General features: G+C 36.3%; 3 protein-coding genes across 10 annotated transcripts; all 3 read right to left on the bottom strand.

Moving 5' to 3' along the window:
* Positions 1-13,023: 13,023 nt before the first annotated feature.
* Positions 13,024-44,231, bottom strand: LOC147387300 (putative disease resistance protein At4g27220). 8 transcript variants are annotated; one of them, XM_086420910.1, is made up of 6 exons: positions 19,694-19,776; positions 19,496-19,555; positions 15,054-18,979; positions 13,891-13,951; positions 13,658-13,797; positions 13,024-13,520 (listed from the first exon to the last, which is right to left on the bottom strand). In XM_086420910.1, exon 3 carries the CDS (start codon positions 18,955-18,957, stop codon positions 15,433-15,435), a length of 3,525 nt encoding a protein of 1,174 aa, XP_086277036.1. In that variant the 5' UTR covers positions 18,958-18,979; positions 19,496-19,555; positions 19,694-19,776; the 3' UTR covers positions 13,024-13,520; positions 13,658-13,797; positions 13,891-13,951; positions 15,054-15,432. The 8 variants fall into 8 exon arrangements, with proteins under 8 accessions (XP_086277036.1, XP_086277030.1, XP_086277033.1 ...); XM_086420904.1 differs by lacking the exon at positions 19,694-19,776 and adding exons at positions 43,939-44,029; positions 44,145-44,231 and having other exon boundaries at positions 13,658-18,979; XM_086420907.1 differs by having other exon boundaries at positions 13,891-18,979.
* On the bottom strand, positions 36,765-37,430 carry LOC147387302 (uncharacterized). The gene has a single exon (XM_086421548.1). The coding sequence runs from the start codon at positions 37,428-37,430 to the stop codon at positions 36,765-36,767; it is 666 nt and encodes a 221-aa protein (XP_086277674.1).
* On the bottom strand, positions 37,451-38,559 carry LOC147387301 (uncharacterized). The gene is made up of 3 exons (XM_086421547.1): positions 38,164-38,559; positions 37,855-38,082; positions 37,451-37,699 (listed from the first exon to the last, which is right to left on the bottom strand). Exons 1-3 carry the CDS (start codon positions 38,557-38,559, stop codon positions 37,451-37,453), a joined length of 873 nt encoding a protein of 290 aa, XP_086277673.1.
* Positions 44,232-58,330: the final 14,099 nt, after the last annotated feature.

The raw sequence follows: 58,330 nt of genomic DNA, 5'->3' as shown, positions 1-58,330 counted from the left end.
TTTGTTTGTGGTTTACCAATCCCACGTTGTAAACATGGCACGGTTTCTTGATCTAACTTGCTAGTTCGATCAATCGCTTGATTTTAATATTAACCAATAGTTGCTTCTCTCATTTTCTAATATCAAAACGCTTTCAGATTTGTTGAAACTTTGATGAAGTATCTAGGTGAACTTTTGATTCAAAATTCATCTTTAGTACTCGCAAATAAGCCCCAAGGCAGGGTTGAACTTTGGCATAAAAAACATTACTTTCGTGTCTTAGGTATCAGGACTTCTAGTCCTCCTATTTGAATTTTAACTTATAAGGTTGACATCAACTTAAGCCGATTTCTACATGAAGACCGAAATGGATGGATCCGGATAAAATTACGGTGAGTGAGGACACTGAACTAAGTTTGAAACGACTTCTAATATTGATTTGGCATAACTTTTGGGTCTACCAATAGAACCTTTAGAAACACAATCGCCCTATCAATTGGATGTTCCAAATGAATTAATCATCAAGAATCAATCAAATAGTTCCCAATTAATGGGATCAATCGAATGGACTATGTTAACCGATCATCTTGGATGGATTTGAATGGTCCACATTAATCAATCTCTCAATGATTAATTGAATGGCCAAAAAACATAATTTATGATCCTATTCATAGTCACAAAATTCTTTGAATTTTTCCAAATTATTAATGATTCCTCAACTAATCCTGGAACATGGTAACACCTTTGCTTTCAATATTTTATTTTATTCAATATTCAAATATCAAGAAGAAGAGTAGGGTTTTTAGAGAGGTGAAGATGATAGGTTTTGATGAGAAATCCAAAAAACATATTTTTGTATAATTTTCAAATTTTTGCGAATATTTTGACAAATATTTTTTGAATATGTCCAAAATAAACGATTTAACTCCATTAAATAATTACGGAATCCGAACTTTATTATTGTATTGATCCTCTGATCAAGCAGTTCAATCTAAATGGCCCAAAGTCACGTTATATCGAATTTTGATACAATTGATTTGAAAATGAATGCTAGTTGGGGGGGTCAGAACAAATAGGTCAAGTCGCTCTCTTTTAGAGAAAGCATCACTAACTTTATTGTGGGTTAACTCAATTTTTTCTAGCCTCCACCTAGTTCCTTACTTAAGAACAGATAGGTCTAATCGCTATTTTTTTATTGCTAAGAGCAACTCCAAACGATAGCTTTAAAAATTGCTATCAAATTGTCGTCTTCTTCAAAATAAAGGCTCTATGCCACTTTTCTACTCCAACAGTTCCACCTTCACATCATTATTCATTACTTTAAAATATTATTCAAACACATTTTTAAAAAAATGTAAAATAAAAAAAGTGTTGTTCTTGGCACTCCAATTTGACTTATTGTACTGAAATTAAGAAAAAAAAAAAAAAAAAAAAAGAAAGAAAGAAAGAAAGAAAATTGTTATTAGCACCCCAACTTTAATTTATTGCATCCCAATTTCTTAAATTATTTATTATACCCTAATTAAAGATTAACACATTCTTCAAACACTACAAAAGGTTTATCTTAAATTATAATCTCAACATTACAAAACAATATAACACTTGTTTAGTGTTTGTATTTTTATCATGAAATTATTTAATGTTCATCTTGTTACAAATTAACAAATCTTCATAAATGGATGAAAGTAATGTTTTAATAATCACATCAACGTTTGGATAAAAAATCTATCAAATTGTTTGAATTATGTATATATATATATCTATATATTCATGTGACAACATCTATGAATATGATTTTTGTCTTATATGAGTTATAGGGAGGCGTTCGAAGGTTCTAAACAGAGCCAAACATTGTCCCAAGCATTTTTCAATGTATGAGTTAAAGGTTTTAGAATGTGCTGATTTTTTGTGAGGATGATCTATATAATGAGGAGATCATTCTCACCAAAAATCAGTCTTTTCTGAAACTTCTAACATCATCAAAAGTGATTTATAAAAATCGGATGGTCCACGATTCTTCAACTGACACATTAGGGTTAGAAGTTTTGGAATGGGCTGATTTTTTGTTAAGATGATCCCTTCACCATAGAGATCAATCTCACAAAAAATCAGTGCATCCTCAACTTCTAACCCCTATTTTCAAAAACAATTGGCACAATGTTTGGCTCTCTTTAGGGCCTCTGAACGCTTCATATATATATATACAACAATTGTGACAACATCTATGAATACGGTTTTTGTCTTATATGGGTTAGAAGTTGCGGAATGAACTAATTTTTTGGTGAAGAGATCATAAGACAAAAATCGTTGTTATAGATGTTGTCACAGTTGTTGTCCCATGAACCGCCCCCATACATATATGATCTTCTTATCACTAAAGAAATCATTCTTACAAAAATTCAGCTTCTTCTGAAACTTCTAACCCCATCAAAAGTGGTTTACAAAAAAAATTGACAGTCCATAATTTTTCAACTTATAAATTGGAGTTAGAGGTTTCGAAATAAGTTGATTTTTTTTATGAGGATAATCTCCTCATAAAAAATCAACAAATTTCAAAACTTCTAACCTTATCAAAAGTGGCTTACAAAAAATTGTTGTCTCTTGAACTATCCCATATATATATATGGGGAGTGTTTGGAGGCCCTAAAGAGAGGCGAACATTGAAAAACCGTGGACCATTTTATTTTTGTAAACCACATTTGATGGGGTTTGAAGTTTTAGAATGGGCTGATTTTTTATGAAGATGATCTCATCATAGAGATCATACTCACAAAATAATAACCCATTACGAAACTTCTAACTCATTTATTGAAAAATGTTTGTCTCTCTTTAGGGCCTCCTAATGCTCCCATATATATATATATATATATATATATATTAACTTAATTTATTTTCATAAACAAAAAAAATCTTGCAAAATTGGTGGTTCACAATCAAACATAATTTGTGAAAAATTTTCATCTAGCTCGATTGATTAATTGATTTGGTTTAAAATATTAAATGAAAAGACTATAAAAATTGCAAGGGGACAAAATAGCATTTAAATTATGTACGTTACTTCAAAAGAGGAGGCTAAAATTGACATTTATACAAATAAAATAAAATAAAATAAAAATGGAATGCAACAGGATTTATTGAAAAAGGTCAATAGTAGAAAAGGTGGAGCTTTAACTCTTCTTTCTCCTCCTCAAATTAATTAATCGTCAAGAATCAATCAAATAGTCCCCAATTAATGGGATCAATTAAATGGTCCATGTTAATTGATCATTTTGGATGGTTTTGAATGGTCCAAATTAATCAATTTCTCAACGATGAATTGAATGGCCAAAAATATAATTTGTGATCCTAGTCATACTCACAAAGTTCTCCAATTTTTTCAAAAAATTCTTCAAATTAGGGGTTAGCCGACTGTGGTGAAGTAGTGTACCTGTTAATTTGCACCAATTGAACAAACTTCATCAGTTTTGATCACTTAAAACATGAAAAATAAATCTTAACAGATCGATATAAATGAGATGATATAAAATTTAAGAGTTAGAAAATGATTCTTCAGGAATTGTCATACCTTTAGAATTTCAACTTTCAATAATTTTGAGATAAACTAGAGGAACAAGAAGTGCAATAGCTCTCACTGGAACAATGAGATCATTCCTAAAAGGATAATAAACTAAAATTATAAATTAAAGCAGGTGAGCTTTCACCAGACCCAAGGCTCTAAAACGTAGTTTGGAAAATTGGAAGAAAAAAAATAATGATTGAAGGGTAACTTTTCAGTTTTCACACATAGAACGTGGAATATTTTCTTTCCATCAAAGAAAATAGTTCGTACCCTTCCTTTATGGACTATTTCCATTACTTTTCACACATAAAGAACGTGGTGTTGTCGGCTGTGGAGCCCCAGGACCAGCTATAGGTAGGGCACCTACAACATTACTCTTAACTTTCCAGACTTGCTGTCATTTGTGGAATGTGCTACCAGTGATAATTGTATGTAGGATTGAAGATTTATTTTTATTGTTATTTTTTTTCTGCTTCTCTCTTCTTACCATTTTATCATACGTAATCTGTAAAATTACTCGTCACACCCACTTAAAAGAAAAAACAAATTCCGGTGTAATAGAAAACTAATGATAACTTTCAATGCTATCCGATAAAATCCTATCCAATCCACTTGAACGGGTTCAGTAGTAATCTATCGATTGAAAAATTGTAAAAGACTATCAAATCTTTTTAAGTAGATTCAGTAGGTTCCTAACGAATTTATGCCGATGAATTCAATATTGAGCAATTGAATTAAGTTTCAAGTGATTTTTATTTTTAATACAAGATTTTTGATTAGGTGTTGAGGTTTTCACGACCATTTCTAACCTACTTTGTAGGCAGATCCAAAGAGAATTTTAAAAAATTTATTTTCTATTAAAAAAAAATAAAAGAACAAATGGAGATTTAGAAGAACAATTATGAAAAAAGAGAGATGGTTTATTGACTTCTTGTAATCCAAACTCTTAGAGTAAATAAGTTGAAAAGACAAAAAGACAAATTGAGTACAAATCTTTATAATTAGTCTTATGCTATTTTGTCCAAAATTACCTTTATTTTGGAGAGAAAAAAAATTTTTCAAAATTTGACGAGTAAAAATTGACTTTGATTCGATGAATTTTAAAATTACATGATTAATAAAAATGTTAAAGAATTTTCTTTCCCAAGATTTTATATATAAAAGAGTAAATTTATCCTTACTAATTTAATAAGATTTCAAATCTTTTTAATGATTGTTGAGTTCACCTTGTGGCATCCTAAAACATGATTTCGTACCATTCGGATGTAGAGGACAAAATTTTATGAATTCAAAAGAAAAAAAATTATAAATTTTTTTTTTTGTTTTGTTAAATTTAAATTTAAATTTTAAAATTAAGAGTTCAATAGTCCTCCTTTTTTGAAAACCTTTGATCAATCCCCATTTTTTTGGAATCGAGATTTGAAATCTAGAGAGCTATAGTTTTGGATTGCCAACTTGGTATTTGAGTTGTGCGTTCAACAATTCTTAGTACGATTTGAAAATTTTTCAAGTTAGTAAGGAATGTATTTCTCTATTTAAAAATATGAGAGATTTACCTAACCCATCTGATTCGATTTTATTACAAAAAAAAAATTCCCTTACTTTATAAATTATGAATCATGTTAGCATGACCACCTAAAATGTAATTTGAAAATTTTGAAGAAAAAAAAAATAAAAATTGGAGGGTAACTTTTCAGTTTTCACACGTAGAATGTGGAATATTTTCTTTCCAATAGAACGTGGTGTCGTCGGCTGTGGTGCCCTAGGACCAGCTATAGGTAGCGTACGTACAACATTACTTTTGACTTTCGAGACTTGCTCTCATTTGTGGAATGTGGTACCAAGTAATAATTATGGGTAGGATTGAATTATTTGCATTTATTTTTATTTATAATTTTATTTATTTATTATTATTATTATTATTTTCTAGTTCTCACTTCTTATCCACTTTAACGTAATCTTCTAAATTACTCGGCACACCCACTAATAATAATTTTGTTTTCGGTGTAGTAGCTTTTTAATTAGTAGAAAATCAATGACAACTTTCGATGCAACTCGATAAAATCCTATCGAATCCACTTGAACGGGCTTAATAGAAATCTATAGATTGAAAAATTGTAGAAAACTATCAAATTTTTTTATGTAGATTTGATAGGTTCCTAATGAATTTATGCTGGTGAATTCAATATTGAGCTACTGATTTAACTATCATGTGATTTTTATTTTTGATACAAGATTTTCGAACAACCCCTAGATTAGGAGTTGAGGTTTTCACAATCATTTTTAATCAACTTTGCAAGGGCAGACCCAAAGAGCATTTTTAAAAAATTATTTTCTATATAAAAAAAAAAAAAAAAACAAAGGGAGATTTAGAAGAAGAATCTTTAAAAAGGAGAAAGACGGTTTATTGGCTTCTTGTAATCCAAACTCTTAGAGTAAATAAGTTGAGAAGACAAATTGAGTACAAACTCTAATAATTAGTCTTATGCCATTTTGTCCAAAATTACCTTTATTCTATATAATAGAAAAAAGTCAAAATTGACGAGTAAAGTTGACTTGATTCGATGAATTTTAAAATTACAATTTGTTGAAGCGTACAAATGATTAATAAAATTGTAGAAGAGTTTTCTTTCCCAAGATTTATATATAAAAGAGTAAATTTATCCTTACTAACTTAATAAGATTTCAAATCTTACTAATGATTGTTGAGTTCATCTTGTGACATCTTAAAACATGATTCATGTCGTTAGGATGTAGAGGATTCAAATCTTACTAATTTTTGGATGTCACAAATTGATGCGGTTACGATTCACTCCATGGATGTTAATAACATATTTATAGCATTGATTTGAATTTTATGACAAGGATCCCCACTCCAATGTTTGATGGATGACAAACTTCATAAAGTAAAGCTCCTTTGGAATTGTCACAATAACATGGGAGTTCTTGTAATAAAAATGTAGATAAATCTATCTAAAATAAAATAATAATATGAAACAGGTGAGTATTCATTGAGCAAGCAAATCTAAAATGTGAAAAAATGGAGAATTTTTTTCTTTCAAGGGTATAACTTTTCAATTTTCACATATATTTCTATTACACAAAAGAAAATAGAGAGATTTACCCGACATACCTAATTGTTATATTTTTATTACAAAAACTCACTTGAAGTTCTGACAACCTCTAAGAAAACCTTACTTTATGTAGTTTGTTCCCCATCAAATCTCATTTTATAATGTTTGTATTCACATCAAATTTTGGAACGAGATTCATGTTACAAATTTTAAATTTATGGGGTTAATTTATTACTTAACACATCTGGTAGTGGATTCTAACCACTTCAATTTGTGGCATAAAGAACATGTTTTGATGTCATAGGCATATAAAAGGTCAAATTCTAACAACTTTAAAAAAATTTAAATAAGAGAGAGTTAATTTTTATGGTTGAATTTGAATTTAAATTTTTGAGAGTTGATTAATTATTCATTTTCAATATCTTATCATTAAACTTAAAAAGATATTATTTTTTAATTTCGTGTGTGAATTTCCATGAATGAAAATCAGAAGGATGTGATGTTGGATTGCTAGTTTTGTCCAAACGACCCTTGATAAGATTTCATATCTTACTAACTTATTCCATTAGATTTGACTTTTCGAAAAACGCGTCTGACACCAGTAATAATTGTGGGTTGCACCTACTTTCTTCTTCGTTTCCTACAATTAAAGGTAATGTTGTAATTTTCGGTGGAATGAGATTTTCTTTCGTTGAAATGTACATGCATGAAGTTAGAGGCATTTTCTAACGTGGAAGTGTGTAAGAATCATAGATGATTTTCATTGAAATAAGAGTGATATTAGATGAAAAATATCTATGATTTTGTCACACATTCAAATTAAAATACCCTCAATGGTGTACATTAATGTTACTTCAACATTTCTTTTTTTTTTTTCAATTAAACGTACTCGTTAGGAATCTACTAATTGCGACACTAGAGGAACCTACCGAATCAATATATCAATGTTGACAAATTCGGTAATCACCTATTAGGTGAAGTTTCATTAGATTATTATTTTTACTGTCGACATATTTAAACTACACTTGGATTAGGAGTTGAGGTTTTCACAATCATTTCTAACCTACTTTGCAAACTTTAAAGGTATTATTACTTGTACCATTAAATCCCTCATTGAAATAAAATATAACTCATAATAGTACATCCTTAAATCAAAGATTTTCCATAAATGCTTAGAAAAGAAAGTTCAATCACTAGTTGGATCTACGAGCATGTGAACATCTATGTATAATATGGTCTCGTTTAAACGTCATAAGTGGGGAGCATGCACCATAGTACTTATGCGATTTGGTATGACGTGTTAAGAAAAATAAAATAGAAACAATGAAAAATGAGAATAAAAAAAAAATGCAATTATATAGAAACACAAAGATTTTTTATGGTTTCCTCAAGATTAAGGTATGTCTACGAAATACAACGATTACTAGTTGGATCTATGAGCATGTGAACATGTATTATATGATCTAGTTTAAACATCATAAGTGGGGAGCATGCACCATAGTACTCGTATGATTTGGTATGACGTGTTAAGAAAAAAAAATAGAAACAATGAAAAATGAGAAGAAGAAAAAAAAAATGCAATCATATAGATACACGAAGATTTTTTGTGGTTTCCTCAAGATCAAGGTACGTCTGCGGAATACAACGATTCCACTATAAAGAGAAAATTTGCAATTACTAATTATATTTTTTCACCAAAAAAAGAAATATTACCCTAGGAAAGCATAATTACGATTTTATATAATACTAATGCTCGACCAGTACGATTAGACTCCACAAACAATAACATAACGATGAATTCGAAGACGCATCCTTACATTTTTCCCTCCTTATGGTCCAATGCACCGTTTCTCCAATGTTATGCATTTCTTCCCTTAAACCTCAAACTAACATACCCAATAGTGGGTGAAGTAATAAAACAATTGCCTAATCTCATTGTAACTCTGTTTAGAGATGAGAAAAATGTAATAAAACAATTTGTTTGGATTAAAACAAACAGTTGCCTAATCTCATGAGAACCTTAAAAAAGATAGAAAAAATTTCATGACATGTTTATGAAACACAATTGAACACCAAATATTACTGAACTAAGACAGAGAATGAGATAGCGGGTGAAGTAAAAATAAAATTATTGCTTTCACCTACCTTTTAGGTGGGTGAAAGTAATAAAATTGGTGAGATGAGAAAAATAGTGGGTGCAAATAGCATGCCTCTTCTAGGTAATATCATAGCATCTCTTATAAATAGGACTTTGAGTTAGGGGTGTCAATGTGTGTCCAATTAACCTAAAATCAAACCAAAACTAGAATCAAGACGGTTGTGGGATCCGTTTTATTGGAATTGATTAGCATCAAATATTTTAAAATCAATCCATCTAGAATCATAATCCATAGGAACCAATAAATATCGCAAATTAATAATCAACCCACTGAGAGCCCTATTGGCCCACTCTGAATCAATATATTATGGAGGGTTTAAATTCCCAATTCAAATAAAATCCCGACCTAGCGAAGATGGGACAAAAATCACAAATAATGAAAGGAACAAGAACACAAACAAAATTTGTTGATGAGGTTCGTCGCTAATTCGCAGATTGCATCCTCGGGCTCATGATGTGGCATCCACTAAATATGGTACTAGTTATAAATCTCCCTCTCCACCATACTTTTCAATTTCGAGTACTTCTCTGCTTTACAATTTCTGCTCCCCTTTGAATATACAGAAAAACTTTCGCTAGAAAAAGAAGTTAAAATTTGGGACTCCCCAAATCTGGAGTTATTCCTATATTACAATACTAAGAATCCCTACAATTTGCGTTTGCCTTTCTAATAAGATAGATCCAAATCACGCCATGTAGTCAAATCAATAAGGTAGGGATTGAAATAACCTTACTCCTCAAGCGGCTAAATTCCCTTGGGTAAGGTTTTCAAGGTAATGTGGCTTAGCTTCTCTCTAATTTTTGGGGATTTCGATTTGTTTTAATGACTCAAGACTCCTATATTCTTTTTATGCAACGATACAAAACAATTACACTATATTTTTCTTTGAAAATAGTCTTGTGAAACACAATTGAAGTATTATAAGTGATCCCGGCTTGATGAATAAGGTATCCGTGTTTATCACCCAGAATTGTTAACTTGTCAATCTGTTGTTGTAAACATGGCACGATTTCCTGATCTAACTTGCTAGTTCGATCAACCTCTTGATCTCGATACTAACAAAAAGGTGCTTCTCTCATTTTCCCCATAAAAATTCATCTTTAGTAATCGATAATAAGTCCCCATGCAGGATTGGACTTCTATTTGGGCAAATTTGGAGATTTCAAGTAAAAATATTAGTTTTGGGTCTTGAGTATCTGAACTTCTCAGTCATCCTCTTTGAATTTTAACTTATAGGGTTGACATTACCCTAGGCCGATTTCTACATGAAGACCGAAATGGATGGATCTCGAATAAATTAGATTTGACGGGAGTGAGGACTTTGAATCGAGTTGGAAACGACTTCAAATACTAATTTGGCATGACTTTGGGTCTACTAATAGAACCTTTTGGAACATGATGGTCCTACCAATTGGATGTTCCAAATTAATTAATCATCAAGAATCAATCAAATAGTCCCCGATTAATGGGATCAATCTATGGTTCACGTTAACTGATCATCTTGGATGGATTTGCATGGACCAAATTAGTCAATCTCTCAACAATCAATTGAATGGCCAAAAACATAATTTGTGATCTTATTCATAATTTGGTAAGCTTGTTTTTAATGAGTTCAATAACTAGGTGCTGTCGAGATTTGAACCTAGGCCTCTAATACCATTACCCAAAGACTTACCAACTAAACTAGCTGGCACTTACAGATTTTCAATGTGATATCATGGAGAAAAAATAGGGTAAATTGTCATTTTGTGATTTAAATACAGCAAAATTTCAATTTTAATTCACTGTTAATTTTAATTCCCAAAACATGAATAACGAGATTACAGGGATTTTAAAGTGATGATCTCACTGGTAAAAAGTAACTACATCATTGACTTTTACTTAGATTTTCACTTTTATAAATCAATGAAATTGTCACTTCAGAGTAAAAAAGAGTTCTTGTTGCCAAAGTCAGAAAATACTCCGAATAAGGGACTAGCCGAGTAGTTTAGCAGCAAATTGGCTAATTAATCAATGATTTATTGATAGATCGCAAAATATGGTAAATATTTTACCCTATGAAACAAAGAAAACATAATTTAACTGTTCAACGAGATTGAGGATTGAAGAGGACACATCATTCATTCATTCTCTCAATTTTTTGCTTTAAATCCATCACAAACCATTCAAACATCAACAATGACATAAGTGTCTACAAATCATAATGAAATAACGTACAAACATCATAGTGGATTGGTTCTCTATTTCATTCAAATAATCACAATCTACTTATACAAGACATAAGCATCAAGTATTTTTTTTCCCAATATCTCCTCAATCTTCTGAATAACCCCATTCATGCCTCGGGGTGGATCTTTAATGATCAATTCATCAACAAATGCCCGGAAAATAATCCGTCTCTGGTTATCATCCTCAAGTTTCAATGCGAAATCATCATCGGGTAAATTCTCCAAAGAGATAAAAATGGGAAAAAATCATTTTAATTACATAAGACATGTCTCAAATGGGTCATTTGGATCTTGAATATTGTGAGGTATGAGAGTTGTTACCCATGTAACAACTTGCAAGGCCTCTTTGTCTCTATCAGTGAAAATGCATTTACGTCTAACCTTCTTGGCATCATAGTCCACAACTTGCAAAATAAGATAACAGAAAAATTACCTAAACATACTCAAATATTTCATTAATAAAAAGTATAAGGTGGCCTAAGTAAATTTAAGGAAAAAAATGTTTTTAGAGATCTTGGCCGGCTATCTATATCTACTTCAAAATACAAACCACAAATTAATGCATAACTTGAGAGGAACACGACCGACCGCGTGTGACAAAAATGTTTCCTTTACCTCCGCATTAGTACTGTATATATATATATATATATATACAACAATGGCATTTAAGAATATTATTCCAAGAATGATATATTCTGTTGTTTTGAGAGATTTGAGGTCCATATCTTTTCTTTTTATGGGTAAACTAGACATGAACCCATAACATCAAACTTGAAGTTGCAATATGTCAACTGACTAAGCTATGGATCTAAGCCCTTGGAGGTCCATAACAAAGGATTGAAATTACCTAGAGGAGAATAAATAGTAGTGTTAACAAATTTCTCATCACATAATTATTGAGTATCATACACATGAAAGGTCAGACCAATGGAAGATAAAAGAGGATTGGAAATAAAACTTAAAAAGAAAAAGTAAAAAAAAACTTCTCCACACACAATCCTCCTAGGGCTAAGCCCAATGCATGACTGAATTGGCCAAGCACTGCCCAGAAGATTGAATGGGTTCAAGCTTGAATTTCGTAAAATTGATAATAATCCATTTTGCCCAAATGAGCAACAGGAAAGACGGACACCAATCCTAGTCAAATCAAATTCTCAGGTTTCAATGTCACCAATTGCCACAAAATTTTTTAAAAAATATCTTCAAGATTTTTCCATGAAACAGGGATATCTTGAGACTCTCATATGCCATTTCTTTGTAGATACATAGTTCGAAAGTTATGAGGTGTCCAGGTGACTTTTGCGTGGAGCCAAAAGAAGTCTCACTTAGATCAAGGACAAGAAGTTTTTTCTAACTTTCAAAGAAATTATCTGGATTTACTTTTAGATTTAAATTCCCTCTTAGTAATAAGGTTAGGAGTAGTGGACACTCCAATTGACTAGGGAGCCCAATAATGCCACTATACATGACTGACACCCTCCTACAACGTTAGGTTGCAATTTTCTTGAGTTTTTATCAAAATGACCTTGATTATAATTTTTAAATATAAAAGTTAGGGCATGGCCACTCAAATTTTGGTGTAAACCCACTTCTACTCTGCCTTCTCCCACCATAACAGTAAAGGAACAAAACAGGAAGACAACATCAAATGTTCTTCCATTGTTATGTTGTAATCCAAACATTGGTTAGTTATCAAAACTACAAAAACATCTTTCTAGTATGCAATCTTCATAGACCCTTTAATTAATCTTTTAAATTATCACTAGGCCCTTACAATACATCGTGTGTTTACACATGCCACCAGCCACCTTCTAGTACAAGATCGGCTCTTCTTGTAGAAGACAAATGAATTTGCCCGAATTCTTACGATTTCAATAATACCAGTTCAACAGTTTCTTTTGGTTTTCCCCTCTGTACTGTTGACAAAAAGTTAAAGAAGTTTCATAGGGAACCCAGATGAAGAAATCAAAGAATGATCATATAGACATGTTGAAAAAAAAACATAGAAACAATGGACAATGAGAAGAAGAAAAAAAACAAGTTGCAATCACACAGATTCCACTATGAATAGAAAACTCTGCAGTTATAAATTACACCCTTTCACTAAAAGAGAAATATTACCCTAAGAATACATAGTAAGGGTTTTACAGAATATTAGTGCGACTTGTGAACACCATGTTAAAAGACGAACAGTATTCCTTGCTGACTAGTACAATAACATGACGATGGGTTTGAATATGCTTCCTTGCATTTTTCCCTCCTCTCTACAATGTTATACATTTTTTCCCTTAGGCCTCGGACTCACGTACCAAGCAATCACCATCGTTCATTTTGTAACCTGTTGTACTCTTCTACTGATGTATAGAAATTGATGCATGAAGATGTACAAATCAGAGGAGTGCGGTTGCTCCCTCAACTACTGTACTGCGGTTGGGCGCTACTGTCACGCTTATTACACACAATTGTTTCTATGATGTTGACGCAACTTATTTCTACAGGAAGGTAGGGTTTCAACATGTTCCTGTCAATAAACAAGTGTTGATCAGTACACAAATTAGTTTTTAACTAAAAATCTAGAAATGATCTGTTAGGTACTCAAGTTCAAATTCTGTAATGTAGCTTATCAAGTGAAACCTGAATACTAAAATTAAAAAGTACCTTTAATAGCATGAATTGAATATGAATCCATTGATCCAAGGCTGTGTCAAACATTTGTACCCATGAGAGACATTCAACTTCATTTCCACTGCCAACTGAAGCGCTTGTTATGTAAAGTAGCACCTTATATGGGTTGCAAGCTTCATGATAGAAGAGTATATGTTTCAAAGCCTTGCAAAGCAAATAAGTTTACATAGAGTAATAACCAATCCCTGAGCCATACTATGAATTACCATTTAATTAGATCACCATTTCCACTGCCGAAAACAAAGACATTACAGGAATACTTCCTACCTGGATAAATGCAAATCTTTTCCATGTTACTCGAAATGAGAAAAAACATTTTTGACCGAAAAATGCAAAAACAGAGAAACCTATCAGTTGTTTATAATTGACAGATAAAAGCAAAAAAATAAATGCAGGGGAAAATAGAATGGCGAACAACAAAATTACAATGAAATGAAACCAACGAAGAAGTGCGAGTAAAAAAAACCACAGTGATTTCATAGGTGATCAGTAATCCTTAAAACTCTTAACACAAACTACCCACTAATTTTACATAAATAAAATAAAAAGGACTTGATGTACAATATTAACACCAATAATCATCCAAGGCAAGCAACATGCATCACTAGGGACAGACTAGATTTAATGGGAACTAAGTGAAACTATAAAGCAGATTTTTAAGCCTTAGCTCAGCCTGGATTTAAGCGTATGTGCCCAACCCTTCTTAGCAATGTTCAAGGTGAAAGCCCTCCCTTCGGTTTTTCCAACTGGGATGGGACGACAGTCTATGGTTTCATGCGTTAGCTCCTTCACATTTGCATTTATCATTGAAAAAATTAGAAAAGCAAAACAACCCAGAAAAAAAAAAATACCATACTTCACAAAGAATAATTAAGATTCCAAAACTAGGGGCATGCTTGATTGCAAGGAAAATTTAAGAAAAATCATTTACCCGACAAATCTTATATTTGTTGTTATACTCATCATTACAAAGCCTTTATCCCCAAATATATGGATAGTTTTGAATTTTCTTGTTGGGATCAAGCGAAGTGTTGATAAAGTAAGTAAATCTAAAATTTTAGAATAATTAAATTGTTGGTTATGTAAATTATCAGAGAATCTCAATTGTGGTGAGGACAGAGGAATGGGTCTAAATATATGAGGGAAGTGTCCCCCGTCCTACAATTGAAGGGTGTAGAGATCATAAATTCATTGTAGTCGATGAATTAAACGGAACTCCAGCCCTCTCTACTAAGGACCCAACCTGTATAAACTCTCAATCAGATTGTCAAAATGTCTAAGAAATTTCATCAAATTTAAACAATGATTCTCCTAGTTCAAATATCAAAACCAAAAGGAAGTATCTAAAGAGGATGGTGGGTGATCGGACCTTTTCTTTACTCGAACTAAAGGCAAGAAGAAGCAGGGCTTGAGGCTTCAATCTTCTTTATCTCCCAATATTAGCTTTTCAAAGTCTCAAGGTTAAGTCCAGTCTCCAGTCTCCAATTCATCGTTTTCAATGGTTGACACCTCCAATGTTTGCTCTAGTTGGTCTAAATATGCTTCGGTGCAGTTCTCAGGGCCTCCAGATCCTCAATAGAAGCAACATCTCCTGGCTGGTTAAGGTCGTAAACATTTTCCGGTTATGATATAATATCATGGTCTAATACTAGACTCAAGCAGTTGCCCATAGGAATTTCCGAGAGGGCGGTGCCTGCAACCTTGGGATTAGTCTCACCCGAAGGGTGGGGATACCTCTTCAATACCAATTATGAAGACCATGTAAATTCTACTGAGATCTCGACAGGGTAGGACACACCTTGAAGTTCGAGAGGAAGCCTCTTTAAATTAGGACATCGTGTCACTGTAACTGATTTTAAAGAACAATATAAAAGTAAGCCACCTTGGCAAATGCCCGTTAGACACGGTAAGTATTTCAATTCAAGATCCTTTAGTGAAGGTAGCAATCCTTGATGACCTGCTGCTTCCTCCTTCTCATCCTCTTCTATTGCAATTATCTCTTTCAATTCACCACATTTAGATATAGAGAGTTTTTGTAGTTGCTGGAGACCTTGTGCTAAACGGAATGAGAAGAGGTTCTTCAATCCATGGCAATCGATGATGTCTAAATGTTCCAAGTTTTGAAAGGAACCGAGAGCTAAACTGTGTTGGCAGATGCTCGTTAGAGGAGGCAAGTACCTCAGTCGAAGACTCTTTAGTGAAGATAGCAATCCTTGATGACCTGCTGCTTCCTCCTTTTCATCCTCTTCTATTGTAATTATCTCTTTCAATACGCCACAGTTAGATATATAGAGTTTTTGAAGTTGCTGGAGACCTTGTGCTAAGCGGAATGTGAAGAGGTTCTTCAATCCGTGGCCGTTGGTGATGTATAAATCTTCCAAGCTTTGAAAGGTACCACGAGCTAAACTGTGTAGGCAGATGCTCGTTAGATGAGGCAAATGCCTCAGATAAAGGTACTTTAGCGAACTGAGCAATCCTTGATGATCTGCTGTTTCCTCCTTCTCATCCTCTTCTATTGAAATTATCTCTTTCAATTCCCCACATTTAGATATAGAGAGTTTTTGTAATTGCTGGAGACCTTGTGCTAAACGGAATGTGAAGAGGTTTTTCAATCCATGGCAGTCGGTGATGTCTAAATCTTCCAAGCTTTGAAAGGTACCGAGAGCTAAACTGTGTTGGCAGATGCTCGTTAGACACGGTAAGTATCTCAGTTCAAGATCCTTTAGTGAAGGTAGCAATCCTTGATGACCTGCTGCTTCCTCATCAATGCATAGTAGATATTCTACACCAGGACATCTCTGGACACGAAGCATTTTTAAGTGGCTAAAACACACTACCATATCCAAGTTTTCAAAACCTTTGAAGCCATTACAGGAGACTAAAATCAAATCGTTGGCTTTCTGGCATAATATCCTAACCCAATTTGAAATTTTGTTAGCTCCATGGATGTGGACACCACAACCTTTCAAACCAATATTAGGAGCTTTTTCTACTTTCAGAAAAATCTTAAATTTTTTCAGATTTTTCCATGAACAAGTAGGGATGTCTTGATACCCCCATATGCAATTTGTCACTTTGATTTTAAGACTTACTAGGTTTGGTAATGATACTACCTCTGCAAGGCTAGCATGTCCATTCATATCCCAGTGCTCAAAACTTCCCAGCATGTGCAATTCTTCTAACTTAGTCAGTTTTGATAGAGCATTTGGTGCCATATTTGAAAGCCTTACCACACCCGTCAAATCTAAGCACCTTAGATTTGTTAGATTACCTATTTCTTCAGGTAACCTGTCAATATCGGAGTCAGACAAACGAAGTATTTCTAAATTCTTCAACCCTCCAAGTGCTGATATAGTACCTGATAGTTTACACCGCTGTAGGTATAGAGTACGGAGGTTTGTGAGATGTCCAAGTGACTTGGACACTGAGACAAGACAATCACTTAGATCAAGGACAACAAGTGCTTTCAAATTTTCGCAGAAATTTTCTTCAATATTTATTTTCATTTCCCAATTCCCACTCAGTAATAGGGTTTGGACATGTGGGCTTTCCAATCGACTAGGAATCCCAATGCACTTACTTTTCATAAATGAGATCCGCTTACATGTGTCGAGTTTATCTATCCGGGGCCAACTTATTAATCCTTGACCTGCTTTTATAAAAAACCCATTGTCATCCTTGGACGCAATATGTATGGCGACATCTCGAACCACATCATGCATCCTCACAAACTTATCTTCATTTTTATAATCATCATCAACATTAGCATAAACAACATTATGATCATCATCAGAATCATCATCATCATAATCATCATCATCATCATCATAATCATCATCATCATCATCATCATCATAATAGTCACTATCTAATAACAAGCCACGATCCTTTAATTTTCGAACAAAAAAAAGTAGCTGGTTTGATGCATCTTCCAAACTTTTGTTTACCTTCAAAAAACCTTCTCCCATTCCAAAGTCTATCATCTGAGACAAAGGAATGTCATAGTCTTCGGGGAACATGCTAAAGAACAAGAAGCAACGCTTGATTTCTGACCCTTCCAAATGATCATAGCTGCATTTCAGAGATGTGATCACTTCTGGAATTATACCTTCTAATTCGCTTGGGTCGGGATATTCTAATGCGTTTAACACATTCTTCCATTCGGATACCGTCCTTTTAGCTTTCAAAAGGGATCCTAGCACATTAATTGCTAATGGTGAGCCCTTACATCTTCTTGCAATGTCCTGTGCAATTCCTGAGAAAGTTTCCTCTGTAGCAATATCGCCTGCTTTTTTTGTGAATAGAACCCATGACTCTTGTTCAGAGAGGGGTTTCAATTCGAATATAATTTCGATCCCCATTTCGCGGCAAACGTCATGGTTTCTTGTTGTGAGAATGACTTTGCATCCCATGTGGTCACTTCCGCTAGGAATTCCAATATCTGATGATAGCTCTAATTTCTTCCACACGTCATCCAATATTATCAGAACCTTCTCTTGCTTCAACCTGTCGTGCAATCTACTTGCTCTTTCTGCCGGATCACTGTGGGCTTCAAACACTAAGGACAATCTGCTCCCAATACGATCTTGAATTTCTTTTAAATCTGGAGAGTTTGACACGGTCACAAATATAACTTTCTCGAAGAGGTGACTTTCTTTGAGTTCATTGTTTAACTTGTTCACGAGGGTTGTCTTCCCGATTCCCGCCATTCCATGCAGCCCAATAAATCTGGTATTCTCCTCGCGTAATTTCTCCTTGACCTTTTCCATAACGTCCTCCCTGGATGCCAATCCCTCTACAGAAGGGATAGTCTGCCGTGGTACCACCCTTGGAGGATTACTTGCCTGAGTAAGCACAGCAGGGAAGTTGTCATTTGCTTGGACTTGATCGACATCACGTAACATCATCGCTACTCGTTTACTCAGCCGGCGACGTGAGCTCCAATCCGGACACAATCCCTTAAAGCATCTACTGTTTTCACTCAGTTTTACTTGTTCCTCTAAGCGAGTCATTTCCAGTTCAACCTCACGTGCCTCTTCCAACCATCCTCTCACTTCTTCACCAGATTCTTCTGATCTCCTTTGGATGGGATCATCTATTGATTTTTGTATATCGTTTCTCCTTCTAACCAGACAATGGACTCGGTCCCGAAGGTTCCCAAGGTTCTCATCATAATTTTTAAGATAAGAGATTTGGCGCTGAAGAGGATCAAACAAACACTTGGCTATTTCAGTGAAGGGTGTAACCAAGACAGACAAGATTGCCAGGGCCATTTCAATGAAGGATGTAGTGAACCTGTTTGCACCAAGTGAACAAACTTCATCAGTTTTAATCACTTAAAACATGAAAAATAAATCTGAACAGATCGATATAAATGAGATGATATACAATCCAAGAGTGAGAAAATGATTAATAAAGTTTATTAAAAAAATTCTCTTACTTAATCAAGTTTGTTACTCAACAAACCTTATTTTATGAATCAGACTAGCATGAGAAACTATCTTTTTTGGAGCTTGATCGAATTTGTAAAAAAATAAATGGCAACCAAACTCCCAAATTTAGAAGTAGAATTCATTCAAGAAAATGAACCTTTTTTTCGAAAAAAAAAATTTTCTTTCAAAATTCCTAAGAGCTTTATCCTTTATAACCCTATGACATCGGAACAAACATATAAACAAACAATCACTTGCCTATTTCAGTGAGGGGGGAAACCAATATAGAAAAGAGTACCAAAGCCATAATTAATGATTAAAGAACTAACTAAATGAAAGGAAGCAATACAGAGAAGAAAGTTATCTGGTTCTGGTTTACCTCTCTTTAATTTTTATAAATTAAAGGATCAAGCGGAATTCTTTGCTGTACGCAGTGTACCTGTTAATTTGCCCCAATTGAACAAACTTCATCAGTTTTGATCACTTAAAACATGAAAAATAAATCTTAACAGATCGATATAAATGAGATGATATACAATTTAGGAGTTAGAAAATGATTCTTCATGAATTTTCATACCTTTAGAGTTTCAACTTTCAATAATTTTGAGATAAACTAGAGGAACAAGAAGTGCAATAGCTCTCACTGGAACAATGAAATCACTCCAAAATGTATAATAAACTAAAATTATAAATTAAGGTCCATTCAGCACCCTAGGTTTTACCCTACACTTTAACAAACGTTTTTTTGTCCTACATGGGTTAAAAGTTTTGGAATGGGCTGATTTTTGGTGAGGATGATCTCTATGGTGAGGAGATCATCCTCACCAAAAATCAGCTCATTCCAAAATTTCTAACCCTATCAAAAATGATTTACAAAAAATAGACGGTTCACGATTTTTCAACTTGTAAACATGGGACTAAACATTTCGGAATGGGCTGATTTTTGAGGAGGATGATCTTCTAATCATAGAGATCATTCTCACCAAAAATCAGCCCATTCCAAAATTTCTAACCCATATAGGACAAAAAACGTTTGTTAAAGTGTAGGGTAAAACTTAGGGTGCTGAACATTTCCCATAAATTAAAGCAGGTGAGCATTCACTAGACCCAAGGCTCTAAAATGTAGTTTGAAAAAGGATTTCATGTGAGACAGGAGTTATTGTGATTCTCACAATTCGGACTTGGGCATGTATAAATAATTGTAGATGATTTTTACTCGTATCACGAGGAAACGCATTATGATTATGGGCACATCTCACGTCAGACTTGTGAGAATCACAGTAAATGCTTTTGTAATTTCAGCATTTTCCTTTGAAGAATTGAAAGAAAAAAAATAAAACTTGGAGGGTAACTTTTCAGTTTTCACACATAGAACGTGGTGTTGTAGGCTGTGGAGCCCCAGGGCCCGGTTATAGGTAGCTCAGCTACAACATTAAAGGTAATGTTTTAATTTACTCCTCACCGAATTTTGAGGTTAGAACCTTGGTAAGGTGCAAATGGGACAAACCCCCAGAGGAATTCCATGTCCTGAATACTGATGGATCTCTAAGAGGGGATGTTGGAGGAGAATGAGCCATAATAAGAGATAGCAACGGCATTACAGTAAAGGCCCTAGCTGAGCATACGCAAGGAAAAACCGTCCTTTTCCACGAGCTTCAAGCAATTCTAAAGGGAATGATTATAGTAGTAGAAGAGAATATCCAGAACTTGCAGGTTAGATCAGACTCGAAGGTGGCAATCGAATGCATCAAGGGGAAGCAAGGTATTCCATGGAAGGAAGAGAGGTTGGTCAAAGCTATAAGAGCTAAAGCTTTGTCTTTTCATCAAATCGAGTTCAACTTCTGTTTTAGAGAATGCAACCAAGCAGCGGACTTTTTAGCCTCCATCCTTCCCAATACGGGCAGAACTCTTTTTGAGTATGGGGATCTCCCAACTAGTCTTAGGTACATTGTTTGTAAGGACGCCTCTGGGCATAGATATGACAGATTGTAGCTAGTTTTTCTCTGGTTGGGGGTCTGCCTAACCCCCCATTAATCTTCAAAAAAAAAAAAAAAGACATCAGTAATAATTTTTTTAATCGTACAAAAGCGTGCCTGGCACAAATAATATTGGTTTTTGTCGCATAATAGCGTGTCTGACACCAGTAACAATTGTGGGTTGGACCCATTTTCGTTTCCTACGATTAGAGGTAATGTTTTAATTTACTCGTGACACACACTTGTAAAATATTTTTTTTTTTTCGTACAAAAGCGTGTTTGAGGCCAATAATATTTGAGGGGTTGCACCCACTTTCTTCTTCGTTTCCTAACATCAAAGGTAATGTTTTAATTTACTCGTGACACACACTTATAAAAATAATTTTTCTTTTTCGATGAAATAACTTTTTCTTTTTTATAAGAGGTTACATTTTTTAGACGTGCTGGAGTAACATTGAAATGTATATGTAGAAAGTTGGAGATATTTTCTGACGTGAATGTGTGTTAGAATCAGAGATATTTTTCATTGAGATACAAGTGATTTAGACGTAAAACATCTATGATTTTGTCACACATCTACATCAAAATACCTCTATGATGTACATTTCAATGTTACTTCAGTATTATTATCTGTAGAGGCACGAATTGGCTCTACACTTTTCTTCTCTCTTAGCTCGGGCGAACCTGCAAACCAGCCCACTCCGACGATCAAGTTAGACAAATTTATCAGTGTAATTTAGTTTTTTTTTTAGAGAAGAAGAAATCGAACCCTCTTTTACTCATAGTTTTCCTCCTTATATAGGCGTTAAACTTGATCGTTTTCTGTGCCATCCTTTGAGGTGACTTAGGGCAGTTAGCTCACTCCCTGACATGTCAGCTGCAGGTGTTGTTGCAACTGCCCTGTCACTTCTGAGAAAATCAGTGTTGATCTGACATGATGTGGGTTGTTAGGACTGACTGTCCATCATTGGCACATCTGTCAGATCTGTCCTCCCGACCTATATTGCAGTTGCCCGAACTACTTCACTAGTCGATGGCTTAGTTCCGAGCTATATATCCGTGCATCCGTCGAGGTTAATAAACCGAGCAAAAGTCGCAATACGTCCGAGTTTAAAATCATTAATTCTGGCCCTTATTTGAGCCACGTGTCTGTGCTCAAGAATTTCCCCCACAATACCCCTCTTGAGGGCTCGGGCAGAATGCTCGGGTACTCGAGAATATTAATAAGAAATTAGAAAACTGACACGTGGCAGCCTCTCATTGGGTCTCGGCTAGGATTAATGATTTCTTTATGGCGAATCGTTACCTAGCCTTTTCGTTTTTCGAGGGCAGCGGTCGGTTGGGTTGTTATCGTGTAGTGTGTGTACTGTCTGTTGGTTTAAACGGCGCGATTATTACATAGTACAAGTGGCGCCCGGAGAATGGCTCGATTCGCGTGAAAAGGCGCGAACGGTCATTTTGGATCTCTCAGCGTTTAATGCCTCATCATCATTCGCTTGAGAGATCTTAACCGTTGATTTCATTTGCAGATCTCGAGGCCCCTCTGGTCTATAAATACCCTACCCATTTCCCATTTTTACTTTCACTCTCGCACTCCTTGCCGTCACTCTACCCTATTTTCTCCGCACGTGCGTCCGCTGTGCCCTTGCTCTGCCTTTGCTAAGCCTTTGCCGCGCCTTCCAGTTATTAGCTACCCAGTGACAAGTCTCTGGTTATTTTCGAAGAAGAGGGCGAAGAAGAAGAAAGGTAACAGAGTCAAGGTAACCCCTCTCCTCTAGCTTCTCCTCTCACTCCTCTGTTAGTCCACCCTTATGGCCAAGGGGAAATCTCATTCCCCTGCCTGTCTTCCATTAGAGGTGGTTAGGGGCACATTCGGTGTCCCTGCCAATGTGGGCCTGTCCTACGTGGACGAGGCCACGCTTTTCAAGGAAAGTCCTCCAAGTACCACAGTGGTACATTGGGGGCAATTTAGAGTAGGCCTCAAAGTCCCTTTAAGTAGGCTGACTCGGGAGGTTCTGAATTTCTATCGGAGAGTTCTTGGCCAAATGAGCGGAAATTTCTTCCGACTTATTAGTGCCTTCGAGCATATGAACAGCAGGCTGAAGGATGGCCTCCAGCTAGGGCTCTGGGATATCAGGGCCCAATTTGTTCTGAAGAAATGCCCGAATAGGCCAGGCTTCTTCTATCTATCGAAGAGGAGAGGGAAGCCTTCCTTGGTCGAGTTACCTGACTCGGACAAGGAGTGGTTTTTGTTCCCGATACAGTTGTCCGGTCAGTGGGAGAACGCCCCAGGTGACGAGCTTCCCTCCTTGGCCTACTCCTACTTCAATACCCATGGTGAGTGCTACCAAGCGTTTCTCCTCTCGTTCTTTCCCCTTTTTTTTGTATGGAGACTGACTACGTACCGTCCGACTTATGCAGGTCCGACTAAGGACAAGTTTCCGGGGGATTCTGTGGTGATCACCCACCTTTTCTCCAACCCCGACTTATACAATCAAGTCACGGCCTTTCTTCCTCCAACAATCCGTCCAACCGACATGGCCCTGCAATCCAAGCGCCCCCCACCAGTTCTTGGCTCCGACTCCGAGGAGGAAATTGCTGAGATTCCACCTACTGTAACCACTATATCTCCCGGGGTGGGGGCGTGCCGCTCCTGAGGAAGAAGAAGAAGAAGACCACCAACCTCTTCTCAAGAGGATAAGGAGGGGGCCCCGCCCTACGGCCCCAGTGCTCCAGCTGCCCCCTCCTCTGGCTACCGAGGGGACCTGCCAACAAGCCGAGCCATCCCAGGCATCCTCGGCTGGGTCGGTGCAGAGGGGGGATGCTCCTCCTTGCCCTTGGGTGGTTCAACCCACGGTTAGGGGTAGGCCGGTGTCGGACAGGGATTCCGCCTTGTCCGACCCAGCCGTAGCAAGGGCGGTCTTCGATGCGTCCGCGCTCCCGCGGGACGTGGAGAAAGTCCACCGAAGTTTTGCCGGTGATTCGACAAAATTTTTGAACGATGCATTCCGAGCCTTAGCTGTGGTAAGTCCTTTATTTTCTATTTATCTTGATTCGGTACTTTTGAGATGAACTAGAGGAACAAGAAGTGCAATAGCTCTCACTGGAACAATGAGATCATTCCTAAAAGGATAATAAACTAAAATTATAAATTAAAGCAGGTGAGCTTTCACCAGGCCCAAGGCTCTAAAACGTAGCTTGGAAAATTGGAAAGAAAAAAAATAATGATTGGAGGGTAACTTTTCAGTTTTCACACATAGAACGTGGAATATTTTATTTCCATCAAAGAAAATAGTTCGTAGCCTTACTTTATGGACTATTTCCTTACTTTTCACACATATAGAACGTGGTGCTGTCGGCTGTGGAGCCCCAGGACCAGCTATAGGTAGCACACCTACAACATTACTTTTAACTTTCCAGACTTAGCTGTCATTGTGGAATGTGTTACCAGTAATAATTGTATGTAGGATTGAAGATTTATTTTTATTTTTTTTCTGCTTCTCTCTTCTTACCATTTTATCGTACGTAATCTGTAAAATTACTCGTCACACCCACTTAAAAGAAAAAACAAATTCCGGTGTAATAGAAAACTAATGATAACTTTCAATGCTATCCGATAAAATCCTATCCAATCCACTTGAACGGGTTCAGTAGTAATCTATCGATTGAAAAATTGTAAAAGACTATCAAATCTTTTTAAGTAGATTCAGTAGGTTCCTAACGAATTTATGCCGATGAATTCAATATTGAGCAATTGAATTAAGTTTCAAGTGATTTTTATTTTTAATACAAGATTTTTGATTAGGTGTTGAGGTTTTCACGACCATTTCTAACCTACTTTGTAGGCAGATGCAAAGAGAATTTTAAAAAATTTATTTTCTATTAAAAAAAAATAAAAGAACAAATGGAGATTTAGAAGAACAATTATGAAAAAAGAGAGATGGTTTATTGACTTCTTGTAATCCAAACTCTTAGAGTAAATAAGTTGAAAAGACTAAAAGACAAATTGAATACAAATCCTAATAATTAGTCTTATGCTATTTTGTCCAAAATCACCTTTATTTTGGAGAGAAAAAAAAAAATTCAAAATTTGACGAGTAAAAATTGACTTTGATTCGATGAATTTTAAAATTACATGATTAATAAAAATGTTAAAGAATTTTCTTTCCCAAGATTTTATATATAAAAGAGTAAATTTATCCTTACTAATTTAATAAGATTTCAAATCTTTTTAATGATTGTTGAGTTCACCTTGTGGCATCCTAAAACATGATTTCGTACCATTAGGATGTAGAGGACAAAATTTTATAAATTCAAAAGAAAAAAAATTATAAATTTTTTTTTTTTGTTTTGTTAAATTTAAATTTAAATTTTAAAATTAAGAGTTCAATAGTCCTCCTTTTTTGAAAACCTTTGATCAATCCCCATTTTTTTGGAATCGAGATTTGAAATCTAGAGAGCTATAGTTTTGGATTGCCAACTTGGTATTTGAGTTGTGCGTTCAACAATTCTTAGTACGATTTGAAAATTTTCCAAGTTAGTAAGGAATGTATTTCTCTATTTAAAAATATGAGAGATTTACCTAACTCATCTGATTCGATTTTATTACAAAAAAAAAATTCCCTTACTTTATAAATTATGAATCATGTTAGCATGACCACCTAAAATGTAATTTGAAAATTTTGAAGAAAAAAAAAAAAAAATTGGAGGGTAACTTTTCAGTTTTCACACGTAGAATGTGGAATATTTTCTTTCCAATAGAACGTGGTGTTGTCGGCTGTGGTGCCCTAGGACTAGCTATAGGTAGCGTACGTACAACATTACTTTTGACTTTCGAGACTTGCTCTCATTTGTGGAATGTGGTACCAAGTAATAATTATCGGTAGGATTGAATTATTTGCATTTATTTTTATTTATAATTTTATTTATTTATTATTATTATTATTATTTTCTGGTTCTCACTTCTTATCCACTTTAACGTAATCTTCTAAATTACTCGGCACACCCACTAATAATAATTTTGTTTTCGGTGTAGTAACTTTTTAATTAGTAGAAAATCAATGATAACTTTCGATGCAACTCGATAAAATCCTATCGAATCCACTTGAACGGGGCTTAATAGAAATCTATAGATTGAAAAATTGTAGAAAACTATCAAATTTTTTATGTAGATTCGATAGGTTCCTAATGAATCTATGCTGGTGAATTCAATATTGAGCTACTGAGTTAACTATCATGTGATTTTTATTTTTGATACAAGATTTTCGAACAACCCCTAGATTAGGAGTTGAGGTTTTCACAATCATTTTTAACCAACTTTGCAGGGACAGACCCAAAGAGGATTTTTAAAAAATTATTTTCTATATAAAAAAAAAAAAAACAAAGGGAGATTTAGAAGAAGAATCTTGAAAAAGGAGAAAGACGGTTTATTGGCTTCTTGTAATCCAAACTCTTAGAGTAAATAAGTTGAGAAGACAAATTGAGTACAAACTCTAATAATTAGTCTTATGCCATTTTGTCCAAAATTACCTTTATTCTATATAATAGAAAAAAGTCAAAATTGACGAGTAAAGTTGACTTGATTCGATGAATTTTAAAATTACAATTTGTTGAAGCGTACAAATGATTAATAAAATTGTAGAAGAGTTTTCTTTCCCAAAATTTATATATAGAAGAGTAAATTTATCCTTACTAACTTAATAAGATTTCAAATCTTACTAATGATTGTTGAGTTCATCTTGTGACATCTTAAAACATGATTCATGCCGTTAGGATGTAGAGGATTCAAATCTTACTAATTTTTGGAATACTAATGCTTGTCATAAAATTCAAATCAATGCTATAATACTAATGCTTGACTAGTACGATTAGACTCCACAAACAATAACATAACGATGAATTCGACGATGCATCCTTGCATTTTTCCCTCCTTATGGTCCAATGCACTGTTTCTCCAATGTTATGCATTTCTTCCCTTAAACCTCGGACTAACGTACCCAATATCACCATCTGCTGATGTATAGAAATTACTAGATAAGGATGTACGAATCTAGGAAGGAATGATGTTGCTCCCTTGGCTATTGTATTAAGATTAAGAGCTAATTGTTATTATTTTTTTTTATGACAGTATACTTTTACTTTCTTGAAAAAGTAAGTAAACAATTAATACCTAATGAAAACTAAATTAAAATAAAATTCAAATCTTTAATACACCTATTTGAAGAGGTAGATTATTCTTGAAAAACGTATTGCAACTATTAAAAAGTATAACACTTACACACTAATCAACATCCTAAATCTAAAAGTGTGACAAGCGAATCAAAGGCATTACGAATCCCATGTCAAGGACGTCGACTGCATCATGATACCAATCCCCAAGGACCACCACACACAAAAATCTAGCTAAAGAAAAATAGACAATCATATTAATAATTTGTAATTGACAATTAAAAAATGCACGGAAAAATAGAATGGCGAAGAACGAAATTATAAAGAACTCATTCAAGGGTGAAACCTACGAAGAAGTGTGAGTAGAAAAGCCACAATAATTTGATAGGTAATCTATAACCCTTAAAATTTTAACCTTTGTCTTTTATTTTAACCTTAATTTGTTGTTTGTTGAAGAGAGGAACACAAACTACGCATTAATCTTAACACAAAAAAAAGAGACTTCGTATAGTTGATATACATTATTAACACCAATGATTATCCAAGCAAGCAACATAAATAGGTTGTTAGATAAATAAATCATTAACCATAAACAAAAGGACACAAAAGTATACAAAAGGAACTTCAAAACTTGGGATGACAATCTATGGCAAAAAGTAACTACATCATTGACTTTTACTTAGATTTTCACTTTTATAAATCAATGAAATTGTCACTTCAGAGTAAAAAAGAGTTCTTGTTGCCAAAGTCAGAAAATACTCCAAATAAGCGACTAGCCCAGTAGTTTAGCAGCAAATTGGCAAATTAATCAATGATTTATTGATAGATCGCAAAATATGGTAAATATTTTACCCTATGAAACAAAGAAAACATAATTTAACTGTTCAACGAGATTGAGGATTGAAGAGGACCCATCATTCATTCATTCTCTCAATTTTTTGATTTAAATCCATCACAAACCATTCAAACATCAACAATGACATAAGTGTCTACAAATCATAATGAAATAACGTACAAACATCATAGTGGATTGGTTCTCTATTTCATTCAAATAATCACAATCTACTTATACAAGACATAAGCATCAAGTATTTTTTTTCCCAATATCTCCTCAATCTTCTGAATAACCCCATTCATGCCTCGGGGTGGATCTTTAATGATCAATTCATCAACAAATGCCCGGAAAATAATCCGTCTCTGGTTATCATCCTCAAGTTTCAATGCGAAATCATCATCGGGTAAATTCTCCAAAGAGATAAAAATGGGAAAAAATCATTACATAAGACATGTCTCAAATGGGTCATTTGGATCTTGAATATTGTGAGGTATGAGAGTTGTTACCCATGTAACAACTTGCAAGGCCTCTTTGTCTCTATCAGTGAAAATGCATTTACGTCTAACCTTCTTGGCATCATAGTCCACAACTTGCAAAATAAGATAACAGAAAAATTACCTAAACATACTCAAATATTTCATTAATAAAAAGTATAAGGTGGCTTAAGTAAATTTAAGGAAAAGTTGGGGTGCCGATGGTATTTCTCTGGAAAAAAAATGTTTTTAGAGATCTTGGCCGGCTATCTATATCTACTTCAAAATACAAACCACAAATTAATGCATAACTTGAGAGGAACATGACCGACTGCTTGTGACAAAAATGTTTCCTTTACCTCCACATTAATACTGTATATATATATATATATACAACAATGGCATTTAAGAATATTATTCCAAGAATGATATATTCTGTTGTTTTGAGAGATTTGAGGTCCATATCTTTTCTTTTTATGGGTAAACTAGACATGAACCCATAACATCAAACTTGAAGTTGCAATATGTCAACTAACTAAGCTATGGATCTAAGCCCTTGGAGGTCCATAACAAAGGATTGAAATTACCTCAAGGATAATAAATAGTAGTGTTAACAAATTTCTCATCACATAATTATTGAGTATCATACACATGAAAGGTCAGACCAATGGAAGATAAAAGAGGATTGGAAATAAAACTTAAAAAAGAAAAAGTAAAAAAAACACTTCTCCACACACAATCCTCCTTGGGCTAAGCCCAATGCATGACTGAATTGGCCAAGCACTGCCCAGAAGATTGACTGGGTTCAAGCTTGAATTTCCTAAAATTGATAATAATCTATTTTGCCCAAATGAGCAACAGGAAAGACGGGCACCAATCCTAGTCAAATCAAATTCTCAGGTTTCAATGTCACCAATTGCCACAAAAATTTTTAAAAAATATCTTCAAGATTTTTCCATGAAACAGGGATATCTTGAGACTCTCATATGCCATTTCCTTGTAGATACATAGTTCGAAAGTTATGAGGTGTCCAGGTGACTTTTGCGTGGAGCCAAAAGAAGTCTCACTTAGATCAAGGACAAGAAGTTTTTTCTAACTTTCAAAGAAATTATCTGGATTTACTTTTAGATTTAAATTCCCTCTTAGTAATAAGGTTAGGAGTAGTGGACACTCCAATTGACTAGGGAGCCCAATAATGCCACTATACATGACTGACACCCTCCTACAACGTTAGGTTGCAATTTTCTTGAGTTTTTATCAAAATGACCTTGATTATAATTTTTAAATATAAAAGTTAGGGCATGGCCACTGAAATTTTGGTGTAAACCCACTTCTACTCTGCCTTCTCCCACCATAACAGTAAAGGAACAAAACAGGAAGACAACATCAAATGTTCTTCCATTGTTATGTTGTAATCCAAACATTGGTTAGTTATCAAAACTACAAAAATATCTTTCTAGTATGCAATCTTCATAGACCCTTTAATTAATATTTTAAATTATCAATAGGCTCTTACAATACATCGTGTGTTTACACATGCCACCAGCCACCTTCTAGTACAAGATCGGCTATTCTTGTAGAAGACAAATGAATTTGCCCAAATTCTTATGATTTCAATCATACCAGTTCAACAGTTTCTTTTGGTTTTCCCCTCTGTACTATTGACAAAAAGTTAAAGAAGTTTCATAGGGAACCCAGATGACGAAATCAAAGAATGATCATATAGACATGTTGAAAAAAAAACATAGAAACAATGGAGAACGAGAAGAAAAAAAAAAACAAGTTGCAATCACACAGATTCCACTATGAATAGAAAACTCGCAGTTATAAATTACACCCTTTCACTAAAAGAGAAATATTACCCTAAGAATACATAGTAAGGGTTTTACAGAATATTAGTGCGACTTGTGAACACCATGTTAAAAGACGAACAGTATTCCTTGCTGACTAGTACAATAAAATGACGATGGGTTTGAATATGCTTCCTTGCATTTTTCCCTCCTTTCTCCAATGTTAAACTTTTCTTCCCTTAGGCCTCGGACTCACGTACCAAGCAATCACCATCGTTCATTTTGTAACCTGTTGTACTCTTCTACAGATGTATAGAAATTGATGCATGAAGATGTACAAATCAGAGGAGTGCAGTTGCTCCCTCAACTACTGTACTGCGGTTGGGCGCTACTGTCACACTTATTACACACAATTGTTTCTATGATGTTGTCGCAACTTATTTCTATGGGAAGTTAGGGTTTCAACATGTTCCTGTCAATAAACAAGTGTTGATCAGTACACAAATTAGTTTTTAACTAAAAATCTAGAAATGATCTGTTAGGTACTCATGTTCAAATTCTGTAATCTAGCTTATCAAGTGAAACCTGAATACTAAAATTAAAAGGTACCTTTAATAGCATGGATTGAATATGAATCCATTGATCCAAGGCTGTGTCAAACATTTGTACCCATGAGAGACATTCAACTTCATTTCCACTGCCAACTGAAGCGCTTGTTATGTAAAGTAGCACCTTATATGGGTTGCAAGCTTCATGATAAAAGAGTATATGTTTCTAAGCCTTGCAAAGCAAATAAGTTTACATAGAGTAATAACCAATCCCTGAGCCATACTATGAATTACCATTTAATTAGATCACCATTTCCACTGCCGAAAACAAAGACATTACGGGAATACTTCCTACCCGGATAAATGCAAATCTTTTCCATGTTACTCGAAATGAGAAAAAACATTTTTGACCGAAAAATGCAAAAACAGAGAAACCTATCAGTAGCTTATAATTGACAGATAAAAGTAAAAAAATAAATACCGGGGAAAATAGAATGGCGAACAACAAAATTACAAAGAAATGAAACCAACGAAGAAGTGCGAGTAAAAAAACCACAGTGATTTCATTGGTGATCAGTAATCCGGGGGATTCTGTGGTGATCACCCACCTTTTCTCCAACCCCGACTTATACAATCAAGTCACGGCCTTTCTTCCTCCAACAATCCGCCCAACCGACATGGCCCTGCAATCCAAGCGCCCCCCACCAGTTCTTGGCTCCGACTCCGAGGAGGAAATTGCTGAGATTCCACCTACCGTAACCACTGTATCTCCCGGGGTGGGGCGTGCCGCTCCTGAGGAAGAAGAAGAAGAAGACCACCAACCTCTTCTCAAGAGGATAAGGAGGGGGCCCCGCCCTACGGCCCCAGTGCTCCAGCTGCCCCCTCCTCCGGCTACCGAGGGGACCTGTCAACAAGCCGAGCCATCCCAGGCATCCTCGGCTGGGTCGGTGCAGAGGGGGGATGCTCCTCCTTGCCCCTGGGTGGTTCAACCCACGGTTAGGGGTAGGCCGGTGTCGGACAGGGATTCTGCCTTGTCCGACCCAGCCGTAGCAAGGGCGGTCTTCGATGTGTCCGCGCTCCCGCGGGACGTGGAGAAAGTCCGCCGAAGTTTTGCCGGTGATTCGACAAAATTTTTGAACGATGCATTCCGAGCCTTGGCTGTGGTAAGCCCTTTATTTTCTATTTATCTTGATTCGGTACTTTTTCCCGTTCTTCCCTCCGATTAACGATTTTCTTTCTTTCTTACCAGGCGCAGCACGCCGTAGCCAAGCTCGTTTCATCCCGCGATGCTTCCGTGGACAGCCTTCAGGCCGCGGAAGGTCGTCTTCTTCAACTTCAGGCTGAAAGGGATGCGGCTGCGGCCAACTCCCAAAAGCTCCAAAAAAGCTTGGATAGCGCACTATCTGAGCTGGAGCAGAATAAGGACCGCTTGGCCTTGGCTGAGGGAAAAATTTCCTCATTGGAGGAGTTAGTATAGGCGAAGGAGGCGGAGCAAGAGAGAGCTCTTCAAGACCAACTCAACTCCCTCCAAGCCCAGTTGGACTCCTCAGAGGAGGCTTGGGAAGCGGTCTACAACAAGCTGAAGGCAAAACTGAGGAGAGCCGAGGCTGCCGCGAAGAAATTGGAGGCAATTCCAGAAGTGAAAACCGCCGCCACCCCTGACCTTCCTGTCGAAGATCCAGCTGCTCCTGCCGAAGATCACGCCCCCGATGAAGCCGAAGTCGTGATCGAAGCGGACGCATAATAAATTTTTTTTTTTTTTTTTTTTTTTTTTGTAATGTAATTTTGTAATTCCATGTGTAAACCTTCTCTTAATATTAATGGAATTTATGTATGCGTCAATTCTTGTGCGCTGCGCTTTTTGTTGCTTTCCTGTTTGTATGTTTAAGGTTCATCGTCTAACAGTCTTGAAATAATTACTTCTGCCATAATTCGACTAACTCCTTAGGCTCGACATTTGCTGAAGGTCAAGGCCTCGTTTCGAACTTAGCGTTTCAGTACGGGCTTGGCTCTATTGAAAAGCCGAGGCTTCGACTTAGAACATAACTCCTCAATTGGACTTGGTCCCCGTGGAGGGACCAAGGCCTTAACCTTCAGACCAATCCCTGAGTTGGGCTCAGCTCCTGTTGAGGGGCTGAGGCTTTCCCTTAATCCAACTCCTCAGTTGGGCTTGGTCCCCGTGGAGGGACCAAGACTTTTGCCTTCAAACCAACTCCTCAGTTGGGCTCGGATCCTATGGAGGAGCCGAGCCTTTCCCTTAATCCAACTCCTCAGTTGGGCTTGGTCCCCGTGGAGGGACCAAGGCTTTTGCCTTCAAACCAACTCCTCAGTTGGGCTCGGCTCCTATGGAGGGGCCGAGGCTTTCCCTTAGTCCAACTCCTCTGTTGGGCTTGGTCCCTGTGGTGGGACTAAGGCTTTTGCCTTCAGACCAACTCCTCAGTTGGGCTTGGCTCCTATGGAGGGGCCGAGGCTTTCCTAGTCCAACTCCTCAGTTGGGCTTAGTCCCCGTGGTGGGACAAAGGCTTTCGCTCAAACAATTAAGCATAGATGCAAAGAGTATTGTTTATTGATAATATTTCTTCAAGTTAAATACATTCCATGGCGATTGAATTACATCCCCTGCCAATGTCTCCAAGTAGTACGCGCCTGTTTCCCCGACTTTACGCACGATGTAGGGTCCTTCCCAGTTATAGCCGAGCTTTCCACTATTAAGTTCATTGGTGTTGGAAAATACCTTTCGTAACACCATATCACCGATTTTGAACTCCCTGTGACGTACCTTCCTATTATAAGATCTCTTTAACACCTGTTGGTACCGCGCCAATTTCTCTATGACCCTTTCTCGCGTCTCATCCAACCAATCCAAATTCCGAGCCACCATTTCATCGTTAAACTCTGTCTCGGCTACTTGCGTCCTCGTAGTAGGAACCTGTATCTCGGTTGGAATAACGGCCTCCGTTCCATAGGCTAGTGCGAACGGGGTGAAACATGTTGCCCTTTCTTACCATAGTCCGGTATGCCCATAGGACGCTGTGTAACTCGTCTACCCATCTTTCCTTATGTTCTGCCAACTTCTTCTTCAAGTTCCCAAGGATTGTCTTGTTGGATGCTTCAGCTTGGCCATTTCCTTGTGGATACCTTGGTGACGATTGTAGTGATCGGATTCCGTATTCCCTGAAGTACGATTGCACGCGGTTGCCCTTGAACTGCGTTCTATTATTGGAGATCAGCGCATAAGGGATTCCAAAGCGCGTTATGATGTGCTCCCAAGTGAATTTGATAACTTCCTCTTCCCTAATCCGTGTGAGGGGAACAACTTCTACCCATTTAGTAAAATAATCTATAGCTACTAGGATGAATAGCTTACCCCCCTTTCCCCGAGGTAGAGGTCCAACGATGTCCATTCCCCATATCGAGAACGGCTAGGGTGACTTCATAGGATGGAGTTCGCTGGCCGGCTGCAGATGCATAGGGGCATGTTTTTGGCATTGATCGCAGGTCCTTACGTACTTCTTACAATTTTCCTGCATTCTGGGCCAAAAGTAGCCCTGATTGATCACCTTATTGGCGAGCGACCGTCCTCCCGAATGATTGCCGCAGATTCCCTCATGGATTTTCGCCATTATGAGCTCGGATTCTTTCTTAGTAAGGCATTTGAGAAGTGGTCCCTCGAAGGACATCCTATACAGCTCCTCTCCAACGAGAGTATACTTGCCGACCTGCCGAAGCAATTTTCTGGCTTCCCCCTTGTCTGCTGGCAGAACCTTTGTATGTAGATACTGCGTGAACTCTTCTATCCATCCCGAGGTTCTTCCAACCTGTGCGCATTCCCTTTCCTTGTGTTCGATGTTTGTTTTAGGCATGTATTCCACCGGTAAAGACCGTCCTTCCGTTTCCCTTAGCATTGAGGCAATGTAAGCCAGCGAATCTGCATGCCTGTTCTCATCCCTCAGTATCTGGCAAATCTCCACTTGATCGAACTTCTTAATCTCCCGCTTTACTGAGATTAGATACTTTGCCATGCGTTCGTCCTTTGCTTCAAATTTCCCATTGCACTGGTTTGCTATAAGTTGGGAATCGGTACATAGCTTTATCCGACCGATTTTCAACTCGCTTGCCATTCTCAGCCCGTGGATGACTGCCTCGTACTCAGCTTCATTATTTGATGCCTCATACCCGAGCTTGATTATCTTTTCCAGTCTGTCGTTGCTTGGCGTTACAAGTACTATTCCCACCCCCGAGCCTGAGTAATTTGACGAACTATCGACGAAGATCCTCCAGCCTGCTTGCTTGTCCCACAACTCTATTTCTTCTACCCCTTCGTCTTCGTTCTCCAACTCTTCCCAATTCGGATCTTCAACCGGGAAATCAGCGAGGAAGTCTGCCAACACCTGTCCTTTTAATGCCGTCCGTGACTCAAACTGTAAGTCATATTCACCGAGAATTACAGCCCATCTCGCCATCCTCCTCGATTTTTCAGATCTGTGCATCATCTCTTTCAATGGGCTGTCCGTTACAACTCGGACACGGTGTGAAAGGAAGTAAGGCCTGAGCTTGTGTGCTGAGTAGACAAGCGACAATCCCACCTTCTCAGTCCTGGTGTACCTCATCTCTGATAGGCCCAATATTTTGTTGACACAGTAGATAGGGTACTCCCGTCCCATATCGACTTTAAAGAGAACAGAGCTTACCGACGATGGACTTGTTGCCAGGTAAATTCCCAACTCCTCTCCTTCCTCTGGAGAGCTAAGGATCGGTGGCTGCCCCAAATACTTCTTTAGGTCGCTGAACGCTGCCTCGCACTCCACACCCCAGGTGAAATTCCTTTCTTTTTGCAACAACTTGAAGAGCGGACGGCATCGATCGGATACCCTGGAGATGAACCTGTTTAGCGCAGCTACTCTTCCAGTCAATTTCTGCACCTACTTTTGGTTAGTGGGGCTCGGCATTTCTACCAACGCTCGGATTTGATCTGGATTGGCCCCAATCCCTCTTTTAGTGATAACGTGCCCGAGGAATTTTCCTGAAGAGACTGTGAACATGCATTTCTTCGAGTTCAGCTTCATGCGAAAACTCCTCAACCGGTTGAAAGTTTGCTCGAGGTCTGCCAAATGGTTTTCTGCTTCTTTTCTTTTTACCAGCAAGTCGTCGATATACACCTCTACAGTCTTTTCGATCAACCCTTCGAACATCCTTGTCACAAGCCTCTGGTAGGTGGCCCCCACGTTCCTTAGGCCAAACGGCATGACCTTAAAATAGAACAAGCCTTGCTCGGTGATGAACGATGTCTTCTCCTGATCTTCCGTGGCTAAAGGGATTTGGTTATACCCTGAGTACCCATCCATGAATGACATTCTCTCATGCCCTGCCGTGGAGTCGACCAACCTGTCGATCCTGGGTAGAGGGAAGCTGTCTTTTGGACATGCCTTATTAAGGTTCGTGAAGTCAATACAAACTCTTACGGTTCCGTCTTTCTTTGGTACTGCGACTATGTTGGCTATCCATTCTGGATAATCTACCTCCTTGATAAATCCCGCCTTTAGTAACTTTTCAATTTCCTCATTTACCCCCTGCCTCAGCCGAGGAGACAGCCTCCTAGGCTTCTGTCGAACCGGTCGGAAGTCTTTATCAATATTTAGATTATGGCATACCACCAAGGGGTCAATCCCCGGCATATCCCCCATCGACCATGCGAATACATCCTTGTTTGCCCTCAGAAGTTGGAGCAATGCTGCTCTTTCGTCCCGCGACATTGTGGTGCCGATACTAACTAGCTGTCCTCCGTCATCACCGAGGTCCACCACTTCAACCTCCTCAACTGTTGGCCCCCGCTCTCGCTGTGGCTCCTTCTGTAATTGCTACGAGGTCTCTCCTTCGACAGGTGGCTCCTTCCTTTTCCTCTGGCTAACGGCCTCGGCACCCTGTTCTTGCTTTATGGTCATGTGGAAACACCGCTGTGCCATCTCTTGGTCACCCCTTATCTCAACTACCCCTTCCTTGTTTGGGAACCGAATTACCTGGTGATACGTGGAGGGGACTGCCTTCATCTCGTGGATCCATCTTCTCCCGAGAATTGCGTTATAGGCTGAATCCGCCTCTATCACCACAAACCTTGTCATCACCACTCTCGACCCTGCTGTAAAGGGGAGCGAAATCTCTCCTGCCGAGCTGCTGGGAGCCCTGTCCAAACCGTAGACCAGGGTCTGGGATGGCTCCAGGCTATCCGAAATCCCCATCCGTTTTGCTGCGCTCAGGAAGAGGATATTTACCGCACTCCCCGAGTCCACCAATATTCTTCGGAGTTCGACATTCCCAACTGGGAGAGCGAGCACGAGTGCGTCCTGATGGGGCATTACCGTCCCTTTCAGGTCGTCCTCTGTAAAAGCTATCACCCGCGCATCGACTGCTTTGCTCGTTCTCTTTACCACCCGCGCCTCCGAGGTAACTTGGTTTACGCCAACCACATGTCGGATCTTCCTTACTTTCTCACGGATGTCCTGTCTGGATGGCCTTCCGACGCTCATCACCCCCGTGATAGTATGCACTATCCTACGTTCTTCTGGCTCGCGACGTCCCCCTCTCTCCAACCACCTGCTTTCGGGCTTCTGTTCGTCTCCTTCAGGGGTTTCCCTTCTTTTAACTCTCCCCGATAATACATACCTTTGAGCTTCCCTGCTTCGACCATATCCTGGATGATATGGCGTAACCTATAACAGTCTTCCGTGGGGTGATCCTCGGCTCCATGGTATTCGCAGTACGGTTTCCCAGGTTTCCCCTTGTACCCCCGGGGTGGCTGAATGAAATCAGGTTCGCTTTTTTATGTGCCTCAGTATCTCGGATAGTTTCTCATTGAGCGGTGTATACGTCCGACCTCTCTTCCACCTTGATTGCTCGTTCGGTTCTCTCCGCTTTCTCTTACTCCCTTCCCCCCCCGAGATGAGTCGATGCCTTTGGTGCCTCAATTCCTCCCTCGTTGTTGGCTACTGTCTGAGCACTACATCTCCTGCCTTTCACGGATTCCTCTACAAGGATGTACTTTTCCGCATTTGCATACAAATCGTCCAAACGAGTTGGGTCGGACTTGATCAATGACTCATGCAACCGTGTCCCGGGGATGACTGCAGCGATATACGCCGCGCATGTGGTTGCCTCGTCCATGCCTTCTACATCCAGTGCCTTCGTTCGAAAACGAGTTACGAATGACCGGATACTCTCCCCGACCTTCTATCGAAGGTTAAATAGTGTGTTAACTCCAACCTTCTTCCTTCGCAAGTGCACGAACTGCCCAACGAACGTTTCCTCCAACTCAGAAAAATTTGTAATGGACCCAGCTCGTAAAGCCTGGAACCACATCATGACCCCGAGCCTCAAGGTTGATGGAAATAGCTTGCAGAGTAACGAGTCATCGTTCTGGTATAACACCATCTGACTTCTATAATGCAGAATATGGTCCATGGAATCTCGCGTTCTGTCATAAGTTTCAAACTTCGGCATGTGGAACGATCTGGGTGGTTTCGAATTCATTATCATTGATGAGAATGGTGTCCCCTTGAGCTCCCAGATTGCGTTCCGTACCTTTTGTGCGGGGTCTTTCCCTCGTGCTAACTCCTCGTCCCTCCTCCTGAGCATTTCCTCCACTTCCTTCCTCGTCATTATTTCTTTAACTTCAGAGCTCCCTTGCTGTGTTTTGACTGCTGCTGAGTCTTCGGTCTAGTGTGCCTCTGTCCGTGCTGCTCGGACAATATGATCACTACTTCGCTCTGCACCTGGGCCTTCTTCGGTTTTCGCATGCTCACCTAGCCTCTGCCTGAGCTCCTCATTTTCCCTCCTTATGTTCATTATCTCGTCATTTTGTTTCTCCAACCCCCTGCGCATTTCCTCTCTCATCTCCGTAGTAAGTTGTACATTGCAAGCATTGGGTCTTGCGCGTTTGAAGGTGTGTCTGCTAGTAGCGGATTTGATGGCTCTCCACGATTTTCGCCTCTAGCCCTTCCCATCTTGGTCGTTTTTCTCCTTGTAAGTATCCCACAGACGGCGCCAAATTGTAGAGGCACGAATTGGCTCTACACTTTTCTTCTCTCTTAGCTCGGACGAATCTGCAAACCAGCCCACTCCGACGATCAAGTTAGACAAATTGATCAGTGTAATTTAGTTTTTTTTTAGAGAAGAAGAAATCGAACCCTCTTTTACTCATAGTTTTCCTCCTTATATAGGCGTTAAACTTGATCGTTTTCTATGCCACCCTTTGAGGTGACTTAGGGCAGTTAGCTCACTCCCTGACATGTCAGCTGCAGGTGTTGTTGCAACTGCCCTATCACTTCTGAGAAAATCAGTGTTGATCTGACATGATGTGGGTTGTTAGGATTGACTGTCCATCATTGGCACATTTGTCAGATATGTCCTCCCGACCTATACTGCAGTTGCCCGGACTACTTCACTAGTCGATGGCTTAGTTCCGAGCTATATATCCGTGCATCCGTCGAGGTTAATAAACCGAGCAAAAGTCGCAATTCGTCCGAGCTTAAAATCATTAATTCTGGCCCTTATTTGAGCCACGTGTCTGTGCTCAAGAATTTCCCCCACATTATCCTACGATTTTTTATTCCATGGGAAGTTATTGAGAACTTCATTGTGACGTGATAAAATTCTATCAAATTCAATTGAATGCACTCGTTAGGAATCTACCAATTGGGACACCAAGGGAACCTATTGAATCAATGTATCAATGTTGACAAATCAGTATTGGCCTATTAGGTGAAGTTTCATTTGATTATTTTATTTTTTTTTACTTTCAACATTTTTGAACTACCCTTGGATTATAGGAGTTGAGGTTTTCATGATCATTTTTAATCTACTTTGCAAGCTTTAAAGGTTTTATTACTTGTACCATTAAATCCCTCCTTGAAATAAAATATAACTTGCAATAGTACATCGTTAAATCAAAGATTTTCCACAAATGTTTAGGAAACAAAGTTCAATCACTAGTTGGATCTACAAACTTGTGAACATGTATTATATGGTCTCGTTCAAACGCCATAAATGGGGAGCATGCACCATCGTACTCGTGTAATTTAGTATGACGTGTTAAGAAAAAAAATAGAAACAATGAAAAATGAGAAGAAAAAAAAATACAATCACATAAAAACACAGAGATTTTATGTGGTTTCCTCAAAATTAAAGTACATCTACGGAATACAACGATTCCACTTGAAGAGAAAATTTGCAATTACAAATTATATATTTATTTTTCACCAAAAAAAGAAATATTATCGTAGGAAAGCATAATTACGATTTTATAGAATACTAATGCTCGACCAGTACCCTTAGGTTCCACAAACAATAATATGACAATGAATTCGAAGACGCATCCTTGCGTTTTTCCCTCTTTATATGGTCTAATATATCGTTTCTCCAATGTTATGCATTTCTTCCCTTAGACCTCGGACTAATATACCTAATATCACCATCTGTTGTTGCATAGAAATTACTGGATAAAGATGTACGAATCTTGGAAGGAATGGTGTTGTTCCCTCAGCAATGATCTTTCTTTCACCTCTTGTAATCTGGATCTCTTAAAGATTCTTGACCTCTTAAAGGTCACTTTAGATCATAGTCCAAATCCTTGACCTCTTAAAAGTCATCCTAGATCGCACACTCTAATATTACAAGGTTTGGGTAAGGACCTCTCTTCATCCATTGTAAATCTAAATCTTTTTGAGGTTCTTGACCTCTTAAAAGTCATTTTAGATCGTAGTTCGAGCCTTTTAAAGATTTTTGGACCTCTTAAATGTCACCTTAGTCGTATCTCTTTTAGTAGTTTCGGATCTCTTAAAAAAATTTAGACCTCAAAGATCTCTTAAAGATCTTTGGACTTCTTAAAGGTTGGCTTAGTTGTCTTTCCTTTAGTAGTTTTAGATCTCTTAAAGATCTTTAAACTTATTAAAGGTCAACCTAGATCATCTTTACTTTAGTAGTTTTAGATCTCTTAAAGATCTTTGGATCTCTTAAAGGTCACCCATATCATTCGTTTCTTTTCCTTTTTCATTCCTTTAATTCAATCGCTTAAGGGTTTTTAGTAGAACCTCTTAGATTCTTCTAGGTTAGTTCTACTTCATTCCTTGTTCTTTCACTTAGTTCTCCAGGGTTTCCTCCTATTCCACCATGAGAGGGACTTGCTTACCTAAAAATGAATAATAATAATAATAAAGTCATTTTTTTCGAATTACAAAATCAAGGTTTTTTGTCTTTTTCTTTTCTAAGGTACTTGTATTTCGAACAATACTTTTGTACCAAAGGGGCAAACATTGGGCAATCAAAAAACAAAAGACAGAAACAATGGGCTATAACAGAAAGTCATTATTATGGAGCTAATAGACAAAACAAAACCTTCGACAATAGAGAATATGATTGCTATAGATAATTCAACCATTAGCCGTCTAGTTAGTAAAGAGGTTTTCAAGAAATTGAATGATAAAGTCGCAACTATTGGGAATATGCTATCAAAATTGATTCAAATCCCTAGGATAACAAAGGCTATTTAGAATCATGCAACTAATTTAGGACATTCGAGTCAATAAACCCCTATAATGGTACCTCCTCCAATTGGCACCAACTCTCGACCTTACATCGACAAAAGCTCATAATAACGTGCCAGCATTAGTATCAGCCGCAAACATCCCAATGAACCCTCATTTTGTTTTCGCTCACTATCCACATTTGCAGCAAGTAGAGGTAGACAATGAAGGGGAATTGAATTAGTCCAAAAGGCTAGAGAGGAATTTTGTTGACGTCCGATTATCAAGTCGCATGGATGCGATTATGGAGGAACTGAACCATTTAAAATGGGGTGAATCCCAAGATAATTTCAGATTTGGAAGTTGATTTGCCAGTGGAGGTTGAAATTTCTTATCTCCGGGTCCTATTGGAAACAAAAATGAAAGGAGGTAAAATCTCGAATGCCATCGATTCCTCGAGCAATTGATTTTTATTGTTCTTGATGCATTAAAATGATCAAAAATCACGTAGAAAAATAATCAAAGAGAAAGGAAAAAAAGAGAAGACAAAAAGCAAGATTTGTTTACGGGGTTCGTCCTAAAGTCGAACTATGTCTCCAAGCTCCGAAGAGCCATTCCATTATTCTTCAAGCCATTATAAGATTTACAAACCCTAGCTTCCTCTCTTCTTTTTTTCTCCTCTGAGTCTCATTCCTTCTACCTAATCGTTTTCCTTATATAGGTAGAAAATCAAACCCTAAAAGAAAAGTCTAACAAATCAAGATTCTCTACAAAATCTATCATTATCTAGAAATATATATTCTCTAGTCAATTATGAGACTTTCTATTTCTACATAAGATTATAATCTTAACCAAAAAATTTAATCAAAGATATATCAATCAATGCCTCAAGATATGCATTAATTATCATGTGATCGATCATTGATATTCGTCTTATTTACGTCACGCGTCCAATATCAATTATACCCTCTACAGATTTGAACAAGGTTGGATCAACTGAGCATAATAAAAGATGAAGTGTATTAATTATCATGGTGATAGACGGTAAAGTTTCCCTAAACCAATTAACACTGACATCATTAAAAGGTTTTATGTGTTAGATCTAACACCTAAAAGGATAAGAGGCCATCTTTAAATTTCCCGAAATCACACTACCCTTAGTCTAACCCCTTTGAGCCCCTGATCGTTTCTTTGACTACCTAAAATTGGGGAAAGCTAAAAAATACACTGGGGTGATTTGGGGGAATAACTTGATTTTTCAATAAAAGGAAAATAGTAAAAACAAAAATATAGACAATCAAAAAAGAAAAAAAAAATTCAGATAACTCCTAGCTTGCATGAATATAAACTGTGAATGACTAAAAATAAAAATAAAAATGAAAAAGTTCAAAAAATAAAGAATTCAGTTTTGGGCTCGACTTCCTTCTCGAAGACCAAAAGAAAATCGAGAGAATAACATGATTGATAGTTCTAAACAAAAAAGGTAGAATGGGAGATCAATAAAAAGATATATTAAGAAAAATCATAAGGGCATACTCCAATTCCACCCATCTCATTTAAATACTTTTTGGAGCTTTTGATCCATTTCTTTCTTAACCCTAACCATGTCCTACGTTTCGTCCCACAATAAAAACTTGTTTGATCAGGTGAAGGTTTGAAGGTAAGATCCAATAGTCTCTTGATCGGTAATGACAAAATTTGAGCAAGTTTTGGCAGTAGAAAAAAAAAAATCAGAAGTCCTTGATTTGTGGCTCAACTCAAATCCTAAGGCCATAATGAAAGTTAATGTTGTTGAGAGGAGAATTTAGATAAGATAATTCAAAGAAAAAAGAAATAAAAATGGGAATATGCTGAAGCATGGATAACTGAAAAAGCAGAGTCGTTAATCTTGCAGCTCAACTCAGATCTCAATATCACATCAAAAGTCATTGAATAATTCTAGAGGAGAGTTCATATCGGACATTAAAAAAAAAGAGGATAAAACTATGCACTCCAAAGTATGTTAAAAATAAAAGCATAGTGTGAAAGGTCACAATGAAAATTTGAAAGTGATGTAAGTAAAAGAATCAAATTATACCAAATTAAAAAATAATTAACACAATGAAAACCCCAAAAGGGCATGGATGTGCAGAAAAGGTAGAAGATTGGACTTGGTGAAAACTGTTACTAGCGCCAAAGACAAAAGAGGTTAAACTAATAATAATAAAATAAAAATAAACACAAAACAAAAATAAGAACAAGATAAGTAGCCAAAATTATCAAAATCCTAATTTCATCAGTTTAGGCCTATCTAATCATCTCTTTCCAATGCTTTTGGAATCGTCAAATTCCGAGTATGTATTACAAAGTTATGCCCAAATTACTATAGGCTATGTATGTAGATCCTCCTAGATCACCTAATCTCAAGAGGGACTTAACTAAGATAAAAAAAAAAGGAAAATTCCATAGCTATGTTTATGAAACACAATGGAGCACTAAATATTATTGAGCTAAGGAAAAGAAGAAAAGTCTGGTTTACCTCTTTTTTTTCTTATATAAAATATATGTTTCTTAGTGCACAAGTGGAATTCTCCTTCTTAGTGTTCACAAAGAGGAAGATTTGATCAATCCTGCTTACACAAAGTGAACAAACTCCATTAGCTATTGCTTAAAACATGAAAAAAAAAATATATATATCTTAATATATGGATAAAGATAACAAGTAATTAATAGAACAAAACATACAATACTTGAAAATTGTTATCTATCTCTTCATACCTTTAGAGTTTCGATTGAGTTGTAGAGAAGAACGAATGAACAATTTAGTAAAAGTTCTTAATTGTAATTAATATTAAAGGAAGATGGAAGACTTATATGATAGAATTGAGTTCATTATGATTCGAGAAATTTATTAATTGAAAGTGGGTGAGCCATCAAAAGTAGGTGAGCCATTAATGGGTGATGGAAATGTATGATTAAGGATATAGTGTTTTTTTATTATAATATCTCATTGACTTTGGGGCCTTGATCCAATCGATCATTAGAATAGTCTGTTTGGAGTCATAGTTAAATTATTAAGAAATCTGATTGGATCTATTTCTAGTAATTTTTAAATAGAAAATCATTTATTTAAATCTTGAACTATCACTTCTGATCGTTGACAATCTTATTTTACATGATCAATCTATGGTAGAAATTCTTGTTAATTTAACTTCAAATTTAACGAGGATGTTTGAGATTTTCTCTCCAGACGTACGGATCTACGATACCCGACGTCATAACAATCTGGCGAGTCATATTATCACGAATTTGTCTTTTAAGGTATAACTTTTGTTTTCACATATGTCAGCCACTTTTTTTCCTCTCTCCCCTGCAGTTGTGAATATTTAAAGAGAGATTTACCCGTAGATCCAACTGGAGCATTTTTATTATAAAAACTCCCTTGCAATTTTGACAATTCCAAGTGAACCTTACTTTATAAAGTTAATTACCCATCAAACCTCACTTATCAAATTTGTTACCCACCAAACTTTGTAGTGAGGATCCACGTCATAAAATACAAATTTATGAAATTAATTTGTTACCCAAACAATTCTTGGAGTGATTTCTAATAACATCAATTTGTGACATCCAAAAATATGATCTAATGGCATAAGGTTATAAAGTAATAACTTTAAGAAAAAAAAATGTTAATTTTCGCCCGTTGAATTTTAGTTTTACATTTTCAACACGTAAGATCAAATTCAAAAAGATTATTTTTGAATCTGAGTTTTTTTTCATGAAATCTAGAATGTTATGTTGTTGGATTTCTAATTTGATATATAGGCCCAATAACCTTTAGTAATATTTGAAATATTATTAAATTAATCATGATAGTCTAATTCATAAAGTAAGATTTGTTCACCAAACAAACTTGATAAAGTAGGGGCGTTTTTGTAATAGAATTGTAGCAGATAGGTTTGCTCGGTAAATCTCAAAATGAGAGAATTAAGACTTATATGTTTGCAAATTTATTAAAAAACTCCTTACTTTATGAATCACGCTACCATGATCAAGTTATTACGATTTAAAATCTTATGAAGTGTCATTGGGCGTGCATGGATTATAAAATTAGCAATCCAACTACACAAACTTATAGATTTCATGTAAAAACTCAAAAATGAAAATAAAAAAACATTTTTGATCTTGATCGACGGTGTTGAAAACGATGACTGCTGAACTCCCAAGTTTAAAAATAAAATTTGACGGTGAAAACTAACTTCTTCTTTTTTCTAATTTTTCTTATATAATTCTTATAATTTTGTCCTTTATAACCCTTTCGCATCAGATCACGATTTTTGGTGCTTTTAAATTCATGTAGCTAGAATGCACTCCAAGGTATGTTAAGTACCAAATTAATCCCATAAATTTAAATTTTAGGACGGGGATCCCACTCCTGGGTTTGGTCGGTAACAAACTTCATATGATAAGGCTCCCATGTAGGGGAGGAGTTAGTAAGGAGTTGGTGGGGGCAATTGCCGCCACAGAACTTTGAGACACCCTTATATTTTCAACTAATTACATGCCCCATTTGGCTCCACTCAGTCACCTCACTCCCCATCTACCGTCACACCCTCACCTCTCTCTAATTTTTGCCCCCACACAACTTTGAGACACCTTTATATTTTCAACTAATTACATGCCCCATTCGTCCCCATTCCCTCACCTCCCTCCCCATTTGCCCTCACACCCTCACCTCCCTCCAATTTTTGCCCCTACAAAACTTTGAAACATCCCTATATTTTCAACTAATTACATGCCCTATTTGTCCCCACTCCCTCACCTCTTCAATTTTTTCTTGATGACATTGCCTCTTAACTGGGACTTCTCAAGTATTAATTGGAAATGATCTAAATATCATGTTTTTCAACTTCTAACTAAAAACCTTTTAATTTCTCCCTAAAACCATTCGTCTTCAATATACAACTAACCATAGTTTCCCCCCACTACAGGAAAATCTTGGCGCTGCCCTATCTCTATCTTATTAATGTTTTATAAGCTTCACTATAATACTTTTTTAATTAGTTGGATAATTCGAATCGAACCAGACATCCAAAAATGCATCCAATGTCTTGGATTATAAGTCACAAATCCGCCTATGGACAATTACATCATTTTCATTTTTTATTTTATTATTTTTGAAAACACTAGATTCTAATTCCTCCATGAAACAAACAATTGAGATAAGAGGAATAATGAATATTTCCTAAAAATCAATATTGATCGCCTAGGAACCAATACAATTTTTTTTTTTCTAGGGGTACATTTTTCTTGAAAACCTATATCATCTCAATTGTCTATTTGACGGAGAGCCTCAACATCAGACTAAAGTTTTATTTGAAAAGATGAATAATATGCCCCATTCGTCCCCACAAAACTTTGAGACACCCCTATGTTTTCAACTAACTACATGCCTCATTTGTCCCCACTCCCTCACCTCTTCAATTTTTTTGTTGATGACATTGCCTCTTTGACTGGGACTTTTCAAATATTAATTGGAAATGACCTAAATATCATTTTCTTCAACTTCTAACCAAAAACCTTTTAATTTCTCCCTAAAACAATCATCTTCACTATACAACTAACCATAGTTTGCACCCAGTATAGGAAAATCTTGGCTCCACCCCTGGGGATGTCAATGTGTTTCCCTTTAACCTAAATCAAATCGAAACTAGAACCGAAACGGTTCTAGGATACTGTTTTATTGGAATTGACTAGCATCAGATCGTGTAAAATCGAACCAATTGAGAATCATAAACCATAGGAACCAATAAAACACAAAAAGCAAAATCAAATTCATTTGAAGAAATATTTTTTTCTATAATTTCAACTCATATTCCATTCATTTGAGACTTAGAACTAGATTTGTTTCTAGTTCTGGTTTTTTTAAGAACCCAAATTGACCCACTGAGAGCCCTATTGGCCTATCTGGAGCAATATTGTTGGGCTCTTGGGGAGGGTTAAAATTTTCCAATTCAAATAAATTCCTGCCCAAAAATCACAAATGATAAAATGAAAAATAACCCAAACAAAATTCTAACTATTGGATTTATATATCATCATTTATATCGATTCGTTAAGATTTAATTTTCATGTTATAAATTACTACTACTACTATTACTACTACTACACCAGACCTTAATTTCTTCTCTAGCTTCCTTTCAGTGCGTTAGTTTTTCTTCTTCTTCAGCATTAATTATGGCCATGGCAATCTTGTCTATCTTGGTTACACCCCTCACTGAAATAGGCAAGTGTTTGTTTGATCCTCTTAAGTGCCAAATCTCTTATCTCATAAATTATGATGAAAACCTTGGGAACCTTTGAGACCAAGTATGTCGTCTTGGTACAAAGAGAGGTGATATACAAAACAAGGTAGATGAGGCTCGAATGACATTGGAAAACCCTGTTGGGGTAGTGCAAGGATGGTTGAAAGTGGCAGACGGGGTTGGACACAACATGAGGAGCATCAATGAACAAGCACAACCGAGTGAGAAGAAGAGATGTTTTAAGGGATTTCATGTCGCCAGCAGAGTAAACAAGCAGTGGAGAAGTTACTTCTTGTTAATGAGCTCCGAATAAGAAGGAGAATTTTTTGAGTGTGAATAGTACGGAGGATATTTTTTGGAGAAAGCAACACATGGCAATCTCGAAGAAACATAGCCGAATGCCCGAATTATAGGACAACAAAGCCGAACTAGCCGAACATCCGAAATAACATAGAAGGATAAGAAAGATCGGATTTGCCTTTAACAAAGCTCTGAGGGAAAGTACTTGAAGTGCAGGAGTTACGAATCCCATAAAATAAGAAGTATAATTGTATCCACGTAAATTAAGGCAAATCTCTAAATGGGTGTAGCCGTTCAAACAGAAATCAATGAGAACATCTGGGAGATCTAAGGGAGGAAACTTATATAAATGCATGGGTGCAAGGCACTGAAAGGTTGTCAATATCTCTTTGAAAATACCCTATTCTACTTCTTATACTAAAAATCCTGACTTGGGCGTCGGAGTGGAGTTGTTGCAGGTGAGAGTTCTTTTATCAGTGAGAATCATGAGGTAGTGTAAGTCTTTGCATCTACAAATAAGATGACAAATTATGTTTTTGGTCATTCAATTGATCATTGGGAGATTCATTAATTTGGACCATTTCAGTCTTCATGTAGAAATCAGCCTAGGGTGATGTCAAGCCTATAAGTTAAAATTCAAATAGGATGACTGAGAAGTCTTGATACCTAAGACTTGATTTATTCATAAAATCGGATCACTAATAATACTGTGATTCTTCAATTGCGTTTCACAAGATTATTTTCAAACAAAAATATGGTGTATTTCTTTAGTTTCATTGCATGAAGAAAATATACGAGTCAAGTCATAAAAACAAATCGAAATACCTTATGACTCGAGAAAAAATATGGGGTAGATTTAGATAAAAAAAAAACCTTACCCAGAGGAATTTAGCGATAATACTCTCTTATCACCAAGTGAATCTAGTTGTTATATTATTCCCTAATTACAGAGATTTACAGGGCATACCTATCAGTTGCAATTTTATTAAAAAAAAAAAAAAAAAACTTTTTTCACTTTATCAAGTGGGTTACTCAACAAACCTTATTTTATGACTCAGGCTAGTATGGCTAACTTTGTACAAGTTCAAATCTTACTAAGGATCTTTGGGCCTAATTGAATCACCCAATTGGAAATCCAACAACATGGCCATTTTAAATTTCATGAAAAAACTTAGCTGAAAATATCAAAAGTCAAAAACAAAAATCTGTTTCGAGCTTGATCGAAGTTATTGAAAATAGAAGGCTACCGAACTCCCAAATTTAGAAATAGAATTCAACAATGAAAATGAGCCTCTTTTTTCGAATGTTTTTTTCCCCAAAGTTCTTAGAATTTTATCCTTTATAATCCTATAACATCATATCTTGTTTTTGAATGACACAAATTGATGTGGTTAGGATTCACTCTATGGTATGTCGTATGTTAGTAAAAAATTTACTGCATTAATTTGAATTTTATGATGTGGATCCCCACTCCAAAATTTGATGGGTAACAAACTTCATAAAGTAAGGTTCCCTTAAAATTATTTGAACTCCAAAGGAGATTTTGTATTAAAATTATAAAAGGGATTTACTCGGCAGACCTATCTATTGCAATTTTATTACAAAAACACTCTTACTTTATCAAATTTGTTAATTGAACAAACCTTGATTTATGAATCATGCAATCATGACTAACTTTGTAAGATTTCAAATATTACTAGGGGTCGTTGGGCCCACATGGATACCAAATTTGCAGTCCAGCAACACAGCTAGGTGTCATGGAAAAAATCAGATTCAAAAGAAAAAATTTGGAAAAAATACATTTTTGAGTTTGATAATAGGTATTGAAAGTTAATGGCTACGAACTCCCAAGTTTAAAAATAAAATTAAAAGGTAAAATTTAACATTTTTTCAAATTTTATTTTAAACTTTTTAGGATTTGTCATGTATAACCCAGTGATAATAGATAACATTTTGGATTCTACAAATTGATCCAGTTAGAGTCCACTCCAAGTAACAAATTAACAATATAAATTTGAATTTTATGATGTGGATCCCTCCAGGGTTTGCTCGGTGACAAACTTGATAAAGTGAGGCTTGGCAGGTAACAAACTTCATAAAGTAAAGTTCCCTTGAAGTTGTCAAAACTCAAAGGGAGTTTTTGTAATAAAAATGCAATAGTTGGGTCTACCCGGTAAATCTCTCAATTATAAATCGAAGCAGGTCAAAATTCACTGGTTCAACGGCCTCTGAAATATGGGAAATAGAGAATTTGTATTTGGAGGATATAAATTTGAGAGTTTTACCTAGTAGACCTAACTGTTGCACTTTTATTACAAAAACTCCCTTGGATTTCTAACAACTCCAAGCGAACCTTGCTTTATGAAGTTCGTTACCCACCAAACCTCACTTTCTCAAGTTCGTTATTGAGCAAATCCTAAAGCGGGATCCACGTCATAAATTTTTAATTTTTGCAGTTAATTTGTTACTTAGTATACCTTGGAGTGGATTCTAATCACATTAATTTGTGGCTTTCAAAAACATGTTCTGATGTACAAGATTATAAAGGTTTAAATTCTAAGAACTTAAAAAAATATATATTAATTTCCACCGTTGAGTTTTAATTTTAAATTTGAAAGTTCGATATCCATCCATTTTCAACAGCCAATATCAAGATCAAAAGGAATTTTTCTCTTTTAATTTTTTCTATCAAATCTGAGTTTTTACGTGCAATATAGCAGTCTGTATTGTTTGATTTCTAATTTAATTGTCCATATGGGCCCAATGACTCTTAGTAAGAGTTGAAATCTTACTAAGTTAGTCATGTTAATCTGACTCATAAAGTAAGGTTTGTGCTGGCAACAAACTTGATAAAGTATTGCAGTTTTTGTGATAAAATTGCAACAAATAGGTCTGCCCGGTAAATCTCTATACACATGTTCAGTTTTCACACATATTTCCATTGGAGGGTATAACTTTTCAGTTTTAAATGGAAAATGCTGAAGTAACATCAAAATGTATATCGATTCTTACATCGTTGACATGGATGTATATTGGGTTCATGCATGGTGACAAAGTCGGGTTCATGGATAATTCAAAACTAGAAAACTTTCGAAAATAGAAAACTTTCGAAAAAGATCGATAAAGTTGGGAAAACATCAGGTAAATTTAAAAATATAAATAATTTTTTAAAATATAAAAAATGTAAATAAATGTATTTACAAAATGATAAAAATAACATTAAAAAATACAAAATATAAAAATAGTTTATAATTTCTCAAAAAATTGTTGATTAAATCATGATTAATCAATTTGTTTTCAAAAAATTTCGTGACTTTTCTACAAAAATCAAGATTTGATCAACAATTTTATGTACTAAACAATGAGGCCAGTTTCTAACGTCCCCTATTTTTATGGGTAAGTTGGACTTGAATCCATGATCTTGAAGTTGTTTTGCAATATGTCAAATCGACTGAGCTATGGGTCTAAGATTCATAAATAACAAACATGAAAAGTCACTCGAACGTGCATCATTGCATTTCCCTTTCTATGCAGTCCAATCACTCCTTGAAGTCAGCCGGTGAATCCTTCATTATCCATTGAGATAATCAGTATGGAGTCTTATTCCAATGCTATGCATTTCTTCCCTTAGCTCCTTGGACTCACATACCAAGCGGCACCATCTTTCAATTTGTGGGCTATTGTACTCTAATGGATGGATAGAAATCAATGGATCACGATGTGCAAATTTGGAAAGGAGTGGTGGTGCTGTAAAAAAAACAAAACAACAAAGATGACAAAAAATCACACAAACATAAGGATTTATGTGATTCGGTTATGTGCACCATAGATTAGATCAATAATAATAACTATTTTCTCTTAAGTTTTACAACCTTAGAGATCTCTACCTATAAAACCGAGAATTGTTAAAAAAGCATCTATCTCCAAAAAAATAAAAACCTATAACAAAATACAACACAATTACCTTTTTGTAACTCTAAAAAATAGGATCCACGGCAGGGGCACTGCTCCCTGCAACCCCACAACTCTGCATAGCGCCAAAGGAATACAAGACATTTACACAACAGTTGTTCCGTCAGCTACTGTTATGTGGTTGAGAGCGGTAGTCCTGTCAATATCCAGAAGTGGAGCACAAATAAGTTTCTACTAACAATCTACAAATGTTCGCAAAAGTACACACATTCAGTATTTTTTTTATAATAAAAAACAACAAATGCCTCATTACTCATAGACATAGTCACATTTCCTCAATGAAACCTTAATACTAGAAATTAAAAAGGTACATTTTATGGCATGGATCGGATACAAATCAACGGTCCAAAAGCTGTATCAAATATTTCTACCATCAAGAAACAACATGAATCAACTCCATTTCCACCACCAACTGCAAAGATCTTGCCATGTAAACAACCCTTCCCTTAAAATTACTGGAAAGCATGAATTCCACTCATTAATGGGTTGTAGGCTTTGATTTCACAGAAGTAGAATTTAAGTGTCAAAGCCTTGCAAAACACGTAAGTAATAAGAAAATTTTAATAATGGTCATGTATAATTAATCGAAGAAATTTTTTGTTTGTCATAGCTCTAACAAATAAACAGAGAAGAACAAAAAACTTACATGGTTCAATAAGATTGCTTACGTCTATGGACGATGATGATGTCTCCAATAACTGGACCACGGTATCTACTCTTTGGTGTACAGTCCCATTCTATCAGTATAATACCACCAACATAATATTACAACCATAAATGATACCTACATACAATATTGAAATGTTTTACGAAGATGTTTACTTTTAAAATCTATAGCACTTACATACTATAATCGACATTCTAAATCCCAAAGTTTGGCAAGCGAACGAGAGGCATTAGAAATCCCATCTCGAGGATGTCGACCACAAGCTAGTTAAAGAAAAACAGAGAAACATATCAATAATTTATAATTGACCATTAAATTACAAAGAACTCATTAAGGGTGGAACCAACGAAGAAGTGCAAGTAAAAAACCACAGCGATATGGTAGGTGATCAATAATACTTAAAACTCTAACCTTGGTTGTTTCTTTTAACCTTAATTTGTTGTTTGTTGAAGAGAGGAACACAAACTACTAATTAATTTTACAAAATTAAAATTAAAAAGAATTATATACAATATTAACACCAATAATCATCCAAGGCAAGTAGAATACACCACTAGGGACAGACTAGATTTAATGGGAACTGAGTGAAACCATAAAGCAGGTTGTTAAATAAATAAACCTTAAACCATAAACCAAAAGAGAGAGAAGCACACAAAAGGAGCTCCAAAACTTGGGATGACAGTCTATAGTTTCATGCATTAGCTTCTTCACATATGCATTTATGATTGAAAAATAAATAGCGGTACTTCACGAAAAATTATATAGATTCCAAAACTAATTAAGGGCATGCTTGATTGCAAGGACAATTTAAGAAAAATCATTTGCCTGACAGAGCTCATATTTTTCGTTATGCACATGACTACAAAGCCTTTGTTCCCAAAATTTATGGATAATTTTGAATTTTCTTGTTGAGATAAACCAAAGTGGTAATGAATTAAGTATCATTAGTCTTGTTATAATTCAGGAAATTTATAAATTGAAGTAGGTGAGCAATCAACCAATCAACGGATCAATTGGCGATAAATCTTGAAAATAAATAAAGTTATACTGCCGTATTATTGAAAAAGAGGGAGGGGGGAGGAAACGAAAGACAATAAAGTTGAAGGGGGAGAAGAGGGAAGGGGGGATAGAATGGACCCCACTCAACTGTAGTAGGAAAAAGCATTTATCCCCCGCAAAACTATAGATGAGTGGGTGTAGACACCCCATTTTTGCATCCGCCTGATTTGACGATCCGTCACCTGGTTGCTGTGGATTCCTAATGATGAGCATAAAGAACTCGAAAGCTTGAGAGAAACATCGTTCTAATTCCCTTTTTCTTCTAATTTTATGCCTTTCTTTTTGCCACGCGACATAGAATTACGCACGTTTAGGATCGCTACACCATACACTCAACTTAGCAAGCACGTACGCTTAGGCTCGCTACACATTTGGACAACTTAGAGACCTCGCTACGCTAGGAAAATATGACCTCGAAACTTAGAAATAATCACGTTGCGATTGAAAGAAACTTTACGCTAAAATTCACCCAAATGGACAAAAATCGAAAAAATGGCCAAAATGCCCCTCGACCTCCAAAGCCAACTTAGAGATCTCGATCCTTAGGAAAATATAATAAAAATTAAAATTAAACAATTAAAACTTAAATTTTAATTTAAAATTAAACAATTAAAATTTAATTCAAAATTAAACAATTAAAATCTAATTCACAATTTAAACAATTAATTTGAAAACTTTAAACCGAAATTTAATCAACCCATTAACGTTTAAATAAAAATCCAAGCAATCGATAATACTTAAATCAAACTCTAATTGGCCAATCAACATATAAATTAAAAGCGATCAACCAACCAAAGATAAAATTGACTAATCGACATTCAAATCAACTAATCAACTTGAAATTAAAATACAAATCAATAATTTAAATTTGAACAATTAAAAAAGTAAAACTCAAATTAAAAATTAAACAATTAAGATTAAATATTTAAAATTAAACAATTAAAATTTAAATCAACATTCAATCCAGAAGTTAATTAACCCATCAAAATCAAACCAAAATTAAAAATTAACCCAAACCATCAACCAAAATTAAAAATCGAAATTTGATCCACCAATGTGCCACGTATTGCGAAGCGTGGGATCATGGTCCCATTCTTTCTAAACTTTAAAAAAGAGATATTCTCTCTATTGGTTCGGTCAAAGAAGAAGTAAATAAAATAAAATAAAGAAAAGAAAAGAAAAGAAAAGAAATTGGATACAAGCATCAAAAAGGAAAGAAAGAGAAAGTTGAAAAAAAAAGAAAAATAGAAAGTTAACTCTATAAAAAGAGAATCCAATGTTCTCTTGAGAGGAGGCTGATACTTTGAAAGGAAGAAGAGGGCTGACGTTTTTTTGGACAGTAATCAAGGAAATAATAGAGAGAAAAAAGTAAAGAAAAAGGAGAAATAAAAAAGAGAGGAAAGGGATTCCACTGACTTGATCTTCTACAATCACCATAGCCCATTGCTACCCTTTCTTCTTCCCAAAAAATCTGCAACACTACAGCCCCCAAAGTCCCTCCAACAGCACCCCCTTTGCTGTCCCATTCACGACCTTCCTTTCTTGGACTGTTGGTAGCCCCATTACAGCCCCCATCTCAAACCTTCTTCCACGTTTTCCATTAACCTTGCTGCCCCAAAAACCAGCAACCTCACCACCATTAAAAACGCCCCATCATCACCTTCTCCAACAGCCCCAACGGCAGCCCTAAACACCCCCTCTCTCAGCCCTCTTCTTCTTCGTCATAACAGTCCCCATTAACGCCCAGCTACCTCCATTAACAGCCTCCATTAACAGTCCCCATTAACGCCCAGCCACCTCCATCAACAGCCTCCATTACAGCCATTAACAGCCACCTCATTCTCCTCTTGATTTCCTAGCCAAGGCACCACCTCCGTTTCCTCTCACAGTCCAATCGTCACCTGTACTCGAAGCAGCCATCTCCACCTCTCGATTCAGTTGTGAGGGACTTCATCTCTCTTTTCGAACTTGATCCTCCACTGTCTTCATCTCTTCCTTGCATCTCAGCACGTGCATCAACTTCGTACAACCATGCATTCATAGGTCGAATGAATCGCACATTATTCTAAGGAGAACCCATAGCAGTCCCAACTATCGTCCATCACAACCTCATCTTGAATTCTTTGGCATCTCACGATATTTCAAGGCTTTTGAAGGGATCCAAGCCTCCAACGTTATTCGATTGAAGGTAAGTTTTTATTTATTCTCAATTTCATAGTTTTTTTATTCATTATTAAATCGACTCACTGTTTTTTTTTATGTGCATAAAAGTTTAATATCGATTTTTGAATAATGTGCATGTGAGTCAACTCACTGATTTATATGTGTGGGGGATTTCAAAAATCATTTTGCTGAATAAAGTTGTCATGTGAGTCGACCCACTGATTTGCATGTACATTGGAATTCTAAAATCACCTTTTTTAATAAAATTGGCATTGAGTTGACTCACAGATTTTTATGTACATGAAAACTTAAAATTGTTTTTTTTTAACAAAACAAGCACGAGTCAACTCATTGATCTCTATGTATATGGGAATTACTTCATCAATCAATGATTAACATTTTCCACGTGTCCCTTTTTTAAAGGAAAATTTGGATATATGTGTGAGCGGTTGATTCACTAATTTACCCCATGTCCCTAATGTTTTGATTGTTGAAGCACCGACTTGTTGATCCACCATGTGTTCTAATTTGAAAACTTGCTTGTTCACAATTCCCAATTTTTGGTAAGATTCATTTTTGGAATATTCTAATTTTGGAAATTTTGTCATTTTCTAATTTGGGAAATCCAGTATTGATATTTCTCTAATTTGGAAACTTTTGTATAAATTTCTAATTAGAAACTCATCATTTGGGAAATTCCTAATTTGGGAAATTTATTTCTAATTTGAGAAATTCTCATATCTTCATAAACTCCCAATTTAGAAAATTTCGAATTTTAATCTAGATATTCTATGAGTTACCAAATTAGAAATTTCATGTTCTCGATTTCCTAATTTAGAAAATTTTCATAAATTCCTATTTTTAATCAGAAAATCATTGTATATTGGGATTTGAGATGGAAATGTTGCCACGTGGACTTTGGAGCATAGATCAGGATCAAGGCTTTTTCAAATATTGCCATTTTATGCGAAATTCGAGAAATCATATGATATTTGGGGAATATTGGCCTTGCGATTCGTTTAGCACGCTCGATATAATTTGATGATGATGGTGATGATGATTGGGCCATAATCTTGACTCTAGTTTCTACCCGTTGACCGTAGGACAGTTTGGATCGTAGTAGAGACCGATCATCTCGATCGGGCGGGTTCGGTGCCTAACACCTTCCGAAACCCGTAATCTGACCTCTTACCCATTTATCTGATCCGTGGACCGACCCGATCCATTTTGGAGTTATTTTTGGTTCCTAGACCTAAACTAGGTGGCGACTCCTTATTCCCAAAAAGACCCTAATTTACAAATCGGACCCCTATCCACAATTTGGTGGAAAACGGGTCGAGGCGATTTCAGTGGGGTCCATGGAGAGTCCTCGTCAATGCTTATTAGATATTCTATCTCATGACATTTCACAACACAAAACCTATATAAATGACTGAAACCTCCTACTGCATCAATGTATGAAAGATGCTTGAAACCTATGCAAGAGGATAAGACCAATCGTCTGGCTTTCTTGCATTATATCCTAATCCACTGTGAAATCATATTTGCACCGTGGATGTGGGCATGGGGCGCCACTACTAGTCAAATCAAAATTTCAGGTTTTAATGTCGCCGTTTGCCACCAAAATGAAAATAAAATCTTCAAGATTTTTCCTTGAAACAGGGATGTCTTGAGATTCACATATGCCATTTCTTACTTTGACTTGAAGACCGACTAGATTTGGTAATGATGCCACGTCTGCAAAGTGAGCATTGGTTTCACCTCCATATGTCGACGACCATCCCTCCATGCCCATCCCTCAAAGCTTATAAGAATGTGCAATTCTTCCCACTTTGTCAACCTTGTTATAACATTCGGTGCTATAAATGAAAGATTTGTCACCATGGTCACATCTAAGCACCTTAGATTAATTGGTCAGATTACCTATTTCATTTGGCAACCTCTCAATACATGAGTCAGCCAAATTAAGTATTTCTAAATTCTTCAATCCTCCAATTATGGATATAGTAGTAGTTGATAGATCACATCCTTGTAGATACAGAGTCCGGAGGTTCGTGAGGTGTCCAAGTGACTTTGGCGCTGAACCAAAATAAGTCTCACTTAGATCAAGGACAAGAAGTGCTTTCAAACATTCAACGAAATAATCAGGATTTACTTTTAGATTCCCATTCCCTCTTAGTAGTAGGGTTAGGAGTTGCGGGCACTCCAATTGACTAGGGAGTTCAATAATGCGACTACACATAAATGACACCCATTTACGATGTTACATTGCAATTTTCTTCTTAGACCCTTTAATTAATATTTTAAATTAGATATAGGCCCTTATGATACATTGTGTGTTTGCACTTGACACCTTCTAGTACAATAATAATGAAAAACATGCCTAAGATCATTAATGGCCTTGGATCATTATGGGTGATTTCAACTCAGCTCTTCTTGTAGAAGACAAATGATTTGCCTGAATA

This window comes from Akebia trifoliata, chromosome 13, assembly GCF_017979445.1.
Source record: "Akebia trifoliata isolate Shusen 1 chromosome 13, ASM1797944v1, whole genome shotgun sequence".
In the NCBI taxonomy this organism is placed as follows: domain Eukaryota; kingdom Viridiplantae; phylum Streptophyta; class Magnoliopsida; order Ranunculales; family Lardizabalaceae; genus Akebia; species Akebia trifoliata.
Note: the sequence above shows the minus strand (reverse complement) of the source record. Positions and strands in the feature narration are given on the sequence as shown.

What these genes read in the sequence shown, in the direction of transcription:
- LOC147387301 (XM_086421547.1), bottom strand. Translation starts at nt 38,559, where the DNA reads ATGACGAGGAAGGAAGTGGAGGAAATGCTCAGGAGGAGGGACGAGGAG. An exon ending in TGCACTTGCGAAGGAAGAAG is followed by an intron (nt 38,083 to 38,163) that starts GTTGGAGTTAAC and finishes TTTCGAACGAAG; the next exon opens with GCACTGGATGTAGAAGGCAT. An exon ending in GAGGAATTGAGGCACCAAAG is followed by an intron (nt 37,700 to 37,854) that starts GCATCGACTCAT and finishes GATTTCATTCAG; the next exon opens with CCACCCCGGGGGTACAAGGG.
- LOC147387302 (XM_086421548.1), bottom strand. Translation starts at nt 37,430, where the DNA reads ATGAGCGTCGGAAGGCCATCCAGACAGGACATCCGTGAGAAAGTAAGG.
- LOC147387300 (XM_086420904.1), bottom strand. Translation starts at nt 18,957, where the DNA reads ATGGCCCTGGCAATCTTGTCTGTCTTGGTTACACCCTTCACTGAAATA.